Consider the following 72,089-nt stretch of genomic DNA (forward strand, 5'->3'; position numbering starts at 1 on the left):
GCATACTAAATCTATAACAATCTCATTTACTTTGATACCAATATGACTTCAATTGTATGTGCAAGCTGTGCTCCTTCCCCCTTCCACCCCTACCTGTGTGTAGTTCTTATCACAAATTGCAGGTTTATGAGTCCACAACTACTGATTTATTTTATGCTTTATCCATGTGTCACTTAGATCCTATAGAAAGCAAAAACGGGGAGTTACAAACCAAATTACTGTAGTACTGACATTTATATTTAACCCTATTGTCACCCTCTCCAGAGATCTTTACTTCTTCACGTGGCTTCAGTCAATTGTTTACTGTCTTTCCCTTTTAATCCGTGTCACTCTATTTAGCATCTCTTGTAGGGCAAGTCTAGTGATTAATTTCCTCAGCTTTTGTTTATATGGGAATTCCCCCCTTAATTTTGAAAGACAGTTTTGCCAGATATAGAATTCTTGGTAGGCAATTTTTTGCCTTCTTGTCTTCGTAGTTTCCAGTGAGACATTGACACTCAATCTTATTGAGGTTTCCTTGTATGTGACATGCTTCTCTTATGCAGATTTCAGAATTCTCTCTTTCTCTTGGTATTCAACTGTTTGATTATAATATGCTGCAGAATGGTTCTATTTGAGTTTATCATGTTTGGAGCCTCTTGGGTGTCTTGGATGTTAAATTCATGCCTATTGTTAAATTTGGGACGTTTTCAACCATTATTTCCTTGAATATTCCCTCTTGCCCACTTTCTCTCTTTTTTCCACTGTGTATATTGTGAGCTGGATGACATCCCATGGGTTCTCGAGCTCCATTCACTTTTCTTCGTTCGTTCTTTTTTCTCCTTTTCAGAGTGAATGACTTCAATTGTCTTATCTCCAAGGTCTCTGGTTCTTTCTTCTGTCGGCTCCAAACTGCTATGGAACCCCTCTAGGTAATTTTAAATTTTTGTTACCATGGTCTTCAGTTCTGGTTTGCTTCTTTTCATAACTTATAACTCCATTGGTGTTCACTTTGTGTCCATCTATCATTTTCCTGATTTCCTTCAGCTCTTTGTTCATATTTTCCTTTGCTTTTTAAGCATATTTAGGACTACTTTTTAGAAATCTTTGTCTGGTGTGTTCCAAGACAGGTTCTTTTCATTGATAGCTTCTAATGCTTTAATCTTCTCCTTTGCTGGGAACATCATTTTTCTATTTATTTGTATGTCTGGTAACCTTTTGTTAAAATCTGGACTTTTTGATATTTTAATGTGTTGTCATTGGAATTTAGACTTTGACGTGTCTGTTCCACAAGCTTGTTTCTAGCTACTATTATGACAGAGTTTTCTTTGATTGCTACGAGCTAGCCAAAAAAAAAGGAAAATGACAACACACTTCTCAGTGTTTCTAGATTGAGCTCTCTGTCAGGGTTTATACATACAGTCAGTTTAGAGAGTAGTTCCAGGCCAAATTATATGGGTATCCTGGATCTTTTCTGTGCATGTGTGACCTTAAATATTTCCCCATATGCAGGGTCTGAATGACCCCCCTCCCCAAGGAAACAGTTTGCTCACAGTCCCCAGCACTATACTGTAACTCTATAGTCAGCAGTCCTTTGCCCCAGGCAGCACAGCTAGCCTGCCCTCCCACAGCTTCTGTCAGAGAGCTTCATGAGCTGCTTTCTACATGGGGGCAAGTTTGGGGTGGCAAATCCCTCAGGCCACCACTAGACAGATTGGGACAGACAAACAAGCTCCCAGTATGTGCACAGTGGCTACTTTGCCCCTCCAGATCCGGGTCAAGGACCTGCCCTGGGAGTGCGGGAGGGGAGGGCTAGGGCCCAGCCAAGCAGCGTGAGACCCTGCTTCCTCTGAGTAGCCTCTACTTCATCCAGTACCTGTGCTATTGCTGCTGCTGTTACTGTTTTCTGGAGCTTTGAGGGTGTTCTTCTTGGCTGTTCACAGCTTCTGTGCAGAGCCCAGAAGCTTCTTGTTCCCCTATCTTCCATGGGGCAAGAGGGTTCCTGCTGTGACTTTTCTCCGAGACAGAAAATCTCAAACATCGTCCCAGTCTTCAAATGGAGAAACTGAATCGTGGGAGGGTAAAGTCATTTGCCTAACAGTGCAGAATCTTAAAGAAAATAGATTTTGTTTTCAGGTGTGCCTTGAAGTCATGATGAGTGGAGGGCTAAAAGGAGGCATGAACATAAAGTATAACCATATATACAAACCAAGAATTAAGGCATGACCGAAGCAATTAGATACACGTGGGTCTCCATTCAATCTTCACTTGAGCTTTGACCTTATTGATAAGAGACCTGGGGCAGCCTTTTGATAGAGCATAAAAACCCAAGTCCTTTGATGGAGCATAAAAACCCAAGTCCATGGAGAAAGTGAGCTAGGTCTAGGATGCTAATTAACACTACCACTGAATTATTTCTTTAGAAAAAAGTTATACTACTATTTTTATGCTATTTTACAAACTTGCCAAAGCAATCTTTTTAAAAATTAAGTACCATAAATATTTGCCCCTCTACCCTACCCCCATAGAATCATAGAATCTTAAAAAAAAAAAAGAATTAAAAGATCATTTAGCTCAAGCTCTGTCTCAGAATAAAAGTCTTTTCTCCACCATCCCAGCCAGCCAGCTTCTGCTTGACCAATTCAGTAATCAGGCATTTTCTGAAATAGAAGTACCTCTAATGGAAAAGCAAGGTGGCACACAGGGTATGGGTAAAGAACATATGCATATGCACAGCAAGAGGTGTTTTGCCGAATTGGGTAATAATAAAAATAATGCCCCACATCAAGTCCACAGGCCAGGCTGCACTCTTCAAGACCCCTCACCCCAGGTCTGTTTACATGTCAGACAAGAGACCCTAGTCTCAGTGGGGTTTTCTCGTGTGGGACAAGCACACAGCCTACTAGCAGAGGCAATGTACCCAAACAGCGCAGCTGCGCGTCTCTGAGTACACTCCCTGGGGGAAGGGCTTGAGAGGCCCAGAGGTCCCACGTCAGCCCCCTGTCCTCTCTGGTCAAGAGGGCACTTGTAGCAGGTGTTGGAGTACGTTAGCTTTTTGAGGAAGAATCTGCAGCCTTACTTACCATCTGTGTTACAGTAGGCAAGATCTAGTCAGGCAAGACAAGTTGCTAAGACGAATCTGATTCAGTTCAACATCTACTATGCTCCATGCACAAATGTGATCCAGCAACATCGCCCTTGGGTAATGAGTGGCCTCTTGAAGATCTAAGAGTTTGGTCATCTTGTAGTGTGGGTAAACAAAATATTAAGAATTGGGAACCAAAAGGAAGTTATCAGGTTTGTACTTTGACTCTCTTGAATACTAGGAAAATAGAAAAAACCATTTCTCTTGGTCAACTTACTCCTCATCACTCTAAGGAATGTTTGCATTTTCAGCAATGCTACATAGAGCAGTGCAGTGTTTCTGGATTGTATTTAGAGCCAACTCACCATACCAACACGGCATACCCAATTATAACAATGTGTGGAATTCAGCACTTGTCTGCTCACCAAGGGACATGTGCTACCATATAAATATAAATGAAAACTATCCCGAGTTGTAAATGAGGTAGAGAAAACAAAATTACATTTCTTCTCTTTATTTAAACTAAAATCATGTTTCACAAGTAGATTATAAGTATATTTGCCTCAGCACTCCACGTTCCTTCAGACATGATAATACTAAATAGTTTTACATATAATATTAATTGCCTTCATTTGTTTCTATAAAATAAAACCACTTGGGTTTAAGATCTGACTTTCTCATTTATAAGCTGTGGGCTGGAACAAGCTCTTCAACCTCTCTGAATCTGTAAAACGGAGTTAATAACCCCCACCTTGGAGGTCTGCAAGGATCTAAAGGTAGGAAGCCCCTTTATTCAAAGGTGAGACAAAGTAGTTATTCAACAAATGGTAACTATTGGTTTTAGCTTATTTGGATTCATAGGTTCTGAGATTTGTCCAGTTTCAGGTACAAAAATTGGGCAATATGTCAGATAACTTTTGGTCTTATAAATCTGCCACAGAAAATTTTTCTTATACTTTTCTGTTGTTTCTTTTCATTTTTGAAGTCATGTAAACATATGAAGGGACATTAGTAACATATATACATTATAAAACCTATAAAGCACATGAACAAACCAGGTTAGAGAATTAGAATACCACCTAAGAGCATTAAATCTTTTTGAGATGTTAACATTAAGATTAAGTATCAACACTTGCTATAAAATGTTCATTTATTTTATTGCTAAATTCATGCTTTGCACTTATAGAGTTACAGGTAATGGTCTTCAGTGCAGTATTTGATGCTGGTAAAGAAATGGTAGGACAGATGGGGTACCTGGGTACTGGGATAGGAAAATTGTAAAGAGGAAGGCAGCTGCTTTTCCACAATAGCAAACACTTAAATATGCCCTGAATACCATTTACTGGGAGTTTAGGCTGAAAGCCATTGTCTCATGGGAATCATTTTTACACTATTTGTTTATAAAATATAATAAAATTGCATTTTATTAGCTCCTTGTAAATTTAAGTACACCAATAAAAATTGCCTTATTAGCATCACTAAGTTACCCAAAAGACATAATGGTAGAAACTAGTATTTCTACAGCAGGCTGATGTTAATGGTTGGATATACTTCCCTTAAGAGTTTAATAATCCTTGATGAATTAAAAACTCTCCTCTGAAAGGATATGAGAAAACATTTTAAAGGTAGACAGCAGCTGACAGAGGACACTTCCCCTGTAGTAACACAAATGGCCATGAAAAATAATCATTAAGTATATGTCACTAAAGGGACTTCCAGATGGTGCTGACTTCCTGTGGCCATGGAGAACAGCAATAGCCTGGCAGTGGTACATGAGGCAAGTATCACACCTATGCTGACAATGCTGAGCTAAAAAGTGTGTTATATGAACTATGGAAAAAAGGCACAGTTATGATTTAAGTTTAATGTTAAAAAATGCAGAGAGGATATCAGTTCAGAAAATAATACGTGTTAAAAACCAAGATGTAGCACTATTTAGTATTTACCATAGATTTTTATGTGCATGTGTGTACTTTTTGGTTACATGTTATGGCTGCTAATTAAAATTTGTGTATTTGTGTGTCTTCTGGCTTCCTTCGTAACTTCCCTGGAGAGGTGGTTGTTGTTGTTGTTGTTTTTAAGATACCAACACACTCACAAAGAGCCTTCATTTGCTTTCTTTATAATACTTAAACCATAAGCCTTGGAACAATAAAGGTGACAGGGTCTGAGTAGTCTGTAAATGATAAAAAGTGCCAGACCTCAGCCCAGAAAGAATCAGATGCTCAAATTGCAGGTTTGTGAACATGTAATGAGAAGTGATGCCCAGTGGAAATCAGTGTGCTCAGAAGGGCTGAGAGCCGGACACTGATGGCAACACTCTTTCTGCTTTGTTTTATTATCTTAAATAAAAAATATTAGTCGTTCTATTGTTTTGACAAGGAGAGGCAGCAGCAGATGGAGACGTGTTAAATAAATAAAGCCCTCAGCAGTAGACAGAGCATCATTTTGCTTTTAGTTTTCCTTAGAAATTCCTTCTTGGGCCTCCTTTATCGGTCACCCCTCCCTCACTCTCAAACAGATACACACACATGCACACATGTACATGCTCACACAGGCACACATGCACACACACTCACATACACTCCCCCACATGCACACACGCATGAGCACCAACACACACATGCACATACACACCCACACATGCCCCACCCACATGCACACACAGGCATGTGCTCACATGCACACACAGACATGTACTCACATGCACACACACATATGCACATGCACACACATGCATACACACGTACACACACACTGGTGTGTCTTAGGTCTGCTCTGTGCTGCCTGGGGGGCTTCTGGGAAGGTTGTGATGTCCTAAAGGGTGTGTGAAATTGAAGACAAACATTGTTACTGGGAGTTTGCAGCCCTAGAGCAGTAAACCTGGTCCTCCAGATGCCCCAGTGGCAGGAGCAGGGCCTGTGGTGGGGCAGGAGAGCGCTGAAGTCTGGAGAAGCATCTGTGCTTGAGTCCCCAATCCACGTTCACGTCTCCATGAAGCCTGTTTCCTCGAGTGGGGAGGCGGCCATGGTGCTGTCTGCACATTCTCTTCCCGCTCTAGAAGCCAGGTGTACAGGGTTTGCTTTACCCTTATATTTTGGTACTTACTTTCCAGTAATGGTTTTTTTTTTTTTAAGTCACTAATGCCTAGAAACCTAAGAATGAATTACATTTCAAAGAGTCATAATTGCTTTGAATTATGTTTTTCTCCTTATTTTTAACAAGTAAAAGTTGTTTGTAAAAATGAAACAAAATGAAAGTTGTCTTTATATTTTTCTTTCTTTCAAGAAGCTAAAAGATGATGGCATTTCCAGTGCTCTGTAGAGCAAGGAAATTCTCATATGTTTGTTTGTTCCAATTTGCTTTTCTAATATTTAATAAAGAGTCTCCATAAACCATGGAGGTTTTGTCTGTAATCGTTACTCACTACAACATTTTGTACCATGCATTTTAGTTTGCACACCATATTCACCTGTGGGACGGCACTACCGTGGCTCACAGAATTCCCCCTTGACTAGGAAGGCACAGGGGTCCTGATCACCCCATCAGACAAGTGGGGAAACCGAGGCCAAGGGTGACTTACACGGCAGGATCTGAACTGAGACATTGCCTTGTGCTGGGCTCCCTTTAAATGTTTATGCAATTAAACGTAAATCATTTACTCAAGGCCACTATACGTGTCAGTGAGAGCTTCTCCAGGATTGAGTCAGTGACAGTTTCTCCAGGATTGAGTCAGGAGTTTATTTCATTTCCGGTTCGAAGCTTAGATCCCCTGAACTTATGAAACTGTACAACCGTGGGTCATCTGTTAGGGACTGAATTGAGCCCAAGTCCTCAGCCCCATCCCCGTGGAGGTGGCCCTACTCGGAACCGGGCCTTTGAAGGAATGACTGGTTAAGGGGAGGCTCACCTGGAGGCGGGGTCCAGGTGGGACCGGTGTCCTCACAGGGACAGGAGTTTGCACAGGTGAGCATGCCGTGGGACGCGAGGACTGACTGGTCACTGCCACCAGGCGCGGGCGAGGAACAAAATCCTTTGCAAGCTCAGAGAGGCCAGGCCTGCAACACCTGGACTGCTGGCCACCACCTCCAGAGCTGCTCTGAGCACCCATCCTGAGCTCCTAGCTCGGAAGGACTGGGCCTATCTAGGATAAAGGTTGGTGAGTAGGACAGAACACAGGCAGTAACCCTAGCAAAAGCAACAACAACAAAAATAAAATACACACATTTTTAGAGTCTTATGGCTCTAGGCTCTCTTTGAAAGAGCCTGAAAGCCAGAGGCAGAGAGATGAGCCTGGGCTTTGGATCCGTGAGCTCTTCCCACCGCGGCGAATCCGACCAGACGTCCCTTGGACACTCTGTGTATTCACATCCTCAGTGGAGTTAATATGAATATTGACCTTGAAAGTTTGTCTGTAGGCATTGGAAATAATTATAAAAGGCACGTGTTATCTAGTGCTCCACAAAAGGAGCACTTCACAAGTGGGGGCTGCTATTGATGGAATTCATTTCCTTTCAAGCTGTTGGGTCTATTTTGTGGTACATTGTACTGCTTAATGTAGGAAATCTAGTATAAGTGACAGAAGGCCAATGAACCAGATAAGCTAGAAAGGCCTTTGCAGCTCTGCACTCCAATTACTCTTATAACTTTCATTTTCCAATGTCCTTCCCTTGCTACAGAGCCCATCGTGGTAGCGGGACTCACTCCTGACTTCACGCACCAGAGGTCATCTGCACACGTGGCTGCTGCGAACAACTTTCAGGATCGAACCTTCCCTTCCCTCATCATGAAGGAAAATTCTGGTCCTCACTAAAAGTTACAATGCTGGGAGGGGTCCCACAATGATAGTGATTGTAACCATAGCAACAACAGGATTGCTTATTCGTAGAGCATCTGTTATCATAAGCAAGACACGGAGACTGGACAGCAGCATGCTCAGGCCGCTGGGCCATGAGTCTCATAAGGGGCCCACGGCTGGCCCTCCCCTAGCAGGCCACCAAAATTCCCCTAAGAGGCGGTGAGTGTGGGAAAGAGGCCCACGCCATGTCAGAGCCTCAGTGCTCCACCATGTCAGAGCCTCAGTGCTCCACCATGTCAGAGCCTCAGTGCTCCACCATGTCAGAGCCTCAGTGCTCCACCAGGATTGAGTGGCTTTGGACAAGAGGTACTCTTTCTGCATCACAGTTTCTTTACCTGCAAAAGAAGAAAGCAGAACACTTTCCTTCCAAATCTAGCATTCTATTCTCTAATGAAGTGATCAGTTACAGCTTATATAATCCTGTAATTTGCCTTAAACAGTTGGGTTCTTATAAGTCTTCTAAGTGCATTCAATTTATTTTAATTGTGTTTTTTTCTTCCTTAAAAAACATTAATATCTGTTGTTTAGAAGGAATAAGCTACACACTGCAACTTTGCATAAATAACTGTACCAACTCACAAATATGTTTCCCAATTAAGCTTTTTTTTTTTTTTTTTTTTTTTTGCATGAGCAGGAACCAGGAATCGAACCCCGGTCTCTGGCATGGCAGGCAAGAAGTCTGCCACCGTGGCCTGCCTGCTAATTAAGGTTTACTTATTAAAGTTTAGTTGCAGAATCAACCCCATCAATCACCTCCTGTTGTTTAAATATTAGAAAATGAAAGCTTTCTACTCAGGAGGGGCATTACAGCAAATTTTCTTTTTGTCAACTGTGTGCTAATTTTCTATTAACCAACATTATAATTTCCCCAAATTTCAGAGTGATCAGACCCATAAGAATGGAGAGTAAAGTGGGCGTCAGAGACCTAATTACTGCACAGTTAAAATGTCTAGATGAGATTTTGAACTTTCAACTCAATCCTTTTCCTTCTTCTTAAATGCTCCTTGGGAGAGTGACATAATAATGAAAAACCCAGGTATTAGATTGATATAAGTAAGGGGGAAGAAACAACACCAGACAACAGGGATAAAAATGTCTCTATAAAAGTGACAGGCATAAAAGATAGTGAAGGAAAGTTAACATTTACCATAGGGCAGACAGGACAGCTGCTAAAGACCCTTCTGCTGCCAGTCACAGCTGGAAAGAAAAATGAAAGACATGCAAACAACTGTCCTGGAAGCATGAAATCATCCCTTTGTCTTTTTCTTTTTATGAACAATTACAGTATGCAAAAATTAGGGGGAATCTCAAAGTATTGGGATGAAAATTTCCACAGCCTCTGCATATAAATAGCAGAGGCATGGAAGTGTGTTTCTTTGAAAACAGGACACCTTCGGGAGCTCCCCGTGCATTGGAGAAAGTGGTGATTAATGCATAGTGAAGGACTTTGAATGAAGGATGAATAGGGGGCATAACAATGAGCAGTTTTTCTCCCTTTATTTCCTTTTTTATCCTTCCTTTTTTTCTTCATTTCTTTCTCTCTCTCTCTCTCTCTCTCTCTCTCTTTTTAGGTTAAAGCATTGAAGAAAGAAAGCTGTTAAAAGATGGTTACTGTGAGCCTGCACCTTCGATGTCTGTATTGCATGGCTTTCCCTTCGCGGCGGAGGAGGGAGTTTGTTTTGTGTTGGCCTCCAATCACAATGGCGTTAATTTGCACCCATTTCATTTTTGTGTGCGCTCCTCGATGTTTTCCTTTCTGCTAGATTTTAAAAATATATATTATTTTGGCAGGGCTTGGTCCTTTGATGATCCTTTTGAGCAAATGATTTGCCCAAAGTTCAGATGGCGCTAGTGCCGTCTTCTTTTTCATTTACAACATCAAGAGGATTACAGAGAATGACTTTGTTGCCCAACATCAATGACATATCTTCAGGCTACTAGAAAGGTAGTTCTCAGAAAGTGTGTCTTCTAATAGTTTAGAACCTCCACAGGCTTCAGATAAAACAAGTATTAAATACAGAAAGCTCACGAGGAAACCAAGGAAGGTTAAGCTCACGCAACCTCCTTCATCTCCAACACCTGAAATATGTCTATTTTTTTGACTGTCGAAGTGTGATCATGGTGAAAACAGCAGTGACATCTTATATAACAGAAGACAGAAAAAGGCAAAGAAGGAGTCACATGGAGATGCACACACAAATTAGTGACAGAATAAAAAATACTCTTGTCAAAAACGCAAGCAATTTAAGATGATCCCCAAACTGAGTGCGTGTGTAAATTCAAAAGATGATACTTATAAACAAGTGCTCATGGTTTGCTTTTCATTTTAGTGGAATCATATAATATGAGCCAAAATTTGATTTTGAGGAAATTTGGGGAATTCTCACCATTCTTAACAATTATGAATATGCAGAGGAATTCTCTTACAGGACAAGCAGCTCAAATCTTTCCTCTGGATTTCAGTCACCACTTTTGTGCTGGCTGGACATTGGACTGTGGATGACCCACTAGTTTTTTCAAAACTGACCATCTTCTTCCCCCTGCCCCTTGACCAGCTTCCCCAACTCCCTCTGTTCTTGGATTTGCGAGTGGCTGTGTCATGCATCAGTCACGTGGCGACCCGAGCCCAGATCTGGGTGACAGTCTCAGGGCCATGTACTTCTATTCTTGTTAATAGAGTCCACCTGCTTGACTGCGTGACCGAGTGTGATTTCAACTTCATACCTCATAAGACTTCTCATACAGATAAATTCAAACAGAACAACTTCTTGGCAAGACCAAGACCACAGAAATTGTGTTTGCTTGGCTTGAAAAAAATTACTAAATATTTAAACAGCTCAAAAAGCCAGCCCTCCCCTGACTCATCACACGGTGCCTGAACTTCCATGATGGAAATAAATGTTTTTGTGTTTGGGCTCCAAAAAGCCCCCATGTTAAAGCCACCATCTCTGAGCTGGGGGTTTCTGTCAGCTGGGGATGGAGACGTATCTTGAGGGAGAGAAAGGTGCTAGAAAGTAGAAGATGTGAAGGGCCAGAGAAATTATGAAGCATCACGGGGTGCCTGCTCCCCATTGCATCCTTCCCTATTCATTTCAATTCTCACCAACTTAAAACAGTTAACTCTCCTCCCTCTCCTTAAGTACTTCATGATCTCTACGTGCATTTCCAAATTCTTTATTGTCCTACTTCAGTTGACCCTCCTACCTGGGCATTGAGGGACCTCCGTAACCTGGCTGTGCTGTGCTCTCAGAATTCTGTGCAGCCTGTACTACAATCACCGTAGAATATTTGCTTTTCTGAACTTGCACATGCTCCCCACTTTTGTTCATGCTACCATCATCACCAAATGCCTTCCCCCGTCCCCTCCACAGCTAGCCACCCAAAGAAGTGTACCCCCAAATCCTTCTAATTCAAACATTCTTTGAAGGGATGTCACCTGTCTGGGAAATGGGCACTCTCATGTCCTCTGACAGGGTGGAGATTGGAATAGACTTTCTGGAGCAGAGTCTGGGCATCCTTATGGAAAGTCTAAAAATATTATCCACTGTGTGGTACAGAAATGACACTGCTAAGATTTTTTTTTACCTAAGTACAAAAATATCTGTGGAAATCAGAGTTGACAAGAGGGATACTCATCACAGTATCAGCTGGAATAACAGAAACTTTATAACAACCCTAATACTTAACAATGGGGATCAAACAGAAAATACTTCCAGAAATAGAATAATATTTAGCCACAAAAAGTGATGTTTCATACTGGTGATTAATAATATAAGATATCTACAATGTGTTATTGAGTAACAGCAAAGATTTCTAAATCGTATATAGTGTCATTATTGGATGTATATATGTATCCATATGTGCCCCTCTCGCGCGCTCGCTCTCACATTCTCTCTATTTCTGTATGAAAAGAAAAACGGGTATGAAATACACCAGATTACCTATAGTGATTATCTCTGGGACTGTGGAAAATAATTTTTTCTGTTTTTTAAAAATGGACATGATATAAAAAATAATCTGACCTCTTAAAATTTGCCTTGTTATTTAAGAGATGACCAATTCAGATCTTTATTCTTAATTTAATTTTTGGATTCCAGTGGCATTGTATTAATAGATTTCACTCACCCACATCATTTCTAGAAGTTATTCATATAAAGAATCTGAATATTATAGGAGGGAATAGCAATGGAAATAGGAGAAAGAGAACAACTTCCTGATGTACTTTAAAAGAAGAAATATGTAATATATGTCATGGCCCTTAAATGACCAATTTCCTGTCATTTGAGAGGAAAATAAATATTATTAAATGCATTATTACTTGGTTTCTTCCATCAAAATCAGTGTGCATGCTGTTAAACCTAAGGTATATGGTGCTGGCTGCAGAGATGGCCCAGCATTTTGGACTCTTCATTATTTTGCTTCTCGAAGCACTTCACGTCTCTGGTATCTTCCCTCTACTGAGATCTAGAATTTCTTTGTGTGGGAGAGGCAATTTAGTTCATTTTTACTGGCTGCAAACAGACTTTCAAACAAAACTCAAGGATCCCACTAAATCTATAATGTTCATCCCTTCAGGGGCCATGGAGGGTGGGATGAATGGAGCTGGCGCCAACGGGAGAGCCTCACTGGTGTCTGTGATTTTGATTTGCGCTACCACTCTCCTCTGCAGCCATTTTAAAGTTGGAGCAGTGGCCTCCCTCATAACTCACCGAACCCTACCCTTAGCTCCACTGAATTCAAGCTCCTCCTGACCATTGAGAAAGCACCAGACCAGCTTTCTCCTTTGGGGTCAGGGGTTCTGGCTTTAAATCGAGGAGTTCTCAGCTTCCAGATGCTGGTGGGTTCAGGGCAACAGAAAGCCATGTCTGGTGCCCTTCTCATCCACAGGTGGGGTATGACCCCTGGGCGTCAAGAGGTGGGACGAGAGCAGCCAGCCAGACAGGCAAAGCTGGATAAAGTAGAATTGGAAGGAAAGATGAAAGAAATACTTTCCTGGCAGGAAATTTCACTTCATGATTGGGAAAACAGTACATTTTGAATGCAGTCCTTCAACTTAATTTAAAAGAATGAGGTGGTGAAGCTGGGTAACTGCCCTTAACAAGTGCCTGCTGCATGCCAGGCCAGTCACCTGGCATAACCCGGACAGCCACCCAGCGTTATTACTCCATTTCACAGAGGTGCTAACTGAGGTTTGGAAATTAAGTAGCTTCCCTACCCTATCTTCAAATCAGACCTGACTGAGCCTAAAATGCTTGCTCTCAATTACTGCAAAGACTGACTTCTACTGGGAGCCTGCAGGCATTTGTTGTGACCCCTAAGATACCTTTTCCACCTCTCCTAAGATGTGGTCCACACTCCCCATTCTCTGTTGAAATTATCATTAACTGCTCATTTTAAATATAGGCAAAAATTTTTAAATATCTAAAATGTGAACATTTAGTAGTTCTAGAAACAATTTAATTCTTGGAATTTGTGGTAACAGTCTTTGTAATGCATACTTGAATTTATGCATTAAAAGATGTAACATGAACAAACATCTCCATTTGTGAAGCATTGCTCAAATAAATCCTTTCAGCCCAACTGAGCAGGACAGCTTCTGGTAGACACATCAAACCCCTATTTGCTAATGATGCTTGTGTGGTTGGCTGATATTGACCTTTCTCCAAGGTCACCTCTAGCATATGCATGCCACCCAGCGGAAATCACCAGAAAGAAAAGAGCAGGAACTTCACATGAATGAGCTCTTGATTTGAGTCCTGAGTGTACAACCAGTTACTCGTCTCTCTGAACTACTCTCAGGCATGTTCATGTGACAACACAATGGCACCTTTTACCTGCACTTTCCATTTATTTATTTATTCATCAGTGGCAGGGCCATCTGGGTGAGTCTGTACCAGCACAAAAACATGTTTTTCACAATCAAGACATGGGCATGTATAACTTTTAGCAGATAGGGCAATGATGGTCTGAGTCAACCCTGCACTTTTAGGGCCAGTAAAATAAGATATATGTTAAAAAGACGCATTAAGAGTCAAAAGATGCAAGTATGAAAAATTGCTTTGCTGACTATTGTTCATGATTTAAATTGGGAGAACTCACACGTGCCTCCTTAAAGGTTCAGATGGGTGAATGAACTAACACTCGATTCTCATCCTAAAAAAAATGAGACTAGATCTATATACATACTTGTTCTGTCAGAATATAGGAGTTCTTAGTGATTGTGAGCCCAGCAGTTTTATATATGCAGGCTTTCATATCAGCCAAGCTCAATCCCTGTCTTCAAATTTTGAGCCCTCCCACATTTCACATCAGCCCCTTTCAGGAGAACTAAGTCTCTGTGCACTTTCCGTAGGCACACACATAGGGTTTCTCTAAGGCAGAAATAGGTTACAGGAATTTCCGAGAACTCTACTTCATGTCTGTGAAGAGTAATCACTAATGCTTAGTGAGTGCTTATTATGTGCCAGGTGCTGTTTTAACCCGTTGGCATGGCTACCCCAGTGAGCCCTCAGTCGTGCTCTCCAGATGGGCAGTGGGCAGGGGGGGAGGAGTGGCCGTCCCAGCAAGGCTGTACCGCTACCTATGGCCACAGAGGCACAGAGGGGCAGAGCTGAGGGGTGGCCCCAAGCCTGCCTCTTCAGTCACTGCACGGTGCAGCTCAGCGAGCCTTTGGGAGATAAGTGAATGAATGGAGATAGCAGTTCATGTCTCGGACAAGGAACCCGTTTCCTAACCGCATCCTTCCTAATTTGTCTTTTTCTTTTTAAGAAGTGTCTCCTTCACAAGGTGGCATGAATGTGATAGGACAGATGTGCAGGTCAGGAGTCCAGCAGAAACAGCTGCTGCCCACTGTAACCGGGAACAGATTATTTCCAGACTGGGAAATCTCATTTCTGCTCATCTGCTTGGCTCAGTTGGCCTCATTGTGTCTCAAGGAGATGGACCAGGGGCCAAGGAAACCGGGCTGCACCTTGTGCTCAGTGAGAGACTTTAGTCGAGTTGAAGCATAAAACTAAGCATATAATTATCTTTATATTAACAGGGCTTTTTATTGACAGCTTTCCGTCTTAGACACAGAACATTTGACCACTTTTTAATAATTTCCATAAAAAGCTTTAACTTCTAAAGATCCCGACAAGAGTCTCAACATTTAGAGTCCTCTTTAAGCCTTGTTTATTTCTCTCACTGTCAGCTCTTACAATTTATACTTAAAAAAGATATGAATTGAAATTACGCCCACCTTATTATTGGAACATAACAATAATTTAAAAGGCTACTGTTCTGTACTTAACACAGTTCCTAAAAAAGTAGATGACAATATTCACTGGGATGGATCACATTTCTTTACTAAATTATTTTATAATATTTAGTCCATTCAACAAGAAAAGATATCCAGGCAGTTTCAGACCAGGTTACAAGTAGAAAGACATTTGTCAGGGCTGCTTTTATTGGCGATAATCTTTAATGAGATGGCATTGAGAGGAGATGGCTGGAAGAACAAAGTCGGGCTTGTTGTGAGGCCATCAGTAACCCAAGAAGCAGTGGCCGCTGGCTGTGCAGGGGCAGAGGCTGTGGACAGGGTAATTGCAGGGAGCACCAAGCGCATGCACAGCTACCCACAACAACTGGCCATTGACTATCCATACGGATGGAGGGGCCAGAGGCAAGGAGATCGAAAACGGCAGAGATCTCAGAAATGATCTTTATTTGCCTTTTGATGTCATCATACATCTTCCATCAGTAGGAAAAAAACAAGAATGAAAATGGTGCTCAGAGCAAGGAAAATACAGCAGGGGTGATGACCCAAGCCTGAATTATGAGATGAAGAGGAATGAGATAATGCAAGCCACAAGAAGTTTTGATTTGGTCTAGGTGTTTCTACTGGAAATATTCTAAGTTTAGGGAAGAAGGCCTCTGAGCATCCACAAAAAACTGGTGGATATGAAACAGGAATCTCTGGCATCAGGAATGGATTGCAAATGTACTCAAATAGAAATCAGGAGTGGATTGCAAATGTACTCAAACATTTATAGGGCCAAACCCTACACCTTAAATCAGTCCCTACAAGGTCATGGGAACTACGGAGACCCTGGGAAGTAAAATTCAAAGTCATATTAAATTACAAGAGAGATTAGGATGAAACAATGGGAGTCCCAGGAGCTAAAAGATAGACAAGCAGGGTGAAAGAAGTGACCGTCTTTCAGATAGATGCCATTAGCTCACTTTATTCAAAAAGAGAAGAGAGGGAAAAGTGGAAGAGGTGCTTTCAACAGAGCTGGACTGGACTCATTTAAATGGCCACTGCCACTGAGGGGAAGCCTCCTTCTCTATCAAGCCACTGAGCAGGCAAAGTTGGAAGTTGTTCTCGTGGCAAGAAAACTCCAGAAATAGGATAAAGTTGCAATAGTTATTAGGGTTTAAATGGAGATAACGAGGAATAATTTTGATGAGCACAATCATACATGATTGATTTTTTTTTAAACAAAATTCTCTGATCTTGATTACATACTTTGGTATATAAACCACCTTCCCTTTTTAGAAAGCTTAACCCCTCTGAATAAATTCAGCTCATGTTTCAAATTAAGTTATAATGCCAGATTGAATTCAAATTACACATAAAATAAAGAATTTATGCTCCTGGTACTCAGGGACTGAAAAACATTTTGTTATTGTTTATTCTCCATTATCCTTTGGATGATCTTTCATTAGCAGGTAACCAATAAACATGTTGATTTACTTGATTGAATAGGTACTTGCGATATTTCAATAGCCAATTGTTGAAGGCATGGATTCTGCCATTTGACCTGATTTGATAGTAACCTTTCCCTTGCCACATACTATGGACATGATTCAAATCTAATTTTAATTAATTTCACTTATAATTTGACACTTCTCCTCCTCCTTCTTTCCTTGTTTCTGTGGTAACTGCCTCTCCGTTCTCTCCATCAGCCTCTCTGACTGCCTTCCTTTCGTTTCCTTTGCAGTTGCTCCTCCTTCTCTTCCCAAGCCTTTAAATGCTGCTGACCTTCAGTAGTCCATATGCCCTGAAGAGTCCTAAATGCATACGTCCAGCCCAGGATGGATTTCAGAGCTCGAGTCTGCTAGAAACCCAAATCCGCATGTCCCAGATGGTAATTCAGCTTCAAGCTCACCCACTATTCTCCATCAAACCTTTTGTATTCCTATCTTGATGAAAGTCCCAACTTTACCCAGTTTCCCAAGGTTAGAACTGAAAAGGTTAGACTTTCCCTCCCTGCATCCTAAGGTTCAGAAACTGGGCTACCTCAATGCCTTCTCCTTCTTCTTTAAGCATTTTTTTATTGTGAAATATAACATATATACAAAAAAGCAATAAATTTCAAAGTACATTGTAACAAGTACTTACAGACAGATTTCAGAGTGTGGTATGGGTTACAGTTCCAGGATTTCAGGTGTTTCCTTCAGGCTGCTCCAGGACACTGAAGACAAAAAGAGATAGCAATATGGTAATTCAGCACTCGTAATCCTTTGTTAAATCCTTTCTTCTCTGTTACAATTCTTCCTCCTCCTTTGATCCTCCTCCTTCTCTTTAGGGGTATTTGGGCTCAGCCCAGTCTAACTTCTTCATGTTGGAAGGGGCTACCTCTTTAACCCTATTAGCTCTGCCAGTCTGGCCTCTTTTCTCTTCTCTCCTGAACCCTAGCACCGGTGCCCCTTTGGGTGGCCAGGCCTCTCATTTTCTATCTCCAGCCCAGCCTCAGCTCTGCCTCTGAAATTATTTATTTGAAACAAAGCTAGAGGGCTGCCCATCGGAAAGGTGGCAAATGTGTTGCTGAGAGGAGATCCTGGGTACCACGAGAGCCCAGATGGAGAAGGTGTGGGGACTGTCAGTTATGTGAGCTGCCAGTGACTCACACTCGCCCCACCCCCACTTTTTTTCTGCTTAAACCAGTTTGAATTGAGAGTTCTGTCACTTACAACCTAAAGCAACTTAACAAAATACATCATAGTGTATACAGGATAAAAATGAAACTTTCTCTTACTGGCTGGCCATCTGGCCTCATCCCCCTTTCCCTCCCTAGTCCAGCAGGATTAATGGCTCCTCCTGCCTTTGCCCATTCAGATCCCTCTTCCATCTAAACTCCCTCTCTTTCTTCAAGCCTCAGCTCAAGTCCAGCCATCTCTGTAAAGCCTTTTCTGGCTGTTTCAGGCTGATGTGGGCATTATCATGATGTCCTGTGCTCAGTAGGATAATTATAAGAATCCTGCTTCATGAATGGGACCATCCATGGAATGAACTGCTGAGCACCTTTGTAGCATTGGAGTAAAAAGGAGGGCCGGATGAATTCAGGAGATGCTCTCCTAGTCGTCAGGAGATGCTTTGAGCTCCTGGAAGCTGGGTGCTGCCTTCTAAGAAAGGGAAGAATGGAACAGTGTTTTGGAGGGAGAATACCCCTGAAAAATCACTGAGCATGTCAAATGGAAAGAAATCTCAGCGTCTTTGTGACAAGAGAACCATGAGAGGTAAACAATATCATTGAGTTGGGGTTTGTTCATATAATCACTCTCTAAATATTCAGCTAATTATTTTTAAAAATTAGGGCTCAGAAAAAAATCCCACCCTTTATATTTTAAAATTCAATGAACCAGTGGCTTTAGAATAGAGTAAATGCAAGTGCAAAGCACCTGACTTTCTTAAATTTCTCTTCATTTTCCTCTTTCTCTGAATTCTTAAACCATTGGTTGTATTTATTCATTCATTTCTTACACTATCACATTTAGTAAAAAGTCATTGTGGAATGAAGTATGGAGCTATATTTAGTGCACATAGAACATGTCTCCTGGATTTTGACCTAGCTTCACAAATTTGCCATCTTCCTTTTTGTGGGAAAGGCAGGGCAGAAGGCACGTGCTTGTGTTAACACCTACTCAGTATGCAGATCCATTGCATGTAGCATTTAGCGCGATCCTCACAGCACTATTACATGGCGTAGGCAGGTATAGATTCCAAGCCTCGGGCCTATGCTCTTCCACTAAGTAGTCTCTTGTCTTTTCAGGAATGCCTCACTCCATCCCACCCCAGCACGTTAGACTTTATTGGATTTCCACAACTTGAAGGAGCAGAAGAGCATAGTTCTTCTGAGGGTAGAGGCAGAATAAAGGGTTAAATCCCAGGTCCACCCTTGACCAGCTTTGTAGCTGTGGGTAAGCTGCTTAACCGCCATGATGACTGAGTTCAGGTGTCAGATTGGCCAGGTAGTGGTGCCCACTGGTCTGGTCAGGCAAGCACTGGCCTAACCATTGCTGTGAGGGTATTTTGTGGACTTAAATCATCAGAACTTTGACTGTATCCATGGTGATTGCATCTGCCATCGGCTAAGGGCACGTCTTTTTCAATGAGAGACGTCTAATCTAATCAGTTGAGACTCTGAAAGAGGAAGTGGTAGCTTCAGCAGTCAGGAGAGAGAACATTTGTCTACTTTAACCAGCCTCTCCTGGCTAATTCATGGAAGACCTTTACTGGAATGCCAGCTCGCAGCCTACCCTGTGGAATCCGGACCGATGCAGCCCACAGTTGTGTGAGACATTTTACAAACTGTCGTACTATTTACAGATGTCTCCTGTTGGTTCTGATTCTCTAAGGACCCTGGCCTCCTCGTCTGTAAAAATGACAGCCTTGGGTGGGCTACAGTGGCTCAGCAGGCAGAGTTCTTGCCTGTCATGCCAGAGACCTGGCTTTGGTTCCCAGTGCTGCCTGTCCAAGCAAAAAAAAAAAAAAAACAAAAAGACAGCCTCAATAGCATTCACATCTTCACATACAGGGGCATTATGAGGACTAAGTGAATTAATGTTTGTTTATTTGCTTGCATGGGCAGGTACCAGGAAACCAAACTGTGAATTAATGTTTGAAATGCACTTAGAAGAGAAGCATGGCACGGGGTAAGCACTTTAAGGCTTGTTAACAAGAGGAATAAGATGCTTCTCAGGTATCATCTCTTATTTTTCCATAAAACAGAAAGGTGACCTCCTCAGCCCAATCAATAACACAAGGTTTCTAGGGCAATTGTGTGAAATATCATCAAATACATCATCCCCTCAGAGTGCTGGACTTCCTTCTCATGAGCCTCAGCCCCAAGGGAGAGTATCCAAGAAGGCCAGTCCTTGTTGTTCCCTCTGTTCTCTTCTAGCAGCCTTAAGGTACGAACACAAATAGCCTCCAAAAGAGTCAACCGTGGTAGAAGAGAAGTTGGAAAAGAAAACGTGTCTCTAAAAGTTATTTGCACACCAGCATCTACTGAGGATGCTATAATGAGTGTAGCCATTTCCAGGATCATCAGGGAATAGCTCAGATTGGAGACATCTTCCATGGGCCAGGAGAGGGCTCAGGCAGACCTGCACCTCATCTAAGGAGGAGGACATGAGACCCAGAGGAGTACAGTAACTGTTCAAGGTCAAGGGTATTAACCCTGGTTCCATGCTGGGATATGTGGTCATATATAGCTTTCCTCATCCACGCCCCAAAGTTATGCCTTCCTTATTGGCAAGCCTTATGCAAAGGAAAACAGAGTTTACCTCTTGACTTGGGGCTGGCATTCCCAAGTATCTGTAAGCTTATGTAAAATAAACAGCATAATTAAAGGTAGACTCACCCAATAGGATTGGCTGGGATGACAGAAAAAGAGGTCCAGAGTTTCACCCCAGGAAGGCTCGATGACAAGTGCGGCAATGACTCACGCAAGATGCAAAGACAAATATGAGGAATGATGAACAAGAAATGCTGGCCAGAACCCTGGCATCAACAAGACACTGTCTCACTGCAAACTCGTCAGGAGCTGCAGAAAATGAACTGGTCATGCAGGTTCTGGTCCCTGGGTGACCCTTAGGTCACTATAGATGTCCTCCAACATTGAGAGGCGGGATCACGATGCCAACACAAATTCATCCTCCACCCCCGGTGAACCTCACAGATAGGCGTGTGCCAATATTAAAACATTAACAATACTGTTATCTGGTAATTATGTCACTTCATCTGGAAGAATTAGAGAAGGCTTTCTGCTTGAGTTGCTGAAGTGCGCCACTTTTCAAAGGCTATCAAGTATAAATAAATTCTATTACTTACAACAAGATGCAGGCTTTGTTTAGCCACAAAGAAGCACAGTAAAATTCTAATTTAAGACAAATAACTCACTGAAGAGAACACAGCAGATATTATTGTCTTCAAATTGTCATTAACCAGTTTTATACTAGCTATAGTGACACAGAAGAAAACGTTCAGGAATAACTGGATGATATTGGTTTTGGGGAATCTATAGGGTTTGCTGCAAGTAATTGCAAATATATACAAAGGATATCTGCCATAAGAACAGGGTCTGGGTGCTGGCTCTGGTGCCTTCACTGAGTGACCGGGACAAGCCACTCCTTGTCTTTCTACCAAACCCCAGTCTCAGAAGTAAGTATGAAGCAGTATAAGGTATTTCACCAATTTGCTTTGAGACTTAAATGAAAAAAATATGGATACAAATACACAGCATGGTAGGGGGACATGTACAACATGTTTTGTAAAAATTCATTGATTTTGAATCTAAAGATGCATTATTTTCATTTTGAACTCAGGGCCTCCTCATATATCCTTTGTGGTCATGTCTGCACACGTTCTCATCTGAGAACCCACCAAAATTTACTCAAAACCAAAAATGGGCTCTGTTTGGCAGGGAGACTTAGGTAACGCTAATGGTCACCTCCAAATTTAATTGAAGTTTGAGCTCAGATTGTGATGTATCAGGTAATCCAAAAGTAGCTGTCTCTGTGAACATACTTAGAAAGGGCTAATGAAAGACTAAATCGCTCTTACTACTTTCAAGAACATTTCAAACACCAAATCCCAGGCCTTTTAAAACTGAATATACATTTTTCTCTTCATTATATTCTTGACATTTCTCATAATTGTTTATAAAGAGTAAAGCAGTACAGCAGGACAGATGAGTGAGAGATAAGATTCCCCATTCAAATTAAATGAGTTCCACTCATTAAAAATAAACACTGTTTTGTGTGCTCATCATTCCCTGAATCTTTTCTGTGCATGTACAGACCAATGGATTGGATGGATATTTTACAAGGCAAGATGAAATTATACGGAGCATACTGTTTTGCAGATGCACTGTGGACATTTTCATGCACCCTTCTCTCTTTTCACAGCAACTGCGGTAATTGACGAGGAGAGACTCTACCTAAGTTCAGCTTCCCTGTGACACCGTGAGTAAGTCCTGGCAGCCTTGAGACACAGGGCACCCATCTAAGAAGTGGGGAGCGAGCACAGGGCTGGCCAGCTGGAGGATAGTGTGGCCAGCCAGGGCTCCTCAAAGATGACAGCCTTTAGGCCGGAAAAGGAGACCTACGCCCAGACTGCAGGGTTGACCTCCCTAACAATGTGGGAAAAGCCAGTGTTTGAAAGAAAGTGGAAGGAAAGGGAGAAAAATGTGTGTTTTCTAAATAACTGCCATGTACCAGGCACTGGGCTGGACCCTCAATCACACACCCCACGTCCGAGTCTCATTACAGTTCTTACCAACAGGTGCTACTGACCCCAAGTGCAGAGAAACTGAGCACTTGGGCAGGCCAGTCAACCAAGAGCCACTTAACAAGTGCCAGGCTGGGACAGGCACCTTGCACTCTACACCAGCCCCCCTGCTTCTACGGGATCAGCTGGGCGTTCTAGGGGTGGCATTAGACAATTTGTGGAGGCCCTATCTCAAAGCGTAATTGCAGAAGTTGCTCAAGGAAAAATGTAGTCTTTCTTCCACAATATATGTCTATTTGATACGTTTTGTGAACCTAAAGTCAGTCACATATGCCAGGACGAAAGTTTCTCCACCCTTCTTTCTACCAAATATAACATTCCATGGCAGCATTCCCATAGATCTCTGCAGAGTTGGAGGACTGAATCTGGCACTGGCTAAAATGTGGTGTGTTGGAGTTTACAAAAGGAACAGAATCTGTTGTGATTTTGCTTTCTTCCTTACCTATGTATTTGTTGGAAGAACGCGAAGGTCCTGACTCCTTCAGGGCACGGATGACAGGAGAATCTTGGATATTGAGTCGTCCTGTCCTAACAACCCAGTAGGTACTTAAACATGCAGTGAGTCAGAAAAGTGTGAATTGAAATTCCCCTGAAGTCTATGGTGGTGAGAAAATACTTATGTCAGCACCTGCTAAGCTCCCCCTAAGCACACCACGGATTGCAACGGATCGGGGAAGTTTGCACACTGATGTGTCGCGCCCGTCAGTCAGGTCCTAGAGCAAGTTTAGGGAGCAGCTCCTGACCCGCAGCTCTCACAGAGGGATCCGCCGCGCCCCTCCCACAGGAGCTGGGGATGCTTCACTCACGACCCTGTTCCAGAACTGCAGAGGGCCTGGGTCCCACTGAGCCTCAATGTTGATTCATAAATGAACGAAGGAATGATCAAACTCAAAACCAGCGTGGAGATTTCAGGGCTGGTCTCACTTTTGCCGCCAAGAGCCACATGCGTTCCACCCCTCTGTGTTCCACCTCTCTGGTCTCTGGTTGTGAATGAAATGAGAACGTCGGCTCTGGTGATCTCCAATGCTCCTTCCAGCTCTTATTTCTGTTGGCTCTTCTTTCACCTAACATCTACTTGAAAAGATGTACTCACTCAAGATCTCTGTATCTTTCTTTGCACTTTCCCTTGAGCACCTTTCCTGGGGAAGATTTTAAAATATGAGTTTCTCTCCTCTATTTCTTGTTAAATAAAGTTAAGTGAGTATGTTATCATGGCTCCAGAAGCCTAAGCAAAGCGTCTCTAGAGAGGATTAACCAAGCACTGTTAGCTTTAATGAGAGAATAAGCTTTGGTGGTGCTGCTGCTGGATGGTTAGGGGGGAGGAGGGTTCTAGCTCTGGAATTCTGCCTGGAATTCTATTAATAGGGGTAATGAATTTTGTTCCTCACCAGCTGTTAAGAGCTTAAATGTAAATATCTTGCGGGGGAGACTATACTGAAAATTCATTCGTAAGTGTGAGTGAGTGATAGTGATTTCTTTATTTGAGTAGGTTTTTGTTATGGGGTAGTGGGAGGAAAGAAGGGTAGGAAAGGAAGTGGTAAGAACTCTAGCGTTTCTGAATGAGGAAAAAAGGAAGAAAGGGTAATTTAGAGACCAGGTGGAAAATAAACTTGATCCACTGAAGGTTTACTCTTTGGCCCAGTTTTCTAAAAAGAGAGTTCTATTGATGAGATGCACACTGCTTAGTAAATTGGATATGTGTCTGTGTTGGGTGGGCAGGGACTCTTTTTTTCTCCCTTTTCTTTCTTGTCCAATTGCTTAAATGTCATTGCTGCATTCCATCACATGAATGTGCCATAGTCTGTTTAATAATTCCTATTGACCTCTATAACATATTAATGATTTTTCATTAATAATTACTTAGATTGTTTCTTATTTCTTAATGAAAAGTAATGCTGCAGAAAGATCTTGACCCTTCATCATATGTTCATGCAACAATAGCCATAGTTTAAATTCGTACAGGTGGTGCTGCTGGTGGAAGGAAACTTAGGCTGGTTCCCTTGTTCCTGTCAACCATTTCCACATTGCCCCTCCTCCCTGGCTGCCTTTCCTCTCCTGCACCACCTTCTAGTTCTCTGTATTTTAAAAATATTTCATAGGTGAAAAATGACACCTTCTTTTATTTTGCATTTCTTATTTCACGAGTCTGATTAAGCATTAGTCCATATCTTTACTGGAAATTGGAATTCTTTTTTTTTTTTTTTATGAATTCCTTGTTCATGTGTTGCATCTATTTTTCAGTTATATTATTTATCTTTTTCCTTGATTCACTGATTTGTAAGAGCTCTCTGTATATTAAGAAAATCAGCCCTCTGTCTTAGGTATTAAAATATTTTTTTCTAGTTTGTAGTTTGTCTTTTGACTTTGTTTATGGCATGTTTTCATATAGCAGTAGCAAATTTTCCTTGACTTGGATTTAACCCGCTTCTTTCCATTATGATTCTGGTTTTGTGTCGTGCCTTTGCTATGTCAAGACTGTATATTTTTTAAATCCCTGATTTTAAAAAATCAGGAAAAAGGAATTTTCCTTTATGGAAAATTTTATGGTATTTTCTATGCTTAAATGCTTGATTCATCTTGAAATTTTTACTTGAAGAGTGGAACAGAGATCAAGCTCTTTCTCCCCCCAAGCGACCAGACATGTATCTTAATGTCATTTATTGACTAATCCATCATTACTCAGTTGATTTGAAAGGCTCCCTTTATCATATACCAAATTCTCATACACATTGTGCTCTATTTCTGGATTTTCTATTCAATTCTTGAATAGCACCAAGTATGTGAAGCACAAAGGATTTATAGATGTATTGATTGGGATCACAGATAATTTATAAATAATTACAGGCATACAAGACACCCTTAACATACTAAGTCTTGACCAACCATACTAAGTCTTATCCAATTTTTAAATTTCAGCTCTGGCAGTCTTATTGTAGAAAAAACTTTATTTTTAGAGGAATATTTAGCCTGAAGAAATAAATGCCCAGGGCCATTATAATAGTTGCCTCCAAATGAAATGTCAGGTGGAATACGGAATTAATTAATTTACCCTGTCCCAAAGACTGGAACTAGATGGGCGTTAAAGGGAAGAAAATTCTAGTTCAAGGAAGAAGTCCGAAAAAATAGAAGCATTTAACATGCGGTTGAGCTGCCTAAAGAGGGCTGAGTGCTCCACCTCTGTAAATGTACAAGCAGAGATTGTGCAGTTATAGAAGAGATTCCAAAATCTTGTGGGAGGTGGGACTGAAGACCTCTAAGGACTCTCTCAACTTTAAGGAACTATGATTCTATTCCTACCACAAGTCTTTAGTAGTTTAATTTCCAGAACTTAAGACAACACAAATTTCCCCCAGCCAAAGACAGTTGCAGGGTTCTGAAACTGGGTGATTTCATGGTGAAGTCCAGTCTCCATTCCCGCACTTCTAGCTATGCCCCATGACTGACAGCTTCTTTCACCAAACAAATCTGTAAGACTGGGTTCTCCCAGGATCTAACTTTTCTCAAGTGTTTTACTTTACTAAAGCACCATGAAGCAGAGGTTGTTAAAATTCAAACTCCTGGGCATTTTCCTTAAGAAATCAGATGACAAAGCTGAACAACCAACAAGTTGTGCAAGATGTTACTTGTCTCAGCAAGAAAGTTACTGCTTTCAAATGGGCTAAATCAAATAGTGCGACACTCTATTGAAGATGTTTTGTCCAAAGTTGTTACTACTGCCCTGGAAACCCAGATTTTTTTTTTTTTTTTTTTTTTTTACCATTTCCAAACATTCATGGAGGAGAAAAGAGTGAAAAAGAAAGCAATAATATTAGCAATAATAGTAATATTCTTGCTATTATCCTCATTTGAAAGAAATGATATTGTTTGTAAAAGGTACAGGCTGTTGAGCTGAACCACAATTCCTGGTAGCTCAGAAAGGCTTACCAGAAAGCAGAGAGTGTGTGTCTTTGTTCCACGATTTTACAGAAAGGAATCATCTCACAGCCTGTATGGCTTCTGTAAAGGCTTCAAGCTAAGAAGTGTGAAGTAACCTGCAGGAGGGTTGCAGGGGTCACTGGAATGATATAAGATGTCTCTTCAGGCTGTTGGGCTCTACTGATGAGCTCTTAAAATGTGATGGCCACTCTGACCTAGCTGCTCACCTCTGAGGCTCTTATGGGCTGGGAATGAGATTCCAGAACCAACCTGTGCTTCCTCGGGCAGTAGGTCACTCACTCGTTGATCCAGAATTCAAGGAGAAAAGAGATGACCTTATTCTAAAAAAAAAAAGTTTTTAGACCTTTGAGTATATTACAGTGAGATTTTCTACAACAAAGTCTTCCCTTAGTAAGCTCACAGTGATTTCAGTCCCTGTCAGCAGCCTAGGAAATCTGCTACCGTGGCTTTGTGGAATTTCTACAAGCTCAGACAGAGCTTTGGGGTGACATATCCTATGCGCACCCCACAGGCTCTGGTTGCCAGGCACAGTCAGGGTTGTAAGAAATCCTCTTCAAGGCTCACTTAGACGGAGAGACCGTGGGTGCCTGACATCAGGTTGAAGACACACACCACCTCAGACTCAAGGAGCTTGTCTTCAGCATTTGTTTGATGGCTTTTAATTTTAGGAAAAACAAGCCTAATGCAATGTTCTCTGCATTCCAGCATTCTGTTCCAAAAGAAATCCAGGTTGATGGTTCTTCTCTTCCAGCATAAAATCTCCCAGCACTCCAAGGGACTGGCCTCCTTTTCTCTTTTCCTTTCGTTTAAGGTTTGCCTCTCAATTTTAGGAGGTTTATTTTTGCTTGTAAATTGGGGATAATATTACCATCCTGTGTACTTAACAAGGGGAAGAGCTATAAAATAATTTATGTGAAAATCTTCAAAGAACCTTAAATCAGCTTTCCAATATGGAATGACATTTTTGCTTACCTCCAGGATTTAATTGTAGAAGGTTTTTAAAAAAATTTTTACATTCTCTGTAGATGAAAGAAAGAGCAAAGGAATGGAGAATAAGGGGCCTATTAAGTACTATCCATTCTTAAAATATTAGTTCCCTATAGCAAGGAGGATATGATATTTGGCACAATGAGGCATCTTTCAGTGTGGCTTTTAGAAACAGTCTCATTACTTTTCAAGCATCCTCAGATATGATAAATATTTATGTAAAGTTTGTGAGCTTCTCAGCATTTTATTACGAAGACTATGAAATGTGGGGGGTTGACTCAAAATATTTCTGAACAGGTGATTCCAACTTTAAAAAAAGTACAATGTTATAAAAAGAGTATTGCTTGGATTTCTGTCACCTCCTAACATTACCAGCTGTTCTAAATAGGAGCCAAAATTGGAAATTACCTTATGGAGGAAACAGTAGGTCGTCACTGGAGTCAATGGCATTGAATTTAACCACTTTTACTCAATATTTAAAGTGTTTTCCCTGTCATGATTTTGATAGTGCAACTTCAAGTTACAGGATCAAAAAAGTTTAGACCCAGAAGGAATTTCAGAAATAATCCAGTGTATCCCTTCCTTTTATGGACGAGAACATCGACACTCAGAGATGTTCACTGACTTGACCAGCGGCACAGAGCTAAGCCCGCGGAAGAAAGATGAAAAGTCACGTCTTCTGGCTTGCAGCCCACGCTTGCTCCACCCCGCCACCCCAGGCTACCTTCACCCAGGGTGAGAACTATTTAATTTAGGGCCAATGACGAAAGACAATGAAGGCATATGATATTCTTCGGATTTCTTCGTGCATCACTGCAGCACCTAGGAACTCAGATCATTATAGCCTGAGGAGACAAGTGACAGGAGAGCAAAACACCTCCTGCCACTCTTAGTGCTGGCAGTCCAGGAGGATGTGGCGAATCGGTTCCTGGAGGCGGCTGGGAGCAGGTGGGAGAAGGGCAGTTCTATGCAAAGAGGCAGCGTTGGTTGCTCCCTTTATGAGATGAAAATCTAAGATTTGGGTCATTTTGGAGGTGCGGGTTAGGGCGGGAAAGCCCTTAGCCTCAGGTCTTAGACTCAAAACACTCTTTCCTTAGTTCCTGTCAAATTAACGTGTGCCATGAACAGCAGCTGCTCAGCCCCGGATGGGGAAAGGCGAGGTTGATCCCGTTACTTCAACTCCTCAGGTCTTCTATTATCTAATTCTGCCTTCCTCTCCATAATGAAGATCAAATTATATCCTGGATTTTGGTTTGCTGAAAAGAGAGAGAGATCATAGGAACATATCATTTTACAAAGTACAATAGCAGTAATTTCTGAATGAATCAGGCAGCTGAGCTCAGTAATTATTTGACCAGCAATCACTGGCTCTTGGGGATGCACGGAGCTAGCGGGGCTATGGAGAAGGCAGCACTGCGGTGGCATCCAGTCTCCAAGTAGCAGGATCAGTGGTTCTCATTGCTCATTCCAGAACATGCATTAGCTCACAATATTTTCCTAAAATTCCAACGTGTTATCATGAAAAGGAAAAAAAAAATTCACCATGTTCAGAAAAGTGTTCATTTTCTACTTAAAGCCATTAGAAGAAAACCTGCCTTCCCATGACAAAAAAAAAAACAACAAAAAAACATTCTCTCCATTAAGATGTTTGGGAATTTTCATAATTAGGTGAAAATATGTTTTTTTTTAATTATAAAGAAACTTGGTACCAGCTAGGAGAAAGTGATTGTGAAATAACTAAGTCAAACCAGATGCTTAGAGAAATTGAGTTCACTATTTTTTCACAAAAGTGTTTCAGTAGAGTGCCTGCTTTGCCCTGTGCAGATCAGAAGTGTGGCCAGTGGACGGAAAATAAAAGGGGATTCTGTTTTCACATTAGGAAGAATTGCTTAATGATTCATGCTGTCCAAAAATGTGATGGATTGCACTGGAAGGTCCACATGGCTGGAGATGTTTAAGCAGAAGGAATGAAGCTAAGATGAGACAATGTACTCTATGACCTTTCCATTGCAAAAATTTTAAAAACCCTCTGTTTTACCTTTCTCCATATCCTTGGCTTTTGTGATTTAAAAATCACGAATTCTTAAAAATGCATATTCAACAACTATCCACATAAAATAAGAAGAAGAAGAAAAAAAAAAAGAATCCCCAAACAATGACTTTAGAAAAGGAGGTTTTTATTTTAAAAATCTTTTCTTTGCATCCATTCTTTCAAGGGAATCTTCTGAAATGATTCAAAGTTATGCATAACTACTGAGTGTCCCATCCCACTGCCTTTGGTCAGAGATGGCTGTGAGGTGGGGGTGCCAGCCATTGCCTGAAAGCCAGCATGGCACCTTCTCCTGTAATGGAAATAGTTGATGTAGGCAGCCAACATTTTCGCCACGCTTCCACAAAGCACTATAAATGTTAGTAGGTCACAATGGAACAGACAAAGAGAATTTGACAGGCAATCTGTTTATTCTTCAGATTATGAAACTGCTTTCAGGCCATATTTAAGTAACAAGTACTCAGCCAAGAAAAGGGGACAGACAGAAAGAGGCCTTTCAGATGGTGGGTGAAGAATGGTGAGTTGTCACTGGTGGTAAAGAAAGTAGAAGTTCTGTTTCAAAGACCCAGCCCCTCGGATACAAAGCAGCAAGCTGACATAGGGAAAAATACAGGCCAAAGTGGGGGAATAGTGGCCTTCAGCATCTAAGCCAGACAACTGTTCAAATTGGAAGAGAGGGGCTAGGCTGCAGTGGCATCCAGTCTCCAGGTAGCAGGGATCAGAAATTGAAATTTATGATTATTTCAGTACCATAGACTGTTGTAAAATGCCACATATCACATTGGAATACAACCCTCATCCTCATATTTAGGTATTTCGCTGGCACTTTAGGCTTTTGTGGCATACACCAATAATCATCATTTCACATGTTCTTTATGTCCATCTCTCTCTTCCGTACCTTTCCCCAGGCTGTTCCCTTGTCCCTGTATTTACTTACATGAACGTCCTCTTATTCTTCACACCTCAACTCAAAAGTTGCTACCTCCTCAGAGAGGTGTCCCCTGGGTCCCCTTTTATGCTCTCTGGGAACTGTCTTTCCTTCGTGGAACACACCACATTGTGGTTATACTGTCATCCGTGGGTTTGTCCAGCGTCTGACTCCAATAAGCTCCTTGGGACCAGGAACTTGTCCCTCTTTTTCCCTACTGGTCTCCACGTGATGCCCGAGGGCATGAGTGTGGATAAATACTTGAATTATTGCAGACTCAGAGTGGGATCCGCATGATAAGAAGTGTCAAAGGCAAATTTTCCGGTGGGAACACTCATTACAGCCAGCCATCCTCAGTGTTTGCCACGCGGAGACCCACCCTGTGGACGGCTCTGCCACGCACACTCCTCTGCCATGCACATTCCTCTGACCTGCACACTCCTCTGCCACGCCCACTCCTCTGCCACACATACTCCTCTGCCATGCACACTCTTCTGACATGCACACTCCTCTGACTCACACACTCCTCTGCCATGCACACTCCTCTGCCACACACACTCCTCTGCCACGCACACTCCTCTGCCATGCACACTCCTCTGACACAGCGTCACAGCAGACAACAGCCAAGAGGAAAAGAGGCTCTAAAATTATGCCTACCCATAAAACAACCTGCTTTGTTTTCATAGAAAGCCTTTGTTTATCAAAGTGTCACATAAGTGCACAAATAAATAAACATCCAATATAGAGTTGCTTGATTCAGGGCCCTCAAGGCACCAGAGCCTCTCTTTCCTGGCAGATGACATGGGGGAAATTTACATGCACATATTTATTTCTTTATTTCACAATTTTATGAGATATAGTCACATACCATACAGTCCATCTGAAGTATACAATCAATAGCTCACAGTATCGTCATACAGCTGGCATTCATCACTATGGTCAATTTTAGAACATTTTCATTACTTTGAAGAAAGAGATAAAAAAAATCAAAAGAAAACCCCAAACATCCCATATCCCTTATCTTCCCTATTATAGACCCCTAGTATTAGTGTGGTACATTTGTTACTGTTGATGGAAGAGTATTAAAAGACCATTGTTAACTATCATTCATAGTTTGCAATAGGAGTGTTTTTTCCCCATACACCCCTCTATTATTAATACCCTATAATAGTGTCACACGTTTGCACTAGTTCCTGAAAGAACTTTTAATATTTGCATGTTTAATCACTATCATTGCCCACCACAACATTCCCAGGTTTTAACCTCCTCCCTTTCTTCTGGTGGCATGCATGAACTAAACTTCCCCTTTCCACCACACTTACCCACAATTCCTCACCGTTTATTATTCTCACAATAACGTTTCCAAACGTTGAAGTTCCGTCTAGTTAAAAACTCTGCACATGTTGAGCAACCGTTCCCCATTCTCCAGGCTCCATCTATATCCTGGTAACATATATTCTAAGTTTTATGTCTATGAGTTCACATATTACATTAGTGAGATCGTACAATGTTTGTCCTTTTGTATCTGACTTATTTCACTTCACATAATGTCCTCAAGGCTCTCGGGCCCTGGGGGGACAGATATTTAGGCAGAGTGAAGAGAGAAAATTCTCATGAGAAAGCAAATAGGAAACATTCGCTGGTAAAAACTCAAGTTACGTGCGAGGCAGAAGCAACAAAACAGGGCTTTCCCAGTCTGGTTTCAGTCCTGCCAAGCTGTCGCAAGAACAGACAAAATTAATCTAATGCTAGTACTGACCGACCACAGTTTGTGGGCTCCAAAATGTGATTATTGGGGGAATGGACACAGTGACCTTTTCATCATAATTTATTTGTTTTTAGTACGGACACAAAAGTTATACATGCTGGTCCAGAACCCTCGGAAAACACAGAGAATCGCAGGGACTAAAAGATCGCCCACAACTGTACAACTCAGTAAAAACCATGGTTAATTTGACCTTTTATTATGTTGTGCTTTCAAAATTTTATTATACACAACTCATATATATAAATCCTTCTTCCTTTTCAAGCATGATTTTTAACCTTAGCAGTACATCATGGTATTTACCCCTTTTCAAATAGGATTTTTTTTTTAAATAGCTGCAAAGGAGCTCAACACATAAATGCTCTATATCAATTTTCTTTGTTTTGTTGAAATTTATAAATAATGGTAATGTAAATATCTTTCACACATGCACTTTCACCAACATATAATGTATTCTCAGCATTGCTCAGAAAACATTTTCATCTGCTGTGGCATTTCCTCAGTTTCCACTCTTAGGGAAAGGCGTGGAAAGGAAGTGGCAGTGACAGTGCAAGTATAGATGGACAGACGGCCTCCTGCCTGACGCTCCCCTGGCACTTCACCTGCACCTCTTTTATGGAATGTGACACCCGCTACCTCCTTGCTATTTATTCTGTAATTAGATACTCCTCGAGAAGAGGAAGGCATATGAGACTCATCTCTCACCCCCCAGCGCCTCTGTCTACATGCGGTTCTCCGTAAATGCTGATGCAATAACTGAACGAGTTCCCAGGTCCTATACCCAGTCGTAATTTCAGTCCCCCTGACCACTTTGCTCCATAATTGACATGGCATTTCCTTCACAGTTGAGAGGACTGAGGTTTGTGGCATGTCCTGGTGGGGGGGGGGGGGGTCAATTAGTTCCTTTGATGCTTCTACCACCAGGTGAGCAGAGGTGGGTCTTTTGAGCAATTTAGCAGGACAAGTGGTTTAAGCTTTCCCAGGTAAGAAAAGAAGAATCAAGCAGTTGCTTCTCATATTGTAGTCCATACTCTCCAGAAACGACTCAATGTTTTATGCACAAATTACAGGTTTTTTTAAAATTCAGGAAAGCATTACTAACAAAGCATTGCTGAGCTTACTTGTATAGACCATTCAATATTATATAAAGGTAAAAAACTACAATCTTAAGCACAGCTGGCACTGTCTTCTTAAATGTGATGAAAATCTAGTTTTAAACATTTGCCTGGCTTATTCCATTCACTCAAAAAGCTGCCTTTCTTTTTAGAAATAACTTATTTTAATAAACTTTCATTTAAACAAAATCTCCTTCCTCTGAAGCGTCTCCTTCTAGGTACTTCATTGTGTGCTTCCTACTATGTGCTAGATTTATGCTGGTTGCTGGTGAAAAAAAGAATGAGGCAAGGCAGTTCCTGCTTCTCCCTTTGGACTTGCAAAGGAATGGGATGGACAGGTCAGTTAACCAACATCTGGAGATCTCAGTAAGTCCACTTTAGCTCTTTCTGGGAGAATGACGGGGTTTGCTCAGACATTTTGTAAACCGTTTTAAACCTAGATAGGTTTGCATTATCTGCTAAGTAGAATAAAAACAACTCACTACAATAAAAGGAATTAGGTGAACCAGACTTCTGCAGAGGCGCACTCCTTCTTTACCGCAGCTCAAGAGGGGGCTATAGGAGCTGGCGCCTCCTCCACGCAGCCCTCACCCACTGTTCGGGCTGCTAAGACTGCCGGGAGGCAGGAGGCCAGAAATGGGTTGGCATTTCCATGAGATTTCCTGGGTTACAAATTTACATTCCCATGAGATTTCCTGGGTGACAACTTTACAGTTCAAAGGCCATGAGAAGGTTAAGGCATCTAGAGGAAGGTACCTTCTCTGAGGAAGGGCAGGGGGCTCCCGGGGATCCTCTGTGAGCGGGAAAGCGTGGTGACGCCTGCTGCACCTTCTCTCCTGGCTCTGCTTTCAGGTGCTCTCTAAGTTGACCCCCAATGTCTCGGGGAGTGTCTCTGAGCTCTCACAATGGGCTCCCGAACAAGATGGAGACCCTTGAATGGGCTGCGTCACGCCTCAACTGAAACGCCCACAGCAGGGCTGCGCTGTGGGATGGGCTAAACGGGCACGGCTTTAGTGGGGGACGTCACAGTGCCACACCAGCACACCCACCAGGGGAGATGAAGGGTTAGAGCAAGGGTGGGGGCCCTGGAGGGAACCCCAGCGGGTACAAAGTCAAATGACTCAACCCCCCACCACGGCTCTCCCCTCCCGGAACCTCCATGCTGAGCAGGCGTCGGCGCACAGGCGCGGAGCCGGGGAAGATCTAGTTGTGAACCTTGGCTCACCCGTTTCTTAGAGTTTGGTCTGGGGTGAGTCACTGCACCTCCGAACACCCACAGGTAGGGACGTGCCTGACACACAGCCGGCCCTCAGTGGAGTACCAACGAGAATGCGACTCCAAAGGCGAGGGTAGGCTGCAGCTGGACGGCGCCGGGGCCACTCCCCTTCACTGTTCCGCATTGTGTGACCTTGGGCAGGTCACGTCTGCTCTATGAGCTCCAGTGCCGCCCCTGTAAGATGGGCACTATCACCATACATACATACTCATGGGGTTGTCTGTGCTAAGTGTGTTTGTGTGCGCATATGCACAGCCAATCCTGCTTCAAGCGCTGTCGGCTCCCACGACAGCAATCAGCGGCTGCTGTTGTCTGTGTCCGATCGCAGGCCCAGGTCCTCTCGGGTTATGTTTAATTTCCTCTGAGAAATTCCACCAGGATTTGAAAGACCTAGCTTAGCTGTCTCTTTCCTGGCTTAGTCATGACACCAGCATTTGTCCAGAGCTTCGTATGTGTCCAACACAATTCTAAGAATATCGGAGCATTGCCCCACTTAATTCTCAAAATAATGCTAGGAGAGGTGCTGTGGTTAGCTCCATTTCACAGAGGGGCCCACTGAGCTAGAGGATCATTAAGCACCATGTCCATGTGTCCACAGCTAGCAAGAGGGCTGGCTCCAGGCCACAGGCTGACTCCAAAATTATGCGATAAATCCCCTCAAACTCATCACAGAATCCTGCCGGAGCTTGATTTCCTCCTGTGAGTAGCCAATAGCTACTTGCCCACCCAAATGCCAGCAGTTCTATGTAATGGCCAGGCCTATTTAAAAAAGCACTACCCCAGATGACCAGAGTTTGTGCCATTGAATATCGTGGCAGTTTGATAATTTGGCTGGCTATTTCTCTCTGGTCCCCGTGCTAGGATAAGGAGTGCTCCTGTGTGCATTAGCCAGAGGAGGCTTGTGAGCTATTATCTTACCTGTTATCTGAGCTGCTGGTGCACAAGGAAATTTCCTCTGCTAATGGCTGAACCTCTCTTCAGATAAAGGCCTCGCTGGGATCACCACAGCACTAATTAATCAGCTGTTAAAACAGTAGTTGATAAAGATAGGCTTACTTAAAGTTCGAATTGCCTGCAGGCAGAGATAACCAGTGAGTCCCTTTGGCAGTAAGATATGAAAACAGGAGAATGACCTCTTATCAAAGAGAACATGGCACTCAAATGAAAAATGCAGTTCAAAAAATACTTCTACCTTCTAATTGGAATAAAACAAACATATAATTCTTTCTTTTAAACTGTGTGGACAAAGTGACCATCGCACACATTCGCATGCACACACACACATGCACACATAGAAAACAGGAGAGAAACTGCAGCTTCAGGGTAAGTTGGGGGAGCTGAGCCACAGAGACTTCCTGAATGTGTGCACACAGGATATTTCCCTCAGGTGGCTCCTGATTTGCCAACACTGATTCTTTTAAAACATTAAATTAAAGGGTAAATTTCCTCAGAGGCAAGGCATGTGACTTTACAAATAATATTTTTTAAAGGAATCCCTTGGAAAAAACTGAGCATATGGTGGATGAATGGAAATAAATTTCCCTGAGAAAATGCTGTAGATGAAATGAGGAATTAAACCATATCAGTTGGTTCCAGTGTTAGTAAAAGTTTTCAGACTGGCTTTAAGGAGGGAAAGGACTTGCCTGGCCCGGATGTAAGGAAGGACGTTCCCTGGGAATGGGGTTGGAGGAGGTTCAGACGTGTGGACATGCAGTGTGAGGCAGGGGCCGGCAGAGACCCCAGGATTGGCAGGAACATAAAATTGAAGGTACGCAGATATGGTGTCCGCAGTTGAAAGAGCATCACAAAAATTTAAATTCTAACTTCAGAAGAATCAGAAACAAATGTTAGTCTGGAAACTCTAAGTTAAATAACCTATTTATTTAATTTTGAGTTGACTATAAACACTCAGTGAATGAATATGTTAAGGCTCCCAAGATACATTTATAATCTTTTTTCATAGGAACAGAACAAAAACACGGTTGTAAACTATGGCGACGAGCCTAAATTAATAACACATTATTTTATTAAATATCAAGAAGAACAAGATGATGTGATTTTATTTCCTAGCACGAGGGAGAAAAGTAGATTCAAAGGCAGAACAAAAAACAACCAAAAAAAACCCCACCTGTCTCTGACATTAAGGTCCCAGAGTGGGGGAGGGGGGGTCTTTTAAAATCATAATCGAATCCAAACCTTGCTAAAACAATTATAACCTGGAAAATAAACTGTGGAGCTTATTATGGAGCTTGCCAGTGCCTCCTTAGTGCCATTGCTTACACTGTCATTTTTTATTTTTTTGGGTTCTTCAACTTAGTATAATGAAATGGAAAGATTGGTGAATCGGAAATGTGGTGACTTTGATTATGGAATGGTAACAGAAGCTTATGATCTATGTAAGTGAGTAAACAACCTTTCTGAGCCTGTTTCCTCACCAGTATATTGGGTGAGTGGAGTGGGGCGCTCACTAAACCACATTACCGCCCATTTCTCGTCAAGTCTAACACCGTGTAATTCTAGATCTCACCACGTATCATCCAGATCCAACATCTACAGAGTCTGTTGTCCAGTTCAAGTGACAAATCCAAGAGTAAATCCGAAAGCTCCTAAGACTCAAAAAGTGTTGCTGGACTGAAAGGCACACTACAACTACGCAAGGCTTTCCCAAAACTCCACTTGAAAATTTTGATCTTCAAAATGCAGGAGTAACGTGTACTAACTATGAAGCACGTGGACTGAATTTCACCTACTCACACACTTACGTGACACCAGCACAATGGAGTCAGGCATCACTGGATTTCCGAGGCAGTAGCCCCACTTTGCAAGCTTGGAATTGCCTTCTGCTCCTGGGTGTCCCTTTCCCATCCCCCTTGGCGTGCAGACAACATTTTCACCACAGTACAGAGAGCCTTATAACATAGGACAGTCATTACTATTATTGGTTTAGAATGTGGCGCTTCAGGAAATGGCAGGTGTGGTGGCCGCTGCGGAGGTGCGTGGCCGGGTAAGGGAGCCGGGTCTGGAAGTCTCCAGGCCCTGCGCGGGCAGGTCCTCCGCTCACACGCTGTCTGTGAGGCCCCCTCCTCCCTCATGAAATGTGGATGACAATAACCCAGCACCAGCATCCTGCTGCTGCTGAGGCTCCGAGGGGTTTCACCCGATCTAAAAAGACAGAGACTCGGAGCAAACAGTGTATGAATTCAGGGAACTGTTATTCTACAACAGTGATTTCTTTGCAACCCAAGGAAGAACCAACCAGGAAGTTGGAAAATAAGGAAGGAAGATAAATACCCCTTAAATAATTACCAAGAAAGTAGTTTGTGAGAAAAAGCTGGTGCCGGTTTTTACTTTTCCAAGGTGGACTACAGAGAACCTGTCAAGTAGGGTCACCATGCCGGAAAAACGGTTAAAATACAATGAGTGCTTCCTTGAGGCCAGGTTTTGTACTACAGGTTTACTAAAGGGTCTCCTTGAATCCCCACAAAAGCCCTGTAAGGGAGGCATTATTATTCCTACTTTACAGATGAAGAAAGAAGATGCAAAGAGGTAAGTAACTTGCCCAAGGCCACACAGCTAAGAAGTTGCAGGCTGTGGATCTAAAGCCACCTGGGCTGGCTCAGGACCCTGGGCCTCTAACCCCAAGCCAAGTGAGCCTCAGAAAAAAAAACAAAACTCATCAATTTGTCCAAGATCCCGTGACCTATAGGTGGCAGAATTTGTTTCTCACCCCAGCATTACTTCCTGTCCCTCTCTATCCGTGTCCCCATAGCCTGAGCTTCCCTTTCCCCATCAGTGGGTGGACAGACTCCCTGCAGCCCCTTAATCTTCTGTCCAGGGTAGGTCAAGGCAGAGCCAGAGAGGGCACGCTAACCTGGACAAAGAAGGAAGAGAAGAAAAGGAAAAGTGTTAAAGGGTAAAGGAGCAGTTCCAGGCCAAGAAGCTAGAGAACTCAACTCTGTCCTGACGCCCTCATCTCTGCTTCCTTTCCCTCCCTCAGCCTTTCCAGCTGTGGTCTGCCAGCACCTGGCACTGGGCCTGGCATGTAGTAGGTGTTTAATAAATGCTGGTGGGTCTGCCTGCCCCCAGTTGTGCAGCCCCTTGTGAGTGTGCCCGCTGTGAGCACTGGGGATGAACAGTCGCGGGTGGGCTCACCTCGAGTTTTTTTTTGCATGGGCAGACACCGGGAATTGAACTGGGGTCTCTGGCTTGGCAGGCGAGAACACTGCCTGCTGAGCCACTGCAGCTCGCCCTCACCTAGAGTTTTAACGTGGCCTCTAGTGGTGGCAGAAGGACACGTTCTCTCGGTACACAGAAAGCTCAAAGCTAATTGACATCCCTGCCCCACACTTTTATTCTTGCCACACATCTGTCGAGATGAGATGGATAATCCCATCCGAAGACCTGGAGTGACCATCCCTTCCCAGTCTATACTTAATTCTCACTCATCTTTCCAAATGGAAGGCTGTTGTTAGAGAGTCATGCCCAGCCTCGGTGCTTTGTGATGCGTGGAGGGACTCACGGAAAGCCGTCCATCACCGTCACGGCTGCCGTGAACTTTTGCCGTGAGCAATCCAGTATCTTTCCTGTCTGCGTCACCACTCTTCAGGGACTAAAAAGAGAAATGTTTTCCTTCTGAAATTCGATGTGCAGATTCCACCCATTCACTAATTAAATACCAAAGAAATCTGCTCTGACGGAACTACAGAGACACAAGTCACACTTGCCTGGATTAGCTTCTGGGCCCAGGGCTCTAACAAGGATTTCTCTGCATTATTTGCTACATTTTTGCTCCTGGTGCTCAACAACAAGTGATGAGTGAAGACAGCTCTTCACGCGAAGCCCTGCAGCTGGCCGAGGGCCCCTTGTTCCCGGCACCTGCGTGAACAAAGGGTGCGCTCCTGCCTTTCGGGGCTCCTCATGGGCAAGCTTCTCTAACTGGCTTGGGGGTGGCGGCGTGCGCACGTGTGCATCTCTTCATGTTCAACAAAGTATTTACTTGGCATCCCTTTATTTTCCTCGTACTTCCATTTGATTGCTTAACTCATAAAGAAAAGAAAAGTAAGGCCCATATTTTATGTTAAGGCAGAGGGAAAAGAGAAATTATGCACTACTGAGAACAAAAGCCTTTTTGTTTTGAAGGTGTCTTAATATTAGTGTAATGACTTTAGAGGATAAGATAAGGGAAGGAAAGGTAAGATGGGGTGAGATAAGATAAGACTTGGTGGCAACATCAATAACTAATACAGTGTAAGAGTACGTAAGGTGAATACACTAAAAATGTTTGAATCAGAAGAGAAACTGTACATTTAACCCAGACTCTAAATGCTTCCAGTGTTATTCTAGTCTATGCCACAGAAATTCAATAACTGACTCTATAATCTCCAGAAAGACTTGTTCTTCGGAATGCTGCTCAAGGAAGCACGGGTTTGGAATTACCCATTTAGCAGACACTATCACTCCTTCCTTCAAGGGGCGGCTTCTACTGGTGAGAGAGGCACCCACTTCCCTTGAGGGGTGCATTCATTCTTCCAAATTCTAAGGGTTCCTTTTGTACATGTCTTCTCCCCCTTGGGTCTAAAAGATCAATGGCACACTGCAAAAGTATAATCAGGCTGTGTTCCACATTGAGAAATGTATGCACTGATCATTTTGTTAGTATTTTCTTCCCTTTCCAGGAGAAGTTGTATAAATTGTAGGTTAAAACCAAAATCTTTAGGAAGCATATTGACTTAGTCACTTCTGTTTTATTTATTGCACTGCTGATATTGGACACATTAATTTAAAGCTGGGTCATCTGGTCAAAGCCCCTCATTTTGCAGGTGAAGACATCGAGGCTCAGCGAGGAGCATGGTTTCTTGGAGACCATGTAATGGCAGAGTCAGAACTCGAACCTGGCTCCCAGGCCAGCAACTTTCCTTTGAATCACACCGTATAACCAACATGCCTCTGATTGTTATTGTTAACAGTGTCTTTTAAACATGGGATATGTCCAAATCTGGCCAGAAAAGTTAGGAAGCAGTTCTTTCTCATTCTATATAAAGCACTCACTTTCTGGATGCAAAAGGAAGAAGACTGGCATGAGATTAGAAGAGAGGAGTCACTTGCATCAATTACTTACCAAATTCTTCTAGCTAAAGCAACAGTCTGGGAGTGCTGTGTGCTTTATTCTAAATACAGATTTATGCGGCCTTATGCTTCCATCTTCCAATTAAATCTAAACATTCAAAGGGTAAAAACTCAGCTACTTTTTCAATTTGTTAAAACTACTGGAATGCATTATCCCAGAAATGAAATGGTTTTTAAAAAGTGAACTTATTCAGTTGCAAGTTTCAGTTCTAGGACCATGAAAATGTTTAAATTAAGGCAAGTCTATACAAACGTCCAAACTAAGGCATCAAGGAAAAGATACCTTGACTCAAGAAAGGCCGATGGGTCCAGAACACGTCTGTAGCTGGGAAGGCACATGGTGACATCTGCTTGCTTTCTATCATCGCTTTCTATCATCATTTCATAAGGCTTCCCCAGGGTTGTTTTCCTTGTGCATCTCCAAAAATCTCTTGCTGTGTGGGCTCTGTCCACACTGAAGCTTCTTCCAAAATGGTTCCCTCTGAAAGGGCCCCAGTAAGCAACCCCACCTTGAATAAGTGGAGACACATCTCCGTGGAAACTATCTAATCAAAAGTTACCACCCACAATTGGGTGGGTCACATCTCCAAGGAAACAATCAAAAAGGTCCTACCCAGCAATATTGAATGAAGATTAAAGAACTTGGCTTTTCTGGGTTACACAACAGATTCAAACCAGCACAGGTAGCACTTTTTAAAAATCCACTAAATATGTACTTTTTTGCATTAAAAAAAATGTTTGAGCATTTAACTTTGCTTGAGAAGGTAAGGCATATCCAGTTTTCAAAATACTAGATCTTGAGCTTTGGCCTGTTGTCTTATCTACAAAGCCTTTGGATTTTAAAATAAATGAAATCTCCCTGAGGTTTTGTGGGAGATTGCTCGGCCAAAGGAAAGCCTTAGGACACTTTTTTTCCCAGCAGTTAGTGGGCAACACTGAGCAATGAAATGAGTCACCCATACTTTGTTTTTAATTGGGGGTACAGTGAGTTCAAACCTGAGAATTTCCTCCATGTTCCGAGATCTGAAACCTGATTCACTTCCAGGCAAACCTTTCTGTGAAACAAAACCTGACAAAGTCTTCAAGGGGTTGGGAAGTGGAGGTAAGATATAAACAGGAAGCTAAGAAAGTCTTTCCAAATGATTTTTTTTTCATGAACAGATATCCCTTAATATAAATTTCCTTCTACTCATTGTCCTTTTTGTTTTGTAGTCTGGTGTTCTTGACCACAGGTGAAGAAAAGAGGGTCCAGGGCAAGCAAAAGAGCACTTTTAAACAAAGGGCAGTTTCTAAACTCTCCTTTGCAATGAAGAGTGTCTTAACGTTTATATTTATAGTTTTCTAGGTTCTTCTGGTCTTCTTTGGTTTTACAGCCTGTTTGGCTTCATAAAATGAAATTGTAGCTTTGTTTTATGAGTCTTAAAAAAAAAACAATATAATTTCCAAGTCTGCTCTTACTTGTAGAAAATATGAGGGCTTTGTATTCATTCGTCAGTAAATTATAGACTTACTAAGAGTTTGGGAGCATATTTATATGGAAAAAGATTTATACAGTACATAGGGCAAAAGGGAAACAAGAGCTCATAGGGAGGGTAGATTTTTAATCTAGGGGATTGGCAATAAGTGTGGGCTTTGATAATCTCAGCAACATTTAAAATAATCTGTTAAATGGGAAATGGGGCAGTCCATGACTATTAATAAAAGGCATGAAGTTTGACATTAGGAAGGCATGAATTTTACTCTTGGCTCTACCACTTAAGAGCTGTTGATCTTGGAATGGTTCTTTAAAATTTCTAAATCTGGTTTCTCATCTGTAAAATTGAGATGAGGATGCTGATGATAATACCTTGTAAAATGGTTTATTGTCAAGATGAAATCTTTTAATTTTATACATAAAAGCAGTTTGTATTCTGTCCTACACCATGAAATTATTATTTGGTATTGTTGCCATCTCCATCATCTCCATTGTTAAAAATGTGCATTGTCTTTTCAGAAGGCTGATATTGCACACCTGGGTGTACCCCTAGATGCACTAAAGGCCAGAGAAGTATGAGAGCCAGATTGGTTCCTCATCCAGAAATAACTCTGATGTTGCTGCATTAGGGAGAAAAGATTGGCGCCTTTGGATTCTGGAGCATTGGTAATGAGGCATTCCAAGATCATGAGGGATCAAAGGGTGACGTTCAAGATGATCAATTATAGGGGAAGGTGAACTAATATGTTTGGAGAATCCATACTGGACCGCACTCTACAAAGAAAATATTCACACAGATCAGAAAAAATGGGTTTGGATCTAACTTTTCAGCTTATTAGCCCAGATGACCTGGGGCAAGTTCCTTAGGCAATGTGGATTGGTATTTTCATATTTAAATGTGGAAAATATTAATAGGCCTATGAAACCTTATAGAACTGTTAAGAAGACAAAGTGTTTGCCTAGCACAGTGTTTGTCACTTGTTGAATGAATAAATGAAAACATAATAAGGTATACTGATAGGTAGTGCAAGCACAAAAGATGTGAGTTGTGAGGGAGTTAATTCTGAATAATGTCAAACGGAGTTTTTAAGTGTATAAATATATAGGATCATGATGTCTTCTTGATGAAGTAATCCCTTTATCATATGAAATGACTTTCTTTATCCTAAATAATATTCTTTGCTTTGAAATCAATTGCTATTAACATAGACATGCCAGCTTTCTTTTGGTTAGTGTTAGCACTGTGTAACTTTTCCCATTAAGCTATTATGTCTTTATATTTAAAGTATATTTCTGGTAGGCAGCATAAGTCAAGAATTGCTTTTTTCATTCAGTTTTATAATCACTGCTTTTTAATTAGAATGTGTAGACCATTTACATGTAATATTATTGATACAGTTTTAAAGCAATCACTTAGTACTTGTTTTCTATTTGTTCTATTTGTTGTTTCCTTCTTATTTTTCTATCTTCTTTAGTTTTAATTTAATTTTTTATGATCCTATTTTATCTCTTTTGTTTAACTATCAGATTTTATTCTTTATATTTATATTTTAGTGATTGCTTTAGTACACATCTCTAGCTTATCATGGTCAACCTTCAAGTACCACTTCATTTATAGTCTTACAATAATATAATCCCATTTCTCCCCTCCCTTTGTTATATATTTAACTTTTATGTAAATTGTAAACCCCAAAGAATATTTATCATTGTTTTTATTTAAACAATTCTCTTTTAAACAGATTTAAATAATAAGATAAAGGAGGTCATATATTTTTATATTATCCAGTGGTTGCCATTTCTGGGGCCCTCTATTCCTTTGCATAGATGTACATTTCCATCCTGTGTTATTCTTCTTCCATATGAAAGATTTCCTTTCACATCTCTTATGCTGGGGTGTGCTGGTTATGACTTATTTCAGCTTCTGAATATTTTTAAAAAATCTTCATTTTGTTGTTACTGAACGTTTTTTTTACTAGATATAGAGTCCTAGCTTGACTAGTATTCTAGTTCATTTCCATATTTAAAGATGCTATTGCTCTACCATCTTCTCACTTGTCTTGTGTCCAAAGGGAAATCTGCTGTAATCTTTGCCTTGTTCTTCTGTACAAACTAGCCTTTTTTTTTTTTAAATATATCTCTAGCTGCTTTTAAGGTTTTTCTTTTTATCACTGATTTTGAGCATATTGATTATGATTGCTTAGTGTATTTTATGTCATGTTTTTCCAGCTTGGGGCTCATTGAAAATCTTGGAGTGTAGGTTTATAGTTTTCACATCAAATTTGGAAAATTTTCAGCCATTATGTCTGAAATATTTTTCTGTCCCTCCTCCTTTCTTCTCCTTGGAAGATTCCAATTATACATATATTAGACCTGAATGTTGCTTCTGCTCATCTTTTGTTATGATTAGTAATTATTATAAATCATTTTTCCCATCTGTGGAGAGTTTTGATTATTTGGATAGCTGTGATTATTGTTTTAAAATTAAAAAATCTTTTCTCCTGCAATGACTAACTGGCCATTAATCCCATCCAGTGGAGTTTTCATCTCACACATTGTAGTTTTCATATATAGAAGTTTGATTTGGATCTTGTTTATGTTTTACATTTCTCTATTTACCATTTTGAACATATGGAGTATGTTTAAAATAGCTGCTTTAATGTCTTTTCTGGGTAATTTTATCATCTTTGCCAGTTCTGGGTTTGTTTCAGTAGATTGATTTTTCTCTTTATACTTCCCTGCATTCTTTGCAGACCTGGCAATTCTTATTGTATTCTAGACATTCACTTTACTGGGTGCTGGATAGTTTTTTATCCCTAAATATAATCTTGAATTTTGTTCTGGGATGTAATTAAGATATTTGAAAAACATTTGATCTTTTTGGATCTTACATTCAAGATTTGTAAATTGGTATCAGAGCAGTATTTAGTCTAGGGCTGATTCTTAGCCACAACAGAGGCAAGGCTCTTTTGTATACTCTGCTTAATGCTCTATAAATGAAGAGACTATCAAATCTGTCTGGCTCTTGTATATATATATAGAGTATATATCAGGCTCTTGTATACATCAGAGTCTGTAAGGCTCTGTTCCTGCCCCTGTGTAATTACTGGACAATGTTACTTCTGATTCTTTCTGGTGATTCCGATGCCTCAGTTGGTTTCCTCCTATGCTGGTCAGCAATATGCTACTGAATATTTGAGGGAGACTCTCTGCAGATCTCTAGAGCTTTCTCTCTGTGTTTTTTTCCTCTCTGGTACTCTATTCTGTGGATTCAAGGCATGTGGTCTTCCCAGACTCCCAGCACTGTTTTCCCAACTCATGGACTCTTCCAGACTCTACCTGGGTTCTCCCTCCCTGCACTGTAGCCTGGAAACTCTCTCAAGGCAGTAAAACAGGGCACTATGGGGCCCACCTCATCTGCTTTCATCTCTCAGGGATCACAGTCCTTCATTGTCTCATGCCAGTGTCAGGAAAACTGCTGTTGCATATTTTTCATCTGCTTTTTGTTCCAGATGGGAAGGTAAATCTGGTTCTTATTACTGAATCCTGGCTAGAAACAGAAGTGCAAAGGAAACTCTGTGGGCTAATCCTATCACTACCCAGATGTCGTTATAAATCTGGATATGGACATGAAACGGCTCCTTTCCTTCTTCCCGTCTTTGCTTTCTCTGTAATGAGAGAAAGGAAAGGACACTCTCGTCTGGGCAGGTTTGTAACCATTAACATTTTTTAAATGAAAATTTATGTGACTTGGGGACTAACATTTAGTTAACATTAACTAGGTGCCAGGATATGTTCAGCATTTTATTCCAGTTACTTTATTTTTTATTTTCGCATGGACAGGCATGGGGACTCGAACCTGGGTCTCTAGCATGGCAAGCAAGAATTCTGCCACTGAGCCACTGTCACACCACCCTTTTATCAGTTACTTTTTAACATTTTGAAACTACCATTCATAGCAAACACATGTATTGCTATACTTAATTTACAGATGATAAAATTGAAGATAGGTTAGCCTACCCAAAATCACACAGCTACTAAGTGATGGAATGAGGCTTAAAAACCAGAATTGACTCTCATTGCACACTCTTTATATAATATCGTGCTGGATCATGGGTCAAGTTACATCCCCTACAAACATAGCTCCTGAGGTGGGCCCTATTGTCACTTATTTAAAGATTAAATAAGCCACTGCTCAGAGAGATGGCGTGCTTGGCTCCAGGCTGCAATGGAATACAGGTCTTTCTCTACACAAAGGCTCTTTTCATTCACCTGATTGCCCCAAAGAGTTCTGAGGGTGCAGGCATCACCCATCCTTTGTTTAACCTCTGGGTCTTGTTTAAAGTAATTTTTGAATATAGTCTTCATTGTAAAATTTGTGAAGTATATATAAACAGAAGTGCAAAAGAAACTTTGTGGAATCATCCTATCTCTAGACAGAAGTCTTTGTAAATCCAGATATGGATAGGTCATGGCTCCTTAACATATCCTCTTTCTATGTGGTGAAAACACATATTGCTCCGCTTCAGCAAGACTGGGAATCTTCTGTTCCTTTCCTAATCTTATTTCAGAAGATGATTATAATTAGCTTTTGATCTTGATGCCCACAGACAAACTTGATGAATATCCATTTATAGCTTGGTCTAACTATCCCTATAGTATTCATATCCATGTATGAAATACACAGTACGATTATGGGAAAATCCTGACTTTATCCACAGAATGTTTTCTTCTCCAAGGCTAAGTATGCAGTACATTTTCTCTTCTCCTTTTGAAATGAATTTTTGCAAGGACAAGAAGTTCATTTTAATGGCATGATATTTTTAAAATTAGCTTTACAATTGTAGCAGTAATACATATACCTTTGGTAAAAACAAAAATTCAAATAGGACATAAGAGTATAAAATGAAAATTTCATGCTCTTCCTTAACACTTACCACCAGTCTATAGCTGTGTAACAATAGTAAGTCTCTTCTATATCCTTCCAGAAATGTTTAAGACAAAAACAAGCTTATAGAAATAAATATATTCCTATTTTTATAAAGTGGGATCTTACTATAACGTATATCTATATATCATATCTATTTAATTTCTTTTCATTCATTGTATCTTAGTTAACTTTTCATATCAGCTTATAAGGATCTATTATAGTTCTTTTATGGTGTGTAATGCATTTCTAATGGATGACATGTATAAATATACCATGGTATATTAGCTAGACCCCTTATCAGAGGACACTTAGATTGTTTTCAATTATTTTGCCACAACATGCATTATAGCAATAAGCTCATTGTGTAGATACATCTTTGTCTTATAAATTCTTAGAAGCAAGGATGCCAATTTAAAAGATGTCTACATTTAACATTTTTTTTTTAGGTATTTCTAAATTACCCTCCTAAAAGTTTGCACCAAATTGCAATCCCATCCTTAGTGCTTCAGTGTAGAACTCAGTAAATATTTGTTTACTTCATACATTGTCTTTGCCAACAATAGTTATTATTAAATTTAAAAACCTTTATCTGATAGATGAAAAATTGTATAGTATTGTCTTAATTATTGCTTGTAATTATGAACGGTGGTAAGCACTTTTTTTTTAACTCATTGATTGGCCATTTATTTTTTATTTTCTAAAAATAGCTTATTCATTCCCTTTGACTGTTTTCTATTGGGTGATTTGTCTTTTCTTTATTAATCTTGTAAGGACTGTTTGTGTAGTAATTAAATATATTGGACATATAAACTGGACATATTTCTTCCCAATTTGCTATTATATTTAAACTTTGCTTATTTGGGGGGAGGGAAGCTATTTTTTTTTAAAAATATGATCACAGTTATCGGTCTTTCCTTTATAGTTCCTAGTTGTTTAATGTAATATTTATATTCTACACATGGCTTTTTCATGGAGATTTATTTCTAAATCTCTTCTTATAAATTTGCAAGGACTATTAAAATAACATTTAGTTACTTATTAGCCAAATTAAGTAAGTGAGAGTGGATTTTGCTTAATATATTTTCTTTTATCTGAAAGGTTGAGGTCACTTAAGATATTAAGTGCCACTGTTATTGTCATATATAAAGAGGGAAACAGAAGTACATATGATTGAAACAACCCCATCAAGACGAGAGGAGAGGAAACTGTGCGTGACTGACTCACACTCATTTGCTGTGGGCATTAAAATAAAATATGAAAGCAGGAAAGACTGGGGACAAGAAAATAAATTAGAGGAATAAGTGAGGAGTGGAAGGAGATAATCCAATGTGGAAGGAGGCACAGAGAGAGTGAGAGATGCGAGTGCTGAAAAACAAAAGACTCAAAGACTGAGGAAGGTGTTCAGTGAACCTTGGAAAGAGAGAGGACGATCCAGAAGACTTTAGGAGGGGCAGCCCCTGGCAAATGCCTTCCCCCTTAGTTTCTAAGAAGCCCTGCCTTCACTGCTCAGCAGGTTTCAAGATGAAAATAATCTCTAAGCAAGCTTTTCCTGCCACCCTTCCAGATGCACAACTTTTTTTTTTCTAAGAGAAACAAAGTCCTTGTGTACTATGTCCCTCATTCAGCCACCTTCAAGATGGTACCAGCGTATATATTTATTTTGCCATTGTTTCTTTTCCTGTAAGAAAAATCAGAGCATAGAAAAGTATATAACTTGATATGTACAATTCTGAACCCCCAAGAAAAATTTTAGACTTCTTCTCATCCAGCTCCTTTTGGACCTTACAGACTCAACCTTAATTTGCAAAATGAACAAACAAAAATCAGCATTTTCATGTGAAACAATTTTATACAGGACTCTGAGACTAGTCGCCCATGCAGAAAAATCAAGGACCAAAGTCTAGATCAGATCATTTATTACATTTTTCAAAGGTTTTAATTAATTTAATATTTTGTCACTCTGAAGAAGGCTTTGCATTCACCAATGTCAACTGATCATATATTTGAAGCAAAGAAGCTACTCATGATTTTTGTGTTTCAAAATGATCCTCCGTATTTGAAATCTGACTAATCTAGCATTAGCTTTGTGGCTGTAGGCCGTGCTCTCCCTCTTTTAGAAGTGGAAATGCAGCCTGTTATGTCAATCCTTTCTCACTCTCTCCATCTCCCCTTCCACCCTGCCTACTTTAACTCTGGGCATTAGACACTATACACACATCAATTTCTCCACTTCTCTGGGGTTCAGGATTTATATAGACAAGTCTTTCAATTTTATTTGATTTTTGAGATTCTATTTTACTCTTGTCCTCTCTGCATGTCCAAATATGTCTATTTCTTAGCTAGTGATACCTACGAAATATGACTAGTTTCAGAACTATTTTCCACTTCTTTGTTTTGTCTTGTATTTCTAGTGTGGCACTAATTACTAGCAATATGATTAATGCAGTACTTACTGGTGGCTTTGTTCCCTTTGTTTTTCTGATAATGTTAATTAATCCAATTTTGAAAAAAATACTTTCAGTTCTGCTCATACATGTCAGATTGCAGGTGCTTTCGAAATCACTTTCTCCTCCTTTGGTCTGAAATTAAAGTGAAAAGTAAAAGTAAAGTATTTTGTGATAGGGCTGGAAAAAAACCCAAAAAAGCCCTTATCAAAACTTGTTCATCTGGGAAGGTCTAGGACTGGCAGTGTTAGAAATGGCATTAGAGTAAGAAAGTGTTGATTCATAAAAAGAAGTTAATGTGCTGGGGGAGCATTGCTTAGGTTTGGGTGCTTTTATGATCTCCAAGTGGAAGCATGGCTGAGGACAAAGGCCTGGTATGCGGGCACGCAGAGCCCATTGGCTCTCTACCCAAATGGGGGACCGGTTTTCCCGCAGCTCTCCCTTCAACAGGCGCACCCTGTATTTAACATGGGGGGCTCAGCTGGGTCTGCGGCAGCTACTTACTGGGCAGTTTGGTTTATGTTCGCAGCGTTCATTTTATTTGGCAGATCAATAATACTTGACGGTATGCCTCTGTTAAACTTCTCTCAGCACTTATTAAGGGCCTTGCTAAATTACACTGTAGATATAAAAATTCAAATGGTTCCTAGCTTTCCCACATACCAACAAAGATGCAGGGATTTTTGCCCTAAGAAATGAATTTTTTAAAAATCCATTTAATTTTTCCTTTTTTTTAAAAAAATAAACTTCCTGCAGGGCTAATTTTAAATAAATATATATGTGTATAGATTATATAACAGCAAAAGAAAACTTCCAGAACTTTAGAATCATTGCCTAGACAACTGAAATTATTAACTTGCTCTTAGATTCACCTTAAAAAGTAAATAAAATTTTGACAAAATTTAACCTAAGGTTAGAATGTTTGAGCCCAATATGGAATACCCAAAGTGACTATTGATTTCTTCCTTGTAGTTTAATCACTTAGCATGATTATATTTCATTTTGATCATGCATATACCAACGTATAACTTGTGTGTCTTATAGAATGGCAAGAAGTTTTTTCAAAATGCCCTCTGAGAACCGTGGCACATTAGGACTCCCCCACTCCCCTTTGCTCATTTCTTTCTTTCTCCTCCTAGGTAAAACAGCAGAGGAAATAGGAATAAACTCTTCCGTTCATTCAGCAGAGGGAACGATGAAACCACACACCCTGAAAATAGTTAAATATTTCTGTTGAGGTTCAAGATTGTGCTTTTTAATTTTTAAAATTAACTTTGAAATTGAATTCATTTCAGTAAAAGGCAGGAGACTTTGTGAAGTCCCCACCCCCAATAACATTGGATTAAGTGTTAATTGACTTATTTGAAATATCACTTTTGACTAATTAATTCATTTTTCCCTTGACTGAAGTGGTTAGAAACCCCAACAGATCTTCAGACAAAGAGAGAGCTGTGTGCCTTGGCCTTCCCTCACACCCAATCACCTCTATCTTCTATATTAAAATGTGAAGCTCTGCCATAAAACAAAAGGTAGGAAAATTCTGTAGTTGAGGGATTAGTTTCCTCCTTAAGAAAAGCAGACTAATAGGTTTTCTTTTTCAATAAGATTAAGTTTATGTTTGGGTTGCTCTAAGGAAACTGCCATCACTCTAATCTAGACTTTGATTTAACAAGCACCAGTTTTAGCAGCTGTGTTTCACTATTCATCTTCCAATCCTCCTTGACGCATATAAGGTTGACAGATTCAATGTCACCCAATAGTCGCCAAGTAAGTCAAGCTGTTCGTGGCATCACAGCTTGGAGTTGTACAACAGAAGTATTTTTAGTGGGGGGCAGTCAGGAAGAAACAAAAAACAAATCAAATGATCCCATATTTTCAACAGCTTATTTTACTTTTCCTGTTATGACCTTATGCTATAGTACAGGACCATTTCAATATCTGCTCTCTATTTTGCATGAAACTCTTTTAACTGATTTACAAAAGTGGTTAACTACAGCAGGTGGTATCCTTTTTTCAAAATTTTTTTCTTTTAGAGCATATGTGAAATTCTGCTGGGTTAAGTAAAATACTTTAAAACATGTTCAAAATTTCAGATGTAATCATGCCAGAGCCCTGAATATTTGGCAAGAGGATTCTAAGTATCTGTGTAGGTTTCTTTTTGACAGCTTACATTAATTTTCATAATCTTTTTATCAGGTCTTTGATTCTTTTTTTAATTCCTGATCCCTCATTTAACACGTAAAATGTGTGTCATAAAATAAGACTTTATTGTGAATTCTACTATTCCCAGGCATAATTGCTTGTCTTCCTATTTCCTCAATTTATATACATGATGACTAACATCAGCAAACAGGCCATGTGAGAACGAAAACGGCCCCAGTGTCTGCCCTGAGCTCTGTAAAGGGCTTTGGTTACCTGCAGAAACAGAAGCCCTTGGGCAGCCACTCCAGGCAGCAGGAGTTTGGTATGGTTTGTGCCGCACATACAAGGAAATAATATATAAAATAACCAAGCAATACTGTTTATTGAGCACCTGTTGTGTGCCAGGCACTGTGCCAGGGGCTTTACAACATGCTGTTCATTTCATCTTCACAACAAACCCCTGAGAGATTTATTCTTAGCATTCCTGCTTTACATATGGGCAAACTGAGGTTCAGCCAAGTTAATCTGAGGTTACACAATTATCAGATACTGGCGCACCTGAGAACTGATTCTTCTCTCTTAAATTCTGGAGGAAAACCCCATCCCTTTTGGGAATTCAAAAATAGTTTTGATTAGGAAACATTTGTTTTATTACTGAACCAATGGGAAATGTTCAGAGGGCTTTTCTTGGAATCTCTGTTGAGAATGCTTACAGATATTTCCAGAGGACAAAAGGACAGACAATTTAGATTTTCTGTAGTTTGACTACAGGACCCTAGGATATTTAAGAAGTCTCATGAACTCAATTAAAAACAAAAGGAAGGAAGGAAAGGGGATAAAGAGGGAGGGAGGGAAGGAAGGAAGAAAGGAAGAGGAAAGGGAAAGAAATCCATCCAATTATCACCTAGTTGATCAAATTTTTCACTTCTCTCAATTGCTTGAGTGGCACTGCACAGATAAGAGCCTGAAATGGCTGAGCCACTTCACAACCAGAAAAATCTTAGATCTTAGAGTGGTCTGTTATTGAAAGGCAGGAGACTATTTCATTTAAAAGCCAGAACATTTGAAACCTTTTTCTCCGGAGAGTTAAAACAAATGCAGAATTATCCAAACTTTTTTTTAATGGAACTATATATCCAGTTGACTAAATCTTCAAAGAAGTCTTTAAAAGATTTTTATGCTCACATATAAAGGTGGCCAAATTTTATTTATGTGTATTAAATATATTCGTGTGTATGTGTGTGTGTGTGTGTGTGTGTGTGTGTGTGTGTGTGTTTACCTACATACATTTACATAGGGAGCGAGGGAGACACACCTCTTAAATTTTGTCCTTTTATTTGATTTCAGATCATTATAACCTTACCATAAAGCAAGCACCTTTATTGGAAATGGTACATATGAGAAAACAGGAATGAAATTAAGAATATCCTTGTCACTTTTATAGTTGATTATGACTCCATTTTCTTACATGGTCATTCCCATATAACAACTTGTATCAAAGATAGTTCTATGAATGTTGTCTATGCTTCTTCCTTCATATATACAGTATTTGTTATCTTAAGAAATTGGAAATTTCATGTAAAAGTTAAGCTTTTTAAAAAATATTTAAAGAATGTCTTCACGGGGGTGGAAACATATTTATAAAAAAGTGGCCAACCTTTCATACTTGAATTTGTACACTAATACTATTATTAGAAGTAATAAGAACCTGTAACTTAAAATGATGTATTAAAGTAGTGTACATGCAATTAACTTTCATTCACCATTTTTATATAATACTTAATATAAAGAAATTACAGATAATACTTGTCTGTTATCTGTAACTTAAAAGAAATGGCTTTCCTCTATCATTTTCTGTTTTCTTGAGTCACTTCCATTTCCGTCATGAAGATGAGTGTTTGGGAACACAGGACATCTTCCATTTAGTCTAAGCAAAATCCAGGAGGTAAATTAGCCACCCACACAAAAAAGGAATTCATTCTAAATGAAAACACAATTGATTTTAAATGATTCAATCTATTCATATTTTCTAATACAGTTGTAATCGAGAGTTGACCATAATTGCTTACATAATATTTTATTACTCCTACCACAAGGATTTTTATACATAAAAAATATGTCACTATCCACCTGATAAATCATTATGTAGTCACTGAAACTTAGGCTGAGGAGGAGCTTTTAACAAGAATTCATAAACAGGGATGATGTTTATTCTATTTTCGTTAAAGTTGAAAAAATAGGGCACTAAATTACATGCGCAATATAATTACCACTATAGTTACAACTATGTAAAAGAAAAATAAGAACAATATTAAAAGGTGACACATCAAAATGCTAGCCGTGACTGCTAGCAGTTGTGAGTAACTCCTTCTTGTCGCTTCTGTTCTCCACGTTTTGTGTATAACAAGTATATATTATTCTTCATAAGATAAAAGCCTTCATTTGAAAAGAGCAGTGTGAGTTGGAGTCATGTTTTCATAATGTTTAAAATCGTTCTTCCATTTCTCTGGAGTTCTTGTACCTGTAGAGTGAAATTCTGAGCCCAGTGAGGCAGGCTGGTCCCTGCTGGCAGGTGCTGGTGAGACGGCCCAGCTGGGCACAATGCGGCTGATGTATGGGAAGAAATAAAGCATGGGGACCGGTTAGAATCGTACAAAGGGAACCGCGGAATGTTCCTTTATGTGGTGTGGGGTGCTGTCAGCTGATTCTTGCTTCAGCCCCAAGAATCCCTGTCACTGAGTTTTTTACTTATCCTACCACAGGAAGACGTGTTTCTCCCCTGATCAGCTGTTTTAAAGAATGGGATGGAGATGTAAAACAAAAACAGTGGTAACTAAACTATTTCACTTTGTTTTCATATTATTTTTTTCTGCCAGTGGTTATGGAAAAGCACATGCTGCAGAAAAAAGAAAGTATTACTGAAGGGACCCTCAGCAACTTACTTTTCCTCAATGAGGATAACGGTTTGTACCTTGAAAGGTTGTCTAGAGAAGTGGCCTCCAAACTCAAGTGCGCTCCCCCTCGAGGTGCCCAGGTAGTAAGAGAAGAGGACATGGGCACATTCTTATTATAAACATGTGTGTGTAGATAAACTTTATCATTATATTATGTCACAAGCTTATGCAGTATAATTTACATAATTACATACATTATAATTCATGCACATAACAATATAAAAGTTTTGCTGAGGGATGCTCAGGGCCTGGGTGACCCTGGACCATTACTTATTCCACAAGTTCGATGACCACAAGCTTCCGGGGCCTGGTGGGGGGCCCGTCCAGTGGTGGTCAGCCCACCAAGGAGGGCTCTGCAGCACTGCCTGTGAGGGGGCACAAGGACATGTGTCCAGATTCAGTGTGCACCAGCTCTTAATGAAAATCCCACTACTGACGGGACATTTATGTCCTAGGAGGGAGACCCGAGGAGTCACCCAGAACCCGAGGGCTGTTTGCCCCAAGAGAGGGAGGGAGAGAGGGAGAGGGAAAGAGGGAGAGAGAGAGACACCGTGGTCCCTAGTGGGCCCCAGGTGCTGACCTCCCTCCCACAGCCCACAGCTCAACCTAGGAAGCGGCAGCCGTCCGTTTCAGTATCTGGGAGGCAGAGCCTATAAAACAAAAGCATACATAGTCGTGCTTCGGGAAGCCAGACATGTTTCCAATGCAGAGGAATTCGGATTTTGGTAAAGAAAAATTTAAGTATGTCTAGCAATGCGAGCCATTATTGTTTCTCAGGATGAATTAAAATATTATTTATTGATTCTACTTGTCTTAGGTTGAATGATAAAAACTAAAAAATAAGCAATCATAGCTATTTTGTCCTCCATTATTGTTTGGCCGGGTTCAGCACAAAATTAGATAATTTAGCATATGGTATTTCTAGTTGATTAAGGGTCTGCCATGTATTTTGTCAAAACGCCCCTTTATCCAAGGCATTTTTACCTGAAGAGAGGCTGGCTAGAGGGAGAGATTCACAGCTGGAGAATGGTTAGGAGCCACACTTCAGTTCTTAATTCCTGAAATGTTACCTCATTTGAATTCTTTGTGTTTGTCAGGCATTCAAATTTGTAACCTGTCAAGAAAATCAGCAACCCTGTTTCTTTCTTCCCTAGCTCCTTCCTATTTGTTCCTAAACATATATACATTCAAAAGAAAATTACTAAACAAAAATGTAGAAAAATACCCGCTTGGGAAATTATTTAGTTGCTTATTTTTGTTCTTGAGGGCTTAAATTACAGATAAGAGTGAAGGGTAAAATGGGCAAATATTTCCTTCACCTTTTTTTGCCTTCCCTCTTCCCTGGATCTGCTTCTCCATTTACCGGCATGTTAAAGAGGGAAAGTTCTGCCTGCACATGGTTGGCTCATTCAAATTCTGTGAGCATGCAGCGTGCAGCTAGCAGGATTTGCTTTCTCGGTGCTTTGGGGAAGCCAACATAACTTGAGCAGTAAAATTATTGAAGGTGATACTTAACAAACAAAGAGCTGAAGGGCCAGAACTGAAAACAAAGCAGTGGTTGAGAGCTGTGATGGAATTTCTCTGTCACAGCTCTTGAGGGGTATATATTGAAGCATGTGAAATGGCCAAGTATGGCCCAAATCGGGGCCGAGTGCCACAGGCGGCCTGGCACCCCGGACGCCCTTGCTCTGAGTAAAGGCAGCCCTCGCTGCTTTTCCAGTTCTGATTTCCTAGCCCTGTGAGAACATCCAGCCATTTAAGGGGTGTCACTCAAGCTTATCCTTTTAATCGGAGCCCTTAGAAGAAATGCCAGTTTGTTGTTGGAGACAGTTAATCTGACGGAAGTAAATTCAAGTTTTGGCAAAGATCTGTGGTAAGATAGAGTGAAAAGCTGCCAAACAGTATTATTAGAAGAAGGAAAAAAAAAAAAAACGGCACGACCTCCCCAAGTCAAATGCCAAGCACACCTACATCAGTTTCAATCAAGCCGGAGAAAAATAAGATATTTTTAGATGTATTAAGCCTCAATGCCTCTTTGCCCTGAAGGCTGTTTTATTGCTGCAAAAAAGAGTTTGTAATCATTTTTCCATGAAAGTTCTTGTAATTTAATGTGAAATGAACTTTTAGAGAACCATCGCTCAAAGCAGGCCCAAGCACTTGTCTTCGGACCGGCCGCCCTGCCCCGGCCCCGTGGCTCCATCGTGCGGCTGCGCGCGCTCCCGACCTCTGGCCAGCCAGCCCTGCCGCGTTCGCGTAGACAGACACACCTCATGGAGAGACGCGCCTCCACACGCGGCCTCCCCAAGGTCTTTACCCTGTTTGACTTGCTGTTGCCCTGGTGACCTGAGGCCAAGCTGAGAGCCCGGACAGAACTGGGGCTCCCTCGCAGCAGACCCAAGGGGCGAACCAACGCCTCCGTTACCAAGGCGGGAGGCGCATGGGGCGCGGCCGTGTGCAAGTCCAGCACCTCTCCCAGGTGAAGCAGTGCCGGGGCCCGAAGGCAGACAAGCAATTCAGTGCTGACTGCAGAGCTGGGTAAAGCCCACCGATTTCTCCAGCTCACCACTCTGGGTTTCTTTGGTGGTACCAGAGAAATAGACTTATAGTCCAAGGAGGTTAAAATCCTCCTTTCCCCCTTTTTTTTTCCCTCCACATCCACTGATTACAAGGTTTTCTTATGTCCCACCATCTACGATTCACCATTTATCATCCCATGCAGTGCCAAGGAGGATGCTGCTATAAGCTCCTTTAGCAGAGTCTGCGCGGGATTGCAGGCTAGGGTGCTGTTCTAGCTTGCCAGCTGCTGAAATGCAGTATACTGGAAATGAACAGCTTTGAAAAAGGGGAATTTAATACATTACAACTTTACACTTCTAAGGCCATGAAAATGTCCACATTAAAGCAAGGCTACAGAAATGTCCAATCTAAGGCATTCAGGGAAAGATAATTTGGTTCAAGGAGGTGGATGACGTTCAGGGTTTCTCTCTCAACTGGAGAGGCACATGGCGAACATGGTGACCTCTGCTAGCTTTCTCTCCAGACTTCTTCTTTCATGAAGTTCTCCTGGAAGCATTTTCCTTTTTCATCTCCAAAGGTCTCTGGCTGCGTGGGCTCTCGTGGTTCTCATGGTTCTCTCATGGCTCTCTCCAAAATGTTTCCACTTTTAAAGGACTCCAGTAAACTAATCAGGACCCACTTGGAATGGGTAGAGTTGCACCTCCCTCTAATCGAAGGTTAATACCCACAACTGGATGAGTCACATCTCCATGGAAATAATCTAATCAAGCTCCAAACATACAGTACTGAATAGGGTTTAAAAGAAATGGCTGCCTTAACAAGATTGGATCAGGATTACACCATGGCTTTTCCAGGGTACATAATCCTTTCAAACCAACACGGGTAAGGAAGAGAGTTCTCAAAAACAGCCCTCCTCTGAAGAAGATAGAGTGGGGAGGGAGATGATGGGTCCTTTAATCCCACCCTTGTGTGGGCAAACAGAAGCTCCCCCTGTCCACCAGGAACTGTAATTGGAACCCTATGAAATTACCCATATTCAAGCATTTCTGAGCTCCCTAAATAACTACTTCGTATAGGTCAGTATAACGTTACTGAGCAGCAACCGCGTGCCAGGACCTCTGCCAAGAGCGATCAGCAGTTCACGCCTATACGGTGTAGGGTTTCGAGCAGCTACGAGTGTAGGGTTTCTGGTCTTCTCCATGGAGAAAGCAACTGGGGCTTGGAGACTCCATACGCTTGGCCATGGCCATAGGCTGGGAAAGGGGAGACAGCAGATGTCGGCCACCACAGGACTTCGCCACCTTGGCTGGCTCATTCTTTCATGTTGTCACCAGCTCCCACCCTTCACCTGTGCCCTCCTCTCCACCTTGTCTACTCTCAGCCCTCACTCTCTCTGAGCATCAGATGGTGCCATGACCCCCTTTTCCCTAACTAACCCTGCACCATCCATCAGGCATCACTGTGAATTCTTTCTCCCCAGCCCCCGCTCTCTCCTATGGTCACCCTTTCAGGTTTTTGATCTGTTGGCCACATCTGAGCAGTTTCCAGTCCCTCCTGCTGCAGTGCTCCTGACCGGCCCCAGGCTACACTCCTTCCCAGGAGCAGTTTAAAGCCCTCTTATCCCCATCAAGACAGGGCTGGGGTGGGGAGTGGACCAAAGCCAATAGGAAAAGCGGGATGAACACCTATCTCATGGGTTGGTTGTGAGGATTAAATGATGGAGTGCCAGTTTGAAGCTAACATGTACCCAAGAGAAGCCATATTCTTTAAACCCGATTCAATACTGCTGGGTGGGACCTTTCAGATTGTTTCTATGGAGATGTGACTCACCCAATTGTGGGTGGTAACTCTTGATTAGATGGTTTCCATGGAGATGTGTCTCCACCCATTCAAGGTGGGGCTGCTTACTGGTGTCCTTTAAGAGGGAACCATTTTGGAAAAAGCTGTAGAAGCAGAAAGCCCACATAGCCAGAGACCTTTGGAAAGTGCCCCTGGGGGAGCTTCATGAAATAAGAAGCCTGGAGAGAAAGCTAGCAGATGTCGCCATGTGCCCTTTCAGTTGAGAGAGGCACCCCAGACATCATTGGCCCTCTTAAACCAAGGTATTTTTCACCGGATCACTAAGTTTGGACATTTTTATAGCTTTGCCTTAATTTGGACATTTTCATGGCCTTAGAACTGTAAACTTGCAACCTAGCAAATTCCCTTTTTTAAAGCCATTCTGTTTCTGGTATTACATATTCCTGCAGTTTGCAGACAAGAGCAGGTGGGTAACACACAGAACACAGTACTCAGCTTGGCATAAGGCTCAACAAATGGAAAGCATCTGTGTGACCAGGAGGCCTCCTCCCCTTTGCTCTCTTCATTTCATGTGGTTTCACCTGCTGCACACAGTCCACTGTTGTCCAGAGTTGGCCAAGGCAGCCTTGTACAAGGAGGCAGTGTTTGACCCCACATCCACTCTTAGTACCCAGAGTTTGTAGGATTCTTCCAGGTATCCAAAGAGCTTCTGGGATTGTGCCCTCTCCAGAAACAAGCTCTGACTTTCAGTCTGCTTATAAAGGACTCCACTAATGGATTAAACCATCCTGTAGTGGTTCCACAGGAGGCTAGGGATGGGGTTGCCATATGATCCTGCAACCCCATTGCTCAGTATATACCTGGAGGAACTGAGAGTGGGGACATGGATGGACATTTGCACACTGGTGTTTATGGAGGCAATGTTCATGCTTCACAATGGATGGAGGTGGCCTGAGTGTACAATGACTGAGGAATGGAAGGGAGAACTGTGGTATATACATATAATACACTACTGAGTGGGCACAAGAAGGAATAAAGTCATGAAGCATGCAACTAGGTGAATGAACCTTAAGGATAGTGTATTGAATGAAATGCCAGAAACAAAAAGACAAAAATTATCATGCCTCACTCGTATGGACTAACTATAATATACAAACAAACTCAGAGAATTGAAGTTGAGAGCCTGGGCTATCAGGCTGGGGCCTATTGTAAAGATTGTAAACTCTTACAGCAGACACATCTGTTCAGGATGTGTAACTTATTTCTGAATTCTGAGATACTCAGCTATTTGAGTATAATTGGTCATTCTCTGAAACTTCAGGTATGGATGTGATGCCTGAGACTCAAAGTTAGAGCTCTGAACTATGAAGGTCAGCATTGCCCCATACAGTAACTGTTAAAAAAGTTGAAAAAGTGATCAGACTTCAACTAGAGATATGAATGAAGCTGATCTGGATAGGACTAAAGTAAATCAGAATACAGAGTAAAGGATGATATGGTCCATATTTTAAACCTTCAATTTCTGTGTAAGACCAAAGGAAGGGATGTTTATTTGATGCAAAATTTATATTTTGGGTAGCATATATCCTAATTTAACTTGTATAGTCAGTTTAGTTGAACACCATAAGTACATGGAATCTTGAATAGGGTGTGATATCTTGTTGTTTTGTCCAGGTTAGTGTGATACCCTGATATATCCCAGAGTAATTTGGATAGAGAATAAAACAGTATTTGCAAAGTCCCCTTGGGAGACTGGAGAGAAAGGAGGAAATATTCAACTTCCCCATCTGGGGAATTCCTGATATTCATGCAAGCAGTGGGACAATCAATTCAATAGACTGAACCCTCAATTTTTGGGTTCACCCTTTGAAATTTATTCTTGCAAAGGATAGACTAAGGCTACTTATAATTATGCCTTAGAGTCACCCCCAGAGAGCCTCTTTCGTTGCTCAGATTTAGTTAATTGGCTATTTGAACTAATTTTTCAAGTTTGTAAGTTTATTGAGTGTTTTTTTTTTTTTGGGTTTTACATCTATTGAGTGTTTTTTTAATGTTGGCTGTGGTTTCTTTGTTTTGTTTTGACCATTAAAAGACAGCTTGAGAAAAAGCTAGATTTTATTAAAACATTTGAAGCATGCTGGTACACTGCTTTTTTAAGTATCAAAAAAAAAAAAGAGCCATCCTGATTGAGGTGCACTATACCTTCTTAACTCAAGTAATCTCAAAAAGGGTCCTACTTACAAGGGGTTCACACCCACAGGAATGGATTAGATTTAAGAAAATGTTTTTCAGGCTTACAAACCACCATGAGCTTCAAACCACCATATTCTACCCTCTAGACCAAAAAAAGGCATGTTCTTTCTACATGCAAAATACATTCATTCCATCAGAATATTGCAAAAACCTTAAGTCAGTTCAGAAGCAATGCTTAGTACAAAGTCACTTCAAAATCAGTTATAGAGGCACAATTCTCCTCTGTCTATGGACCTGTGAAACCCAGAGAGCAAGTTGTCTGCCTCCGATAAACAGTGGAGAGAAGCATAGAATATACATTCCCACATGCATAGGGAGAAATTGGAAGAAAAACAGAGGTCTTGGGTCCCAAACCGTTCTGAAACCCAGCAGGACATGCTCCATTAATTCCAAGGTCTGGAGTCATCTATAGAATGATGGTTGGTCCTCCAGGCCTGAAGAAATGACAGCCCAATCCTTTCCAAGTGCTTACTCAGTGGCCATGCTCTCCCCACACATGGGGATGAAGGCATCACCCTCTCCAAACAGGGGATGGTGACCAGGCTCTCCACAAATGCCGAGGCACAGGCTCCACCCCTCTGACCATTGGAGTGGTCAATCCCTGGGTCAGGCTCCACCCCTCCGAGCACTGGAGTGGCAGACTTTGAATCCCCTGGTCAGGCTCCACCCTCTCCGCAGCCTTGGGCCACTCCTGGCCTGAGAGGTCTTGAGTCCAGACCTCAGCTTCCATGATTCTGCTCTGAAGTAAGTTTTCCTTCCCTTTGTCCCTTTTCTGCCCCCTTTTTGTCCAGGCTAGCAGTGGTTCTGGTCATAAAAGTTATGCATAATACATGTTGGTTTACAGGGTCCAAGACACCCAACAGTAGGACTCTTTGCAGAGCCTGGGTAACTGCACCTCCCATCCTGACCTGCGCAGAAATTGCTGACTGGATCCATCTTCGCTGTTCAGTTAAACCCTCACGTGAACACTACTCTCTGGGGACTCACTTTCCAGAAACTCAGAACTCTCCAAACCATCAAATCCTGGTTTCTTTGTTCCCAGGAGTTCAATTATCAATGGATCCTTGTCCTCTTGCATTGCAGTGTAAGCTGCAAGGAGAAGTGAGACAGCACTTTTGACAATTAATGTGGGGACCTCCTGAGCTAAATAACTACCCAGGTTCATCATCTCAAATTCTGCTTCCCATCCAACATGAGAACTCAGTTTTACCAAGTTTTCTGTCACTTTAAAACAAGGATTGCTTCTTCTCCAGCTTCCAGTAATACATTCATCATTTTCTAAGGCCTCATCAGAAGTACCTCCAGCGTCCATATTTCCACCAACAGTCTCTTCAGAGCAATCCAGGTCTTTCCTGTAGAGCGCCTCACAGTTCCTCCAGCCTCTGCACACTGTCCCCATTCCAGAGCCTTTCCATGCTTTGGTATTTGCAATAGTCACACTCCACTCTTCTGTCACCAAAATCTGCTTTAGTTTCTTAGGCTGCTCAAGCCAAAGTGATGCAGTGGGTTGGCTTAAACAATGGGAATGTATTAGCTTACAGTTTTGAGGCTCAGTGAAAGTCCAAATCAAAGCATCAAGGCAATGCTCTCTCCCCAAAGACGGCTGTTCCGGGGCTGGCTGCTGGGGATCCGTGGTTCTTCATTCATCACGTAGTGGCTTCTCCAGGTCTCTCTGGTCCTGGCCCTTCTCCTCGGGAGTCCGACAGCTTCCAGCTTCCAGCTGCTCCCTCTGGGTTTTTTTCTCCCTCTGTCTGAACGTCACCTTACTTATAAAGGGCTCCTGTTAGTGGAGTTGTGCCGCATCCTATTCAGTCCCCACTTTGGGTGGCCTCCTCACAACTCTGCACCCTGGTGAAGGCAGCCTGGTGACCTGGCCCGTCCTCCCCACCCAGCAGTACCACTGACAGAAAGACTGCAAAGGCCCTTTGAAAACTAAAACTTTGATATACTGTTCACCATATACACCTCCCGCATCCCCACTTCATGCTTTTGCACACGTTTTCCTCCTGCCAAGACTGCTTTTCACAGTTACATTTCTAGTCTGACTGAGACAGCACATCAGTCCCCCCATCGGCACTGTCGGTAAGGAAGCAAGGGAACCTCCCCTGTCACCTATTGCCATATCGCCTTATCCATATCAGTCCTCCCACATCACTTCATAGCTTTTTAGGTCTTATCTTTTGTGCGAGGGAAGCATCCCTAGGGTAGAGCTATTGTCAAATTTCACTTCCTGTAAATTACCCTGCCATACTATAGGTACCTACTTAAATATACCCAGAATTCATTCAAGCACTTTTCAAGATGTTGAGGACAACTCCTGACCTAGAAGAAGGCTAGTGGAGAGAGAGCAAGTAAAAACACAAAATTGTTCAAGTGCAAAAGCATGATCCAAGCACTGGACACTGAGCCCCCAAAGGGAGATCCAGCAGTGTGCTCCGTGACCTGCAGATCGGGGAAGTCTTCCGGGAGGAAGCGAGTAACGTGAGAGCTAAGTAAATGTGAAGGCTAATGACCTGACTAAAGCAGGAGGGTTGGATGGAGCACCAAGCACGGAGACCAACACAAAGAGAAGAACAGAAGTGAGAGTTTGTTTGTCCCTTCCTCCAGTTCTGCCCTCCACATGTGCCTTCAGTGGAGATCTGCTCAGTGACAGGCACAGGGTGAGACCCTAGAGGAACACAGGTGATGGGCGGTGGCAAATATGCCATCCCAGCTGTCATGAAGACAGCATGGGTGTAGCTGCATCACTAACCCACAGCAAGGACATCACAGAGGCAGGAATTCTGACTTGTCTAGATCTGGAAAATGCTATTTTTACGGAAGGAAACTCTGCAGGCCTCTTTGTTTTTGTGCGGCAGCTGGTTCTTATGGGCGATACAGCCTGGCCTTTTGTCCTTGGTGCGTCGGAGGAGCACAGGAGTCCATGGAGCTTCAGGGCCCACTGCAGCTATTCGCCTGTTAGTCAGTTTTTGGTTTCTCCAAAGAAAGAAAGGCTCTTTCTTAAAGTTTTGTTATTTAGGTCTTTATTTATTCCTTTTTGTAGCCAAAAGTATGCCTATGCTCCTACCATGTGCTGGACACTTTGCTTTCTTATTTAAAGCACAGACTGACCTCATGTAAGATGGGTATTTGTTCCCCCACATTTCACCATTGAGGAAATGAGACAGTGATGTTAAGTAGCTTTCCCAAAGTCACACAGTTTGTAAGTCTGAAGCCAAGTTTCTGTTGCAAAGCCAGTGCTTTTGTTTTTTCTTTTAAACCACGTCATCCTACACCCCTGCTTTCTAATGTTGCACTCCTTTTACTGAGCTTTCTGGGTACATAGGAGCAGGTTGCACACACAATTCACATGCGCAGCCTTATCACACCCAGAGAAAATGCTCCAAAATTGAAGAAGAAAACTCCTCATCAGGTTTGTTCTGGGAAGTGTAATGTGAACCTAATGTTTTGGAATTGGATTCTTTAGAATTCAAAAGGACTAATAATAAATGTGACGTGACCATTATTTTTGGCGAGCAATTAGAATAGCATTATCTTGACAGAATTAAATTTCCATTAGTGGAAGCAGGAAGAGCACTTCAGAATTTGGCACATCTTCCCTTTCATGTCTGAAGTAGGCACTGAAAACAATGTTCTCCTAAAAACTTCAAAAGCCCACTTATTGTTGGAAATTTGTTCATGGATATATGTAACTATTCCTTGGCACTTTTTTTGTAGAATGCTTTAATATCCAATTTCAGAGAGTGTCTAGCACAATCATACTAATTTAGCATCTGTTCCCTCACATATTTAAAAAAATTGATTTGTCAACGCAAAGAATTATTTGAAATGCACAGGACTTGTGGCTCAGCTCACGGAATCACGAGCAGGCCTGTCCTGCTTTATGTAAGGATGAGCTTGCTGAGCCATGGGTGTACATGTACACAGAAAGGCACCATGGACACATGCATTTGTACACGTGTGTGTACACACATGTTTTTGCACTTGCTAGTACATGCACTGTGGAAGGTTCATGGATTCAGTGTTTGAACAATGCTTACCCTATGTGTATCTCTTCTAGGAAAATATATGGCATTCAAAGAATCCTAAGACTCAGTCTGGCTGGGGGAAAGAGGACAGAGAAAAGTGAAATACTAAATATCCAACTGAGAAGTGCTACTAGTGGCTTCATGGCACGAGAGTGATAAGGGTTGTAGAAGGAAAGATGGCAGTGCTCCTGCTTGAGGCTGTCTTTAGCTCAGCAACAACCCCATCTCAGCACTCTTCACATGTCAGACACTTTACTATCATGGTCCTCAATTCCTATTTCAGAGATGAGGAAACAGACCCTAAGAGACTTATCCAAGGATACGCAGGCAAGGGCAGGGTCAGAACCTGAACTCAATTCTATAGGCTGCAGAGACCTCATACTTCTCACCCCTTGCCACTGCTCCTTTTTACTTCTCCTTTCTCACTTTTGCTTCTCAAATTAAAAACAAGCTGTGATGAAGCAAACAAAGCTCAGTGCTAGTGCCCGAGCTGCCCTTCCACCTTCTGTTATCTCCACAATGAGGTCTCCATGGGCACTGACCCAGGGGGAGACAAAGCCCCCCCCCACCCATAGATGCCATGAGGGACTCAGGCAGCCATTTAGGAAAGTGGTTAATGACGACAGAAATTCAGGCTGGGGATGAGCTCAGTGTGGAGGGACGGGACAGGCTCAGGCAGGCATTGGAACAGCAGCCCCAGCCATGCTTGATGCTCCAAGCTTGGTGGACCCCTGCACTCCTTCCACCTGGGACTCTGAAAATGCTCCTCCGTTTCCAAGAGAGGCTTGGGCTCAAAACAAAGGACCTGGGGCTAAGACAGCATGGACAGAGTCCCTCATACCAAAAGGTGGATCACGGTTATACCACACGTTACTACTCCATCTATGGTACATGATTCAGGTTATGACATATATTGACGTACACACATCCTATATTCCGATATATATTTACAGATATATGAGTTCCATATATACAGTACTATATATATATAGAGATATATCCTGTATATGTTCATATTATATGCATTTTAGCACTGTGAATGATTGACATCCCTTGAGGATAGTTTATTTATAAAACAAGACTTTTAAAATAAATTTTTAGTTTTAGAAGTAGAATGTATTATTCCTACTACTAAAATCAGATGTGTTGTAATTTTCATGGCTGGAATACTTGTTTAAATGACCTCATTTTATTTTTGCCGGGATATGCCACATTTGCCTTTATTCGAGAAAGGGGGAGGTGACTTTTAAAGAGAAGTATGATCAGTGACTTCATATCAAATGACTCCTGTTTGGGGTCCTGTGGGCTCAGAAAGCTTAAAGCCAAGTGTCCAGCATACAGCCTCGTCCCCTAAAGTGAGGGTGGCTGAGTGAGCAGCTTTAGGCACATGGTCAAGCTGGCCTTCCTCTCCTCTGCAGTGCCAGGACGATGCACCCTCCCGTAGGACGTTGTAAGACGCAGTCTCCCTCTGCCCCTGTGCTGCTGCTGCTTGTAAAGCAAAGCACCAGCCTTTATTGTTTTTTTTTTAACTTTTAAAAAACTTTTTTTATTGTATAGTATAGCATATATACAAAGCAAAGAAATAAAAAAGCAATAGTTTTCAAAGCACATGACAGATCCCAGAGTTTGTCATGGGCTACTATATGATCCTTTCATATTTTTCCTTCTAGTTGCTCCAGAATATAGGAGGCTAGAAGGCTTAAATACTTTTTTATCATCACAATCTACTTTTTTTTCCTTATTTTTTTGGTGAAAAATAACATATATACAAAAACACTATAAATTTCAAAGTTCAGCACTGTGATTAGTTGTAGAATATATTTCAGACTTTAACATGGGTTACAATTCCACAATTTTAGGCTTTTACTTCTAGCTGCTCTAAAATACTGGAGACTAAAAGAGATATCAATTTAATGACTCAGAATTCATATTCATTTAAGTCTTAACTTCTATGCTTAATTCCACCATCACTTTGATCTCTCCATACCTCTCTTTGGGGCTGTTTGGGCTATGGCAATTCAAGATTTTTGATATTGGAAGGGTCTGTCACTAATATGGGGTAGGGAGATGGAATTTGTTTCTTAGCTCAAGTAACTTTGCTGTAGATTTCTCAGGATCTTCCAAGTATATCATCATATCATTTGCAAATAAGGAGAGTTTTACTTCTTCCTTTCCAATTTGAATGCCTTTTATTTCGTTGTCCTTCCTCATTGCTCTAGCTAGAACTTCTAGCACAATGCTGAATAATAATGGTGACAGGTGTCATCCTTCTCTTGTTCCTGATCTTAAAGGGAAGGCTTTCAGTCTCTCTCCATTGATGTTGGCTATTGGTTTTTCAGATATTCTCTTTATCATATTGAGGTAGTTACCTTTGATTCCTATCTTTCAGAGTGCTTTTATCAGAAAAGGTTGCTGAATTTGGTTGAATGCTTTTTTGGTATCAATCAAGATGACCATGTGATTTTTCCCTTTTGATCTGTTAATGTGCTGTATTGCATTAATTGATTTTCTTACATTGAACCATCCTTGCATTCCTGGTATAAACTCCACTTGGTCATGGTGTATAATTCTTTTAATGTGCTGTTGGATTCTATTTGCTAACATTTTATTGACAGTTTTTGAATCTATGTTCATTAGGGAGATTGCCCTGTAGTTTTCCTTTCTTACAACCTCTTTACCCAGTTTGGTATTAAAATGATATTAACTTCATAAAATGAGTTAGGTAGAGTTCCTTTTTCCTCAAATTTTCAGAAAAGTTTGAGCAGGATTGGTGTTAGTTTTTTCTGGACCGTTTGATAAAACTCCCCTGTGAAGCCATCTGGCCCTGGGATTTTTTTTGCAGGAACATCTTTGATGACTGATTGAATCTCTTTACTTTCAATTGGGTGTTGACATTTCCTATTTCTTCCTGAGTCAGTGTAGCTTGTTTGAGTGTCTCCAGGAATTTGTCCATTTCATCTAAGTTGTCTAGTTTATTGGCGTATAGTATCCTCTTATGATTTCTTCTATTTCTTCAGGGTCTGTGATAACGCACCCCTTCTCATTTCTGATTTTGTTTATTTGCATCCCCTCTCTTTTGTTCTTTGTCAGCCTTGCTAGTGGCCTATTACTTTTATTGAATTTCTCTGAGAACCAACTTTTGGTTTTATTGATTCTTTCTATTGTTCGTTTGTTCTCCCATTCATTTATCTCTGCTTTAATCTTTGTTATTTCTCTTCTTCTATTTGCTTCGGGATTAGTTTGTTCTTTCTCAGCTTCCTCCAGGTTTGCTATTAAGTCCTTGATTTTTGCTCTTTCTTTTTTTTTAATATAAGCATTTACAGCAATAAAGTTCCCTCTCAGTACAGCCTTTGCCACATCCCATAAGTTCTTATAAGTTGTATTCTCATTTTCATTCCTCTCCAAATAGCTACTGATTTTTCTAGAAATTTCTTCTTTGACTCACTGGTTGTTTAAGAGTGTGTTATTTAATCTCCATATATTTGTGAACGTTCTCACTCTTTGGTGGTTATTGAGATCCAGCTTCATCCCACTGTGATCAGAAAAAGTGCTTTGAATCATTTCAATGTTTTAAAATTTATAAAGACCTGTTTTGTGCCCCAGCATATGCTCTATCCTGAAGAATGTTCCATGAGCACTACAGAAGAATATATAACCTTGTGCTTTGGGGTGCAATGACCTATATACGTCTGTTAGGTCTAATTCATTTATCAAATTATTTAACTTCTCTATTTCCTTGTTGATCTTCTGTCTGGTTAATATCTACAGAGGACAGTGGTGTATTGATGTCTCCTACTGTTATTGTTGAAACATCTATCACTCCCTTCAGTTTTGCCAATGTCTGTCTCATGTACTTTGGAGCTCCTTGGTTGGGAGCATAAAAACATTTAAGATTATTAAATCTTCTTGGCGAATTGACCCTTTAATTAGTATATAGTGTCCTTCTTTATCTCTTATGATGTCTTTACATTAAAGCCAATTTTGTCCAATACTAGTATAGCTACTCCTGCTTCACTTTGGTTATAACTTGCATGGAAAATTTTTTTCCATCCTTTCACTTTCAATCTATTTGTATCCTTGTGTCTAAGATGAGTCTCTTTTAAGCAGCATATAGCTGGATTATGTTTCTTAATCCATTCCACCAATCTGTATCTATTAATTGGTTAATTTAGTCTGTTAACATTCAAAGTTACTACTGAAAATGCGTTTCTTCATTCCACCATCTTATCTTTTAAATTTTATTTGCCAGTTCTGTATATTCTTTTCCCTCTTTTCTGTGCCCTCCTCCAGACCTCCCTCTCCTTCTTTATTTTTTCGGCTGGGAGAGCTCCTTTTAGTATTTGTTGTGGGGCCAGTCTCTTGCTGACAAATTCTCTCAGAGCTTGTTTGTCTGTGAAAACTTTAATCTCTCCCTCAATTTTGAAGGACAAGTTGGCTGGGTAAAAAATTCTTGGCTGGAAGTCTTTCTCTTTCAGTATCTTGAATATATCATACCAGTTCTTGCCTCCAGGGTGCTATTTGAGTAGTCTAAACTCAGTCTTATTTGGTTTCCCTTGTATGTAGTAGATTGTTTTTTCTCTTGTGACTTTCAGGATTTTCTGCTTCTCTTCAACATTTGATAGGCTGATTAGAATGTGTCTTGGGGAAGGCCTATTTGGATTTATTCTGTTTGGAGTTCTTTGGTCTTCTTTGACTTGTATATTTATGTCCTTTATGTAGGTTGGAAAGTTTCCCCCCATTGTATCTTCAACTATTCTTCCTAGCCCTTTACTCCTCTCTTCTTCTTCTGGGACACCCATGATTCTCATATTTGCGTGCTTTGTGTTGCCTATCATTTCCCTGGGTTCCCATTCAATTTTTCCTTTTTTTTTTTTTTTTTTGCCATTTGCTGTTTGGAGTCTTTGAAGTCAATGATCCTGCCCTCTATATCACTTATTCTGTCTTTTCAAATCTGGTGTTATGTGCCTCTAATATGTTTTTAATTTGGTCAACAGAGTCTTTAATCTCCATGATTTCTGCTATTTTTCTATTTATTCTTTCAAATTCCTCTTTGTGTTCTTCTATTGTTTTCTTGATCTGCTTTATGTCATTTGCTATCCTACTTATTTTATTAAGTAGAGTTGTATGAACATCTTTGATTAGGTGTCCAACATCTGTGTCTCCTCTGGTGTTTTAATTTAGATTAATCAGGGCTATATCTGTCTGCATTGTGATATGCTTAGTGATCTTCTGTCTTCGTCACATGTAAATGTCTTGATTGATTTACTTTGGGAGTTGATTTCTTTCAGTAGTCTAAGGTCTTGTGTTTGTGGGATGGTTGTACAGCAGGGAGCAAGGCACAGGGTGGAGCACTCAGTGTGGTGATTTGTTTCAGGGCAGGTATGAGCACAGGTTGGGGATGTTACACTGGTGCTTATGAATGTGGGTGCCCAGTGGCCAGGGAGGATATAGTAGTACAACTGCCCTGGTCTGGGGGGGCATAACCCTGGTGTGTGCTGGTCTAAGGCATGGGGTCCTTTGTGCACCTGTGTAGAGCTGTGGCAGCTGGTTGGCATTATGCCTTTGTGGATTGGGAGCAGATGTGATCCAGCTGTGCAGGTCTGTACTTTCTCAGAGCTGGGAAGTGAGGCTGAGGACTGTGCAACATGCCTGGTTCTAGGACTGGTGTAACATGTAGTTCCCAGAGCTGAATGACGTGATTGGGGGCCTGTGCACATACGTGGGCCTGGGAGTGCCATAGATGGATGTACTGAGCTCAGGGAGGGCAGGGTGAGGCTGTGTGATGCTATGGGTGGGGGGTGGAGGTAGCCTACGTATGGAGGTTAGTGCCCACAACCTTTATGTGCTGGCCACAGCCTGCAGGAAAAGGGAAGAGAAGGCAGTGCTTAGGAGGTATAGAGGAGAGGTGGGTTGGGCTGCACTTGGGGAGGGGGTGTGGGGAAGGTACGTTCACTGGAAGCCTAAGGAGTGCAGGGAATGGGGGTAGGTGACGGGTTTCAGGTGCATGGGGTATGGGGTGAGTCGCTGGCCACGGGGCTGCACTGGTGAGGGTAGCGTGCCCAAGGCACAAGGCCTGGCTTACTTCCTAGTCCCGTGTTCCCATCCCTGCACTCCCAGGGGCTCCACGCCAAGCTCCAGCTTTCTGCCTCTCAGTTCCTCAGCCTCTGCAACCAGGGCTCCTTTATTGTTTTTTAATCATTTTTTATTGTAAAATAGTTTTATATTGACAAAAAAAGTTGCAAAGACAGTATAGACTTCCTGCATACCCTGCACCTAGTTTCCCCTGTTATCATCCTTTTGTCATAATTGATGAATCAACACATCAGCACTAACTCGAGCTGGTACTTTGTGCATTTCCTGATGTTTCTACTCAATGGCCCCTTGTGGTCCAGTCATCCAGGACAATGTACTTGTGTCCACGCCGTCTCAGGCTCCCTGTGGGGTGATGCCCCTTGACGTGCCCTGGTTGTGACCTCCTGTTCTGGGGCCTGCTGGCCAAGTGCCTCAGTCGTCCCTGGGATCATCTCCCAATTAGACAGACCCGAGGTCTTGGAGCAGGATGGCAGCGGTCAGGCACCATCCCCATCACACGTACACCTTCCTTTTTAACTAAGCACAGCATCTGGCACTCTGCAGGAGCTAAATAAATGAGAGATTCTTCCTCTTTTCCCTCTTCCTGGCCAGTTCAGTGACCAGAAAATAATGTTTATATGACATACCTTTACCATGTTTCAGGTCCTATTTTCCAGGAAAGGCATAAACCAGATGGAAAGCAGCCTTGCTAAGAAAGTGGGCATTCCGACATTTGCAGATTCCTCAGGAGAGATGCATATATCCCTGCAGTGGCCATAGCAATTCTGTGCCCCCTCTGTTCCTGTGGGCTCTGGT

The 72,089-nt window shown here is 41.4% G+C and overlaps 1 long non-coding RNA gene across 2 annotated transcripts; it reads right to left on the bottom strand.

Annotated features, from left to right (window-relative positions):
• Window positions 1–7,334: 7,334 nt before the first annotated feature.
• Window positions 7,335–34,651, bottom strand: LOC143682548 (uncharacterized). Of its 2 annotated transcripts, none has more exons than XR_013175182.1 (4): window positions 34,017–34,651; window positions 17,308–17,380; window positions 9,070–9,119; window positions 7,335–7,476 (listed from the first exon to the last, which is right to left on the bottom strand). It is a non-coding gene; the product is annotated as an uncharacterized LOC143682548 (long non-coding RNA). The 2 variants fall into 2 exon arrangements; XR_013175183.1 differs by lacking the exon at window positions 7,335–7,476 and adding an exon at window positions 8,159–8,257.
• Between the last annotated feature and the right edge of the window lie 37,438 nt (window positions 34,652–72,089).

This window comes from Tamandua tetradactyla, chromosome 5 (assembly GCF_023851605.1).
Source record: "Tamandua tetradactyla isolate mTamTet1 chromosome 5, mTamTet1.pri, whole genome shotgun sequence".
NCBI lineage: Eukaryota > Metazoa > Chordata > Mammalia > Pilosa > Myrmecophagidae > Tamandua > Tamandua tetradactyla.